Source organism: Sciurus vulgaris (genome assembly GCF_902686455.1).
Source record: "Sciurus vulgaris genome assembly, chromosome: 12".
NCBI lineage: Eukaryota > Metazoa > Chordata > Mammalia > Rodentia > Sciuridae > Sciurus > Sciurus vulgaris.
In genome coordinates, this window is record NC_136473.1 from 39,951,563 (window position 1) to 40,023,651 (window position 72,089).

Here is a 72,089-nt window from a genome sequence, read left to right on the forward strand (position 1 = left end):
TGAAGGAGTGAAACCTGGTTATTTCTAAGATCCCGCACATTTGTATTCTGGCTTTTCCAAAGTGTTTTGTGCTGTTGACTACAGTCACATCTTAGAAACTTTCTTCTCTTGGCTTTCATGACATTGTTGTCTTTTGGTTTTCTTTCTACTCCTTTAATGCTTTTTATAGTTTGTTTTTCATATGATACTTCCTGGGTTCCACTGCCGAATGTTGATAACATTCATCCTCACCAATTGTCTCCTTTAACTTCCTGATGATCTCAACCATTTTCATAGCTTCTTTAATGCCCCAAAGCCTATCTCAGAAATTTACATCTCCAGCCCCAAAGATTCCCTGAGTTCCAGTTACATGTTTCCAACTCCATCAAACTGTCTCAATCTCCCCCATCCCAAGACTGACAAACTTGAACTCATCATATTCCTCCTTAAACCAGTTATTCAACATGCTTTATTTTCGTATTTTTTAAAGGTTGTCACCAGTCCTCATGGGTTCAATCCAGACAACAAGCAGTCACATTAGCATCTTCTAATGGGTCTCATCAGGTGAGTCATTGAAGTCCATTTTTATTCCAATTACATATCTCTTGAGTTCATTCTTTTTTTCTCCAACCCTAGTAGTATCACCATGGTATAAATGTGACTGATCTCAGAGACTCCCAGCTCATTTCTCTGCCTGTAGGATGGATGCCCACCACTATGTCCTTCCTGTCTTCTGTCAGTGTAAACACTATAAGTCGACATATGATCAAGCCCCTTTCTTTTCAGACATCTTTCTGTGCTTTCCCCGACCTTCTCAAATAAAGTCTGATGTGCTTAGCATGACATTTAAGGCCCTCGGTGATTAGAACAGTCTCATTGCTCCCCATCTGTCCTATGTACTAGGAAGATGGAATAACTGTGAGTTCATGAGTCAGACCAAGCTCTCTGACACCTCTATATCTTTTCAGTGTGGTTCCCTCTGCCTAAAATAACCTTATTGACTCTTCCCTCACTCTGTGCTTCCTCCATGCCACAGCCATGCCTGTGTTTTCTGCATTATATTGCAATTTTCTATGCGTGCACATTTCTCATCACTAGTCTTAGAGTTACTTAAAGTTGAAGACTGCCCTCATTTTTGTATGCTAAGCTCACTACTGGAAAAAAAAGCTGGCATTTGTATAGTTGTTGAGTAAACCATTGAATCCATATGGTGTATTCATTTTCTGCTCAATGGACCTTGTACTTTTCTTGCATGGCCTCTCTATTTCTTACTTTCCATATAATATTCAAATGTGAAGCTCTCATTCTTTTCTAAGCTTTTTCCCATGATCCTAATCTACAGAAACAATTCCATCTTCAGAGACAAAATACTATATGTTGTGCATTTCATAGTGATCTCCATATTCTTAATTCTTACCACCAGTAAGTTTTCTTTAGAAACACTTACTTTGTATTACTCATGATGATTTGGCAACCATTGGGAACTTTATAAAGCACTTTTTTTCTGTATTGGTTGTTATTAATGATCCTGGCTTATAAATTCTAGACTTGTCTTTTCTACTTAGTGCTATTTTTATATCATCATAAAGAATTTATTTAATGCCTTATCCATAGAAATAGAGCTGGTATTATTTATTTTCTTCACTAAAAGCCTGCTTCTCTTATTTGTTTGTTTCATATTTAAAGAAATAAAGCAAGATGTCAGAGTGACATTATAGAAAATGTCATCACAAACATTTATATTTATAAAAATCTAGTCTAATCTGTGCTCCCACAGTATGTCCATTTTAACTAATCTGAAAGGATTTTGGTTCTCCAAGCAGCAATATTAAAAGTCAGGCTCCAAGTGGGATTGGCCTCAGAAAACTGGTGGGGATGAGGATATGTTTTTGAGATGAACTGGTTGCTTAAGAGCTATTATTATTTGTGGTTCTGCTTTAGATGGCTACTAGATGCTTTACATGACTTATTCAAAGGTGTTGGCAAAGGTTATTGCTACATTCTGTGGCCACTGGAAAAACCCAGTGTGAAATTTGAGACTAGGAATAGTTGAACCTTTTGGAAAAAATAAGATTTGAGTTGGGATAAGCATCCCACAGTGCACTGGAATCTCGAACTTATATGATGCCCCCACCTCAGAGCTTCCTGTCAGGTAGCAAATGCCAAGAGAATAGGCCTTCCTGGTATTGTTACTGTGCTCTGCTTCTGACTCTGACAATGATAAGATCAATAATTGTGTGATTGAAAAGCTAGTAATCAAATTCCTTCAGGTCAGAACAGAGCCTAGACTGGAGTTTGAATTATGTATTTTGTTGAGCACTTAAATTTGTGAGACAAAATTTCAGTTTGGTGAAACTTATAGTCTTTGAAACCCATTGAAAGGAAAATGATTTCTCATCATCTTAATAATCATTGACCATTTATGTCAGGGCTTTTAATGTGGCGAGCAATATTTTATATCATCCTCAACTTTTAATTATATAAGATCTATCTGGGCAAGTACAAATACAACCATCACATACAAACTATCTTCTGACCTTCAAGTCTTTAGGTTCAGACTGGTTACTGGAAGGGTGTTGTGGTTTGGATCTGGAATGTCCCTCCCAAAGCTCATATACTTAAAGATTGGACCCCAGTGCAGCAATGTACAGAGGTGAGGCTTTTAGGAAATGCTTGGATCTTGAGAACTCTAATCTCATCAGTTGATTAATCCATTTGATGGATTAATAATTTGAATGGAGTCTGAGGAGGTGGAATCTAGATGGAGGAAATAGAAACTGTGGGTATACCTTGGAAGGTTTATTTTGTCCCCAATCCCCTTTGACTCTCTCTCCCTCTCTGCTTCAGGACTGTCAGGTGAGCAGCTTTCCTCCATCATGTCCTTCTGCTGTGTTGTTCAGCCTCATCTTATGCCCAGGGCAACGGAGCGAGTCAACCATAGACTGAAACCTTTGAAATCATGAGCCAAAATAAACCTTTCCTCCTCCAAGTTGTTTGTGTTGAGTATTTTGGTCACAGCACAAATGCTGACTAATATATAGGGTTTAAAGGATGTATTGGAAAACTTAATTTAGTAGAAGTCGTGATAGGAACAAATATGGTAAAAAAAAAACGTGCTATACTCTACTTTGTTGGGCTGGTGATATATGTACTAACTTGTATCATGAAAATTGGGTCTTGGAACTAGTTTTTTAATGTGAAATATATCTAACTTTGCTTCTTTAATAGTAAAGTTAATAAAATCCTACTCCCCTTCCAGCTGATAGCAAGAGAAATATGAACTTGGAAGCTACAACAGGGGGTGAATAAGAATTTGAAGAAGCAAACTGCCTGATAGGTCGCAAAGTCCAGGTCCCCGTAACCATGCATGCCACTCCCTCATCCTGACACTGAGATGGGCAGGGCAAACACCAGGGCAAACAAAATGTTTGGTTTGCATCTTTCAAAAGAAGACTGAAAAGCAAGCCAGTTCTCACAATCTTGTTTGTTTGTGGCTCAGTCTACCTTTCTCATCTAGGAGGGTTGAGTTTCATTATGCACTATCTTTATACAGTCTTTGGCCTGGTCCATCTACCAGAGAGGATCTGGAGCTCTAGGGCCATGTCATGGAAGGCCTTGTCTCAGCAAGACAGTTCTATGTTGCAGATCAGCTGCCCAATGACAACAACTACCCATCCCTCGAAGTATTGAATTTAAAGTTCTATTCAAGACTTTCCTCATTAAATACCCTTGTGTACTTCAAGATCAGCAATGTTCTGAGATTTCAGGTCACTAACATAAAGTTACTGTCATCTCCACCTGTAGAAATGGACTATTACATTATAAAACCCTAGCTAAAACAAAACAAAAACAAAACAAAACAAAATGAAAAAATAAAACCCCCAAATAATACCTTTAAACTTAAACCATATATCTGGCCAGGCTCCTCCATTATTATTAGTTCTCCTTAAATGTTGGAATGGATCCCACATTTCTCCTGGCAAGGAAACTCAGCTTCTTATTCCCATTTGACCCAATTGACACCCAAATGTTCTACATTTTACTAGGCTTAATCCTCCACTTTGGGAAATGTTTTCCACTCTATCGTACTTCTAAAATATTCCTTCTTTCCTGTGATCAGCATTACAAATTTGTCTTCTTTCCAGTTTCAACTTGCTTAGTCCTGGCTATACCAATCCTGAGATCTGTTCATCTTTACTTCTGAATCATTTATGTTTCTTTTATTTGCAAGTAATAGAAAACCATTCTGGGTAGCTCAAACAAGAGCAGGAACTTACTGGAAAGATGGGAGATATCTTAGAATTCCAAGAAGACCTGAACAAAATTTCAGAAGGAAAGAAGGAAGATGTCATAGTTTGAATGTCAAATGTTCCCCAAAGGCTCATATGCTAAAGGCTTGGTTGCCAACCTGTAGCACAATTGGGAGGTAGTAGAAACTTTTAGAAGTGGGACCTAGTTGGAAGAAGTTGGGTCATGGGGACATGCCCTCAAAGAGGATATTGAGATGCTAGTCTCTTTCTTTTCTTTCTTTCTTTCTTTCTTTCTTTCTTTCTTTCTTTCTTTCTTTCTTTCTTTCTTTCTTTCTTTCTTTCTTTCTTTCTTTCTTTCCTTCCTCTTTCTTTCTTTCTTTCTTTCTTTCTTTCTTTCTTTCTTTCTTTCTTTCTTTCTTTCTTTCTTTCTTTCTTTCTTTCTTTCTTTCTTTTCTCCCTTCCTCTCTCTCTCTCTCTCTCTCTCCTCTCTCTCTGTTTTCCACCTGTGATGAAATGAGCAGCTCTGCTCCTTGACATAATGTTTTGCCTTGCCACAGGCCCAAAACAATGGAATCAAATGAACATAGACTAAAATATTTGAAACTATGAGTCAAAATAAACCTTTCCTCCTTTAAAGTTGATTATCTGAGGTACTTTGTTAGAGCAACAGAAAGCTATCATTAAGACAATTTTGGTGACTTCAGCAATAAGATAGTTTCAAACTTCTTTCCGAGAGCATCAATACTAATGTTCAGTTCCTAGGACCCTTACCCCACAAGAGACTTGATTGGAAATTCTAATTTTCCACACTTATTGACCCAATTTAACTTTAGCTGCCAAACTGTCCAATCCTGCAGTAATTACTTTTACAGCCAAGGGGACAGGGCATGTAGAGACATGCCTTTTTTTCTCTAGAGAAAAAACTGGGCATCAGTCATTTCCCTGAGAAGGAGGAATCATTGAAAGCCGAGAAGCTTCTCTAAGTATAATGAGTTCTTTGTATAGTTTAGCTCACTCATACTTTTTTGGTATCTGTTTTAGGTAGTGTGCACTTTAAAAAAAAAACAGCTCTCTCCTGGGTTGAATGTTAAGTTACTACATGGTGAAGTGGTTCCGTGTGTCTTTGCTCTCATCCTTCTTACTTGGACAGCTTCCAGAAGAGACCAGACTAGCAGAGACAGAATAACATCATGCCAATTTATTCTCCAATGGTAAGCTTAACCATACTAGTATTCCTTCTGTCAACATAATACTTAATGATACGATATTTCTTTCTCTAACTACCCAAGACAATATTGGAATACTTTGCTATCAACATTTCCACACTCTTCTGATGGGTGTTATTTTAGAGTTGTTATGATGCTCTTGTAATATGTACATAAATGTTTTTCTATAAATTGGAGCCCTTACTGAGTTTACATGAAAACTGTTAGAGATTGGAGCACTCCAGACTTTGGATTACAAAGTCTGACTTTATAACTTACTATCTTTATGACTTTGAATTTTCTGAGTCTTGGTTTCTGTGTCTGCAAAATGGGATTATATCATTTCTTTTTTATTTATTTATTTATTATTTCTTTTACAGTTATTGTGAGAAACAAATGATACAATGTATGTGAAAGGTCATGGCAAATTATAGAAACAAACAGAACATTTCCTTACCTTTAGCAAAGTAAACCAAGACTCTTCTTTTCTGCCCCCCCCCCCTTTTTTTTTAAATCATAGGTGATCTCCTATTTTCTAGCCTATAAAAAGAAGCAGTCCAAAGAGGGCGGGTAGGTGGATATTCCTGTTTCTTCCAAGATAGTCCAGGTTGATATTGTTTAGTGATTACTGAGAGTGCATGGCCAGAAGCAGTCCAATGCTGGGTGTCCAGGACATAAGTCTAACCCACAAAATAATGTCCCTGCAGCTGCTGGAACAGGTGTATACTCTGTAGATACTTACTATATGCTTTATCAATATGCAAAGATGCTTAATGTAAGGAACTGCCACAGGTTAATCAATCAATGACTTTCTCTTATGGTTTCTATTTATTTTTAAACAAGTCGATGAATGGACGAATTTGGCCTTGGGATGCCATTCAGCTCAAAGTTGGTAGCAATCACAAATGGCTTTAATAAGTGAAAGAGATATTTTGGCATAGCCCATTGAGGCAAATGAAGACTAGTGTTCTTGCCAGCATCATAGAGTATATTAGATACTCTATTTTAATGGTTTTTTATGAATGAAAGGGATGTAGGAAATGGAATTTTAATTTGTAATTCTAAGCCATGCTATTGAAGGAGAAGGTCTTTGTGACCTTACAAATATGAGAAAAATACTTTATAGGGCATAGCTGAAATTGATGTAAAAGTTATGTCCCATAGTTTACATTGCTGCTGTTTGATGCTTGCTGTCAAATCGTAGGAAAGCAAGACAAGAATCCCAGAATGATTTCCTGCATGTGCATTTAATAACAAGTAAAGCTGAATCTAGTTGGAACTTTGTATAGTTCAAAAATCATAGAATCAAATCAGTTTGTGTTCTAGCCTTCATTGTGAGGTTGGCAGGAACTCTAACGGATTTTCTCTCTCCTGCTTGATAATGAGACATGGACTGCATGTTCTAGAGACATATTGACATATTTTATGTCAAGCCTTGGGGGCTTCCAGCATGAATTAAGAAGAAAGCCCTAGAATAACAATATTGGGATTGCATTTTTAGAAAAGCAGGGAGAAGGAATAAGGGCCTGGCTAGGCTGTAACCTGAGCTAACTTCTTCACTTCCGCTCTTTGTCTATAGCCAGGATGCTTGTGGCTACACCCTGAAATACATTCTTTGATGACAGAGCTTCCTCTTCATTTCAACTCCATATGCCTACAACTTATTCTGAGGATGTCCTCAGTGCATTATACCTCTGAACTCCAGGCCCATTACATTATATTTTTGTCTATTCACATAAATCCAACCATCTTGGCTACCCAGTGAGAAGCTTCTTGATATATGTATCAAGCCATCTAATCTTGTTTTCATTCCCCCAAACAAGTTTATTCCTCATAGGATATAAATAGATATTTGATATATATCTGATGTATAATATGCCTAAAAAATCTAATGTACACATACAACAGATCGGAGGCTGGTCACAGTACAATAAAAAAAGTACACACACACACACAAAGCAAACAGACAGGAATTTGCCCCTAAACTAATTAGGCAATCTTGAATAAATAATGTATTCTTTTTGAACCTTTCATTTCCCATCCCTAAAATCTGTGAACAAGATATCATAAAAATGAAATGAGATACTTTATAAAGAAATTTGGAAACTATTAAGACTTATATAAACAAAGGACAGTATTTTAGTCCTTGTTTTGAATTGAGCCTGTTGATGGTCACTATGAAAGATGAAAAAGTTTAGAGACACAGTACCTGCCTCATGGGATTCATCATTTACACAGGAAGATCACACAAATATACATATAGGATAATTAGTCATGTAAGTCATTATATGCTGAAGCATATGATATAGGCAGATGGTGTACATCATGCTAATAGTTCAAAACAATTAAATCTTATAAACATTAAACTGTTACACAAGCATAAGATATTGTTACCAGTAAGTGTGATTATCATTATCTTTCCCATTTCTCTAGCATAGCGATTATTTTAGAGATTATCTATTTCTTTCCTTATATCTACATACATAATCTTCATTTCTTTAGTGCCTTTATGTATCTCATTTATCACTGAATCTGCCATCTAAAACAATGTTTACATAAAGATCAATGGAATAAACAGATGAATCAGTTAATCCATGAGAAAAGAAGCTGTTTTTCATTTGGGCCTACATGTGTATTTTGAAATTTTGTAGAAAATAATAACAACAGTGGAAATGGACAGGTGTGGAGAGACACACACACACAGACACACACACACACAGCAGATGATATGGAGATGTACCAGTTTTGAAGAGAGCAAGTATCAGGGGCTGGCAGGTCTAGACAAAGCTATCTTCACCACTGTTAACCTCTCACAGTCATTGAGAACCACTAGTCTAAGGTATTTAAGGACGCTCCATCTCTAATATGGTACTGCAATAAAATGGAAACTTTTATTTGTAGATTTTTTTTTTCCTTCCTACTTTCTCTAATTCTTTTCAACTGCCTGGAATCTCATGTCATTAACACATTTGTTTAAGGTTGGCGTGGGAATTCAGTTCTGATTTGATAATCAATTTTTCCACTTGAATATTATTTTTAAAGTAGTTGAAGGTATATAAAGCAAACTCTTAACCCATTGATGTTTACTACTGCTGGTAATGATCAGTCTGAACAGAGTTGTTTTCCGTGAAGATAAACTACACTAATCTGTTTCAATGTAATAGTTAACCCCTCAGGCCAGAGCATATGGTTGTCATTGTGCAGCTGTGCTGATAGAATAGTTTGGAGCTTCTGGATGTGTGTCCCATTTTTATGTAATCACTGACCACCCATTATCTAAAAGAAATAATTGATTTTTTCTTCCGTCTTATGTTATAAGAAACATAACACTCCCTTCCTTATTGAAAACAGTTTGACAAATAACAAAAAGTGAAGAATGAAAGTATATTGCATTGTCTAGTGTCTACCCCGGTGCTTGAGCTGCAGCTGTTTCCCTTCTTATGCCTGTTCTCAAATATTTCTGAAAAAAGCAAAAGGTAAAAAAACACATAAAACAAAATGTTTCAGACAGAACACTGACAAATCACAACCTCCAAGGGCAAGACATTGCAAAATGGCTTACATCTCCAAATGGGAACAGATATGGTTGGAAATTAAAGCAGTATTTTTTTTTTTTTTTTTTTTTGTATTTTAAGGGGAAATACTAGCAGATGCCACAAGAACCATATGGAATGTGCCACAGACCAACAAGGAACACTTTCTGTGTGTGGAAAAAGAGCAGAGGGGACATCCACCCGTGATGGTTAAGGAGAACAGTTAACTAGTGTGGACTGGGAATGCAGGGGAGAGTTTGCTGAGTCTAGTATCATGCCCTAATGAAACAGCATGAAGAATCTTGACTCAGTAATTTCAGTATTTCTTGTCAAGGAGTTTCAGAATATTATCCCTAATTATATTTATTTCATAATAGATTGATCCCATATACCTCTTACAATGTGGTCTCCTTTGAATTTGTGCTCTGTTATGTGTTCCCTCTTTAAACCTCAGAGTGAAACAGAATAGACAAGCAGAAAAAAAAATGGGATATTGACATGCTGTCCACCAAGCATTTCTGACTCCAAAGGTCTCCCAGCCCTGTGATAATTTGTTAATTTATTGCTGTTGCTTGTCTCTCAAACAAAGAAGATATTATTGAACATACAACTTATTTTTAAAGCAGTGTTTTTATGCATTTTCCTGATTTCCAAATGTTAGTCTGGTTGAGATAATTTTTTTTCTCTGAAAATGGCAGCGACATAGTCAGTGCTGTCTTGCTCATGTGCCACATGGAATAATGCTACTATAAAACCAAGAGAAGGCAACCACAAGCTCTCGCCTTAAGTGATATTTTTCCTTCCCAAATAGTTCATTAGGGGCCGTGACAAGAATAAAATGCTTTCCATATATGAAAGTATTGTTTCTAAGGATGAAAAAGCCCTGAAACCCTGACTGCTATTCAAGTTTGAGGGACTGTGAATATGTGGAAAAATGAGATTTTACACAGTGACAACACCAATAAGAGTTCTGAAAGGCAAGCTTGTAATGAAAGAGTTCCATTTGGAACAGCCCCGATTGTGGAATAAAATGGTCTCCATGTGGCAGAGTATATTTGTGAATGAAGTGCCTTTCAATGAGGAGAAATCAATTTTAACAGCTCATTTATTGATGAAACCAAGTCTAGTCTCAGCAGTTAAAGTGCTTTCTTGGAACAAGGACTAGAGGATTTGTCTGTCTCACCTTAACAAATGAAAAAGAAGCTTCTAAAGAAAATATTATGGATTCTCTGCTATTCGAGCTTGCATGAGCTAATGTTTGATAATTAACAGGGGACTTGGGACACTTAGAATGCTTACTAATTCCCTATTTTTTCATTCTGTGGAGTTAATATTATTCAAATATACCTAAAAATGAATCTGTACCCTAGAATCATTTATCTTACTAACTTCACTAAAGCTTCCTTAACTATCCTTTGGTTTGATTAGACTGGTTTATTAACCATCTCAACCCTGTGCCTGGCACTTTTCCATCTCCAAGTCTGAGCTTACACAGCCTGTGTGAATGGTACCCAGTGAAGTTCCAGGGAACAACTGGAAGCATTTGTCTAGGATAGGTCTTCTTTCTGCCCTGGTCCTGGGCATCTATCTCCAACCTTCTTAGTTGAAGTCCTGCTCTTCTCCTCCAGCTCGTCTGTGAAACCTTACCTAACAAATCTAGACTTAACTCCTCTCCATTATCTGTAATTACTTGGCCACTACTTTGGAATTGACCATCTTCTATTAGTTGTTTTCATGTTTCTGTTGAGAATCACGAGTTGCTTAAACGCTTCAAGGCTGAGTCAAAACATTCTTTTCACTTGCCATAATGCACAGATTTTCTCCACCCTGGTTTTTAGCACCAAGTCAAAAATCTTGAATTGTTCATGGTCTTTCTCTTGTAATTATCTGCCTATATCCAAGAAGTAAGTCCAGTAAACTCTATGACCCAAATTCTTTTCTAGTCTTATCTCTTTCTACCATCTCAGTGGCTGTCTCCCTAGAGAAGCCACCATCTCTTGCCTTCTTGACAGTTGCCATATTCTCCCAACTGGCTTCCCGCTTTCACTCTTTTCCCTCAATAATTCAACTTCTGTTTAGCATATCTTCTTTCCTTCCACCCTATATAAAATGCACCAATAGTTTTCCATTATAGTTAGCATAAAATCCAAAATTGTGTGGTTTGTATTTGACATTTTTAACTGCCAAGAAAGTGAATTCCTTCTTACTTGAGTGAGAAGCCATCTTATGGATCCATCTTATGGATCTTAGTGGGAGATAGGCTCATGTCTTCTCCAATGAGTTAATATGAGCACTTATAGTGACTTAAATGCTTTCTCAATTAGATGACTGAGCCCACATTCCAACTCTCGACTGTGATAAGTAAAATTGAGATAGGAATAAAAAGTAAAGAGTTCAAATTCTTCAGAGCCAGAATTGCTGAAGTAAATCACTTCTTGTCATTTGCCCTTTTTCTGAGAGGACCTAGAATATCTCCATTCGTTAGGGTCTTAAGAATATACTGGTGAAAGGGAACCAAGTAATGCCTTCTTCCTGTGAGCCCTATAGTTAATATATCTCTCCTAATTTCACTGTTGCTAGAAGGGATCTGGAGTGGCAGAGATTAAACAACTCTGAGTAATAGCCAGAGGCAAAGTGGAGAAGGTGACCATGACAAGCTCAGGGCCTGTATGGCAAGCAGAATGCTTTGACCTATGGGGGGGCGGGGGGGGATAGTAGTTAATGAGGGAAAGAAGGAAAGAGAGACAAAGACAAAGACAGATGTCACACACACACACACAAGGCAGGGAAGCGGGGAACTCCTTTAAGCTCCTACTTTATATTAAAGAACCTATTTCTATTAAGCAAGAGAAAACCCTTTAGGACTCAAGAAAAGAAATCTGAATTGAGCCACACTGAGAGAGTGAAAGCTCCTTATCTTATTCCCAGAGTTCTCTTATTTCTAGAGACCTTTACATGAACAAAAACAGAGTCCTTGAGAAACTTGAAACAAAATCACAAGAAGGGAATTTCCGTCTTGAATTCCTGGAAGAAGCCTAGAACTGCTAATTAGAGTAACTGTGTAATGAGGCAAAGGGAGCACCCAGCCATTCCATGGGTCATTAGACCTTGAATTGAACTAACATTAATTTCTGGTGCCCAAAAGAATGGTGCAAGCCCCCAAGCAATGTGCAGGATTGAAGGGGGAAATAATTCAGTCAATGGCTATCTATTTATTGCCCAATTGCCATCTGATAACCTCTGCAGGAAATGGAGAGCAAGAGAGACTCCTCGTGAAGCTTACATAATAGTGGGAAAGTGACAATAAATAAATAAACAAAGAAGTTAATTTCAGGAGCAGATAGATGCTCTGAAAAATATAAAAGAAAAGTACCAAAGAATGTTTTAGGGGCAGCTGCTGATTCTTGAATTCAGTAGCCTGAAGTATGAGGAAGGGACAATTGTGAAAGAGAATTGCAAAGAAAACAAATGATCAAGGGTCCTGAGATGCAACCAGTGTGTTGTAGTCTATAGGGAGAAAAACAAGGCCATTGTAGACTGCAGTCTATAAAATGGGGAAATGGAAAGAGTTGATGGGAGAGGATCAGGCAGGAACCAGGAGGAACTTGTAGATTGTGATAAGAGTCTGGATTCGCTTCCTGTTGAAGAGAAAAGTCAATTGAGAATTTTAGGCATGGGCATGACATGATTTGATTTATGTTTACAAAAACTGCCTTTGATTCTGGGTAAGGTAAAGCAGAAGAGGCTGAAATCAGTGAAAATTGTGTGGGAGCTTATTACATTAGTCAAAGAAGAGACGATAGTGGTGGAGACAGGTGCTGCAGGAGTGGTGATTGCATAATATAATCAGATGTGGGGTACATTTTGTAGCTAGAACTTAGGGATGGATGAAATGTAGGTTTGGGAATGGAATAAAGGATAATATCAGAATTTGTTGTCTGGGACACTCAGTAGATGGTGGAAGGCTTTTGAGGGAAATAGGTTTGCTGAATGGAGAGCAAGAATTAACTATTTCATAACTTAAGATGTTTACTAACATCCAAAAGGAGATAAATAGTAGCTAGGTAAATTTGTGTGCATATATATTTACATTTATAGTCATGCCTCGCTTAATGATGGGCATATGTTCTGGGGAATGCATCGCTGGGCGATTTCATTGTTGTACAAATGTCCCAGAGTGTATTTAAACCTAGATGGCCTACTATAAATCTAGGCTATATGTTGTATTTGTGTGCATATAGATAATGGCCTAAAGCCATAAAGAACAAGTCACATGAGATTAAATCAGGTGCAAGAGAAACAAAGCAGCCAAGGGGTGTGATAAGCATGAGATGTCCAAAGCTGTTACCAGTGTAACGCAGATACTGTTTTGTAGTAAGTTTTTAATGTAAGTAGAAGGAATACATTCTAAAATAATGATTGAAAGTAAAGTATCATAAATACATAAAGTTTTAACATACTCATTTATTATCATTTATCAAGTATTATTTGCTGTGCATAATTGTACACGGTATACTTTTGTACAATGGGCAGTGTAATAGGTTTGTTTATACCACTGCGACTACAAATGCATGAATAATGCATTGCACTGTGACATTAAGAAGGGCATAAACTCAATAGGAAACAGGAATTTTTCATCTTCATTATGGTTTTATGCAACTGTGGTCATATATGTAGTTCCTTCCACCAAAATGTCATTATGCAGCATATGAGTGTACACATATACAAGTACATACACATCTATGTACCTCCATAACTATACACATATGTGTATGTGCCCTATACTATAATGTAGAATTTAATGTCATAGATGAGGTTGAAAACCTGAGGAGAAAGTATACGTGGAAAATGGAAGAGATATAAGCTCTGCACAGAGCCCTGAAACCCTCTGTTCTCTGATGATTAGAGGTCTGAAGGAAAAGGTGAAACCAGCAAAGGAGAATAAGAATCGGTCAAGTGACAAATCTGAGTTTTGACCAAGGTCTGCTTTGTTATGACCTAGTGGAATCCTAAACCTGTCCCTCTGTGTTTTCTCCAATCGAAAGCTATAGAGTTTAACAAATAACAATAGCCATTGACAGAATCTATGCACATTGGCTCCCTGATCTGTAAAGGGAAGATTAAGTGACAGTCCCTGTATATCTCCCTTATTGCCAAAATAGTATTACAAAAGCAATACTCCAACATTAGAGTCTTGAAATGTACATAGATTTGCTGATTTTTATAATATCCTGATTTTATGTTTTGCTGTGATTTCTTAATTGGTCTTGGAGAAAAATAGTCCATTATTATTGTTAGATCAATCAAATGGTGACTTCAGTTTTTATTTTTTGTTTCAGAAGTCATTTTTTTACTGAAGCAAATTAGTGCATCCCTGAAACCTAGTATAGGTATTAAGTTGAAAAATATTTTTCTTAATTTCATTAAACAAAGAACACCAGAATTAACTTGTTTTTACCTGGAAGAGATTGCAATATATCTTTAGATATTTGCCTCAGAGTTATTACTCTAACTCTGACTCTAGGTCACAAAACAGTCCAGAAACATTGATCTTCTCTCCAACCCACATAGTATCATACTGCTCTACTAAATTTTAGTGTTTTGATGCTGTGAAAGCAGTAGATCTAGAAGCACCAATAAGTTGGATATAAACAAGAGGTTCTAAGATAAACTTCATGAAAATAATGGATACAACCATCTAGGTGACTTGGGGACTGCTGGGTTTTATGTTCTCCCAATAAAATAGTGTACCCTATACATCATACCACTAAGAAAGGGCCTCTTGATTTGGAGGCAACATATACAATAATTGTATGTACTATGGTGTCTGACCCACTTTCAAGGTGAATGAAAGGTTTGAGTAGGGACTAGAGCAAGAGATTGGTCAGTGAAAACTAGATGAAGTTGAACCATATGAGACTTATTCATTACAATATCTGTAGCACTTAGAATAGTACTAGGCACAATGTAAAGGTCTAATAAATATTTTTAAGGAGTAAATGAATAAAATATTAATTAAAATGAATTGGAAGGACAAAATAAAGATGAAAATTGCTAAACAGACTGGCAACCAGACACACCTTCCCTTTTCATAGACTGATCTGATTCTCAATCAGGAGACTTTACAGTCCTGGAAATTTCAATACCTGGATGCAAATTTAAGAATAGACCAAATTTATATTTCATTCTCTCAGAGCCCATTATAAGTTCAGCCTTACCTAATCCCCAAATCCCAAATTCAAAATTCCCAAAATTAAACATTTTTTGAATGCTGAAATGATGCTCCAAGTGGAAAATTTCTCATCTGACTTCATATGGTGGGTCATAGTCAGAACACAGGTACTCTAAAAACACTGTATATTTTCAGAGTACATGCATAAGATATGTATGAAACACATATGGATTTTAAGTTTTTACTTTCGTCCCATACCCAAGATAGCTTATTATTTCTCATTACACACACGCACACACACACACACACAATTATTCCAAAATCTGAATGTCTGAAATATAATTCTTGTTCCAAGCATTTCAAATATGAGATACTCAACCTGTTCTTGCAAATTACCATGCTAAGTATTAGGGAATACATTGATGAATGTAACATGAATTCTGTTCTCAAGGAATTTATAATTGAGCAGAGAAAATATGTAAAAAATAATGAATGACAGACAGAAATCAGACACTTGGGAATTGGGTATATACTAAGAGGAAGAAGTACATTTATTCATCAGGGATACAGAAAACAGGTTTGGTGCATAGATAGCATATAAGCTAGAACTTGAAAAATAAGTGTGATTTCAACAGGAAAATATGGAGAAAAATGTAGAAGAAAATCAGGGATCTAGTTGAAGATAACCTCAATTTGGCTACATGGAGTTTGAGTATTTATAGCACATTCATCTTTGTATGTTAAGCAGACATTGAAAATTTGGGATGAAATCTCAGGATGGAAGCCTAATCTGGCAATTCAATTTCAAATTGATATTAAAATACTTAATGGTGTCAAAAAGAGGTGACCATCAATACTTAACAATGAATAGGAAACAAGAAAGTAGATAAAAAGAATGAATAAATTTCCCCTCACCAAAATGGCAAAGTGGAACTGCATGCAATTGCTGATCCCAGCTCTGCCTGTCTTTTTCCCCAGGGTTCTTGCTTCTTTTTTCTCATCAATTTTCAATTATAGGTGTCTTATATTTTCCATAGTGAAAAAAAGAAAAGGCCTCAAGCTTTATGTTGGTATTTTCTCAAAACTCTCAGTAATTCACGATTGTCTATATACCAGTGTCCCAACTCTTTTGAGTATTCAGAATTTTCCCTGATGGGGTCACATTCTACCCTCATATTCTATGATGCTTTCTCTTCCATTTTCAGACCCCTGTGCTCCCACTTTTCTGCCTTTACCCCAGTTATTCTCTGTGACAGTTAATCCCTTCTCTTCTTTATTCCACCACTGGGGGGGTCTACACACACAAAGGTTTTGAAGCTTCCCCAGCTTTTTCAAATGCAAATTCTATCACTTTACTCTTACAGAATGTTGTACGCACTTCTATTATAGCTTTTACCTCCATATATTTTTCTACTTATTTACCTTTGTCTCTCAATAGACTGAGATTTAGAAAACTGAAACATATTCCTTGAACCTTGTACTGACTTTCTCCAGAACTCTGAGCACAGTAGTGATATTAAATGAATATTTTATTGAAATGAGACAGAAGAAGAGATTGAAAAATAATCTTATCATGGCATATTTTGATTGCATATTTTCCCTGTCATAGTTGGACTGATCTCATATTATGGTAGGGAGCATTACTGGGCTCCCATAAAAAGGTGGAAAGATCTCTGGTATTGCTTCATTCCTTGACCATTTACTTTCAGGAAAAAAAGTAAAAGAAAAAGAAAAAAGAAGCCCACAAAATGTATTAGGTCTGGGACTGTAGGGAACTTCATTATTTTTAATGTCTCAGTAAAAGATCTTTTTTTCTCTCTACATTTACCAGACTAATCCCAATAATGTCTTTTAAACAATTAATTCTAGTTTCAAAAGCATTCTACTCTGCAGTTTGTCCAGAATTAAGTGACCATTAGAAGGCATTAGCTTAGAAATGAGTGCCCTAATTACTTCTGAAAGTTAGCAATAAAAGAAGAAAAAAAGTCCAAATTTCTGAGACATCAGCATCCTGGCAGTCCTGGTTGCTTTTTGTATACCTTTCGAATGCATGAAATGTCCGTCAGAGGAAAGCACTCGGGTGTTTTGATAACTGTGAATTTAATTTTGTGTTAGGCAAAAGTTAGCTCATCTTACCCCAACTCTGGAAAATAAAGTGTCTGCAAAGGCATTAGAATGTGGACAGTTTACCCTAGACCAATGTTAGAGAGTACCATAAAACATGAAGGTACAGATGGGCCACCAATGGTGCATGTCTGATAGTGACACCATGGAGTTTTGCTTCTACTTAGAAAGAGTGTTGTAGGCACAATAGTTGTCTGTGTAAGCATGCTTGGTGCAGCAGCAACTTCATGTCAATTTGCTCTCTGAGTTCAGACAACACAGCTGTTTGCATAGACCCAAAGGATATCCTGATTCTAGGTGTAATAGAGATTTTGAGTCTCTAACACATTCTCTTTTCAAGGTGGGGATACTTACTGTCATTAACCCTGCACAGGGGATAAGGTGCACAATTGCTGTACCTGGAGGGCTGATGGATGGAATGGAGTTCTCTCAATGGAATCATTTCGAGCATCCTATGTGTAACTTGTTTGCACATGTTAGATGGAAATGTTGGCAGAGCTTGTAGCCTTAATGTCTGCTGTATAGGCAATTACATATAGCTCCTATGTCCGCTCGTGGAAATGCAGGTGTTCTTGGAAAGGGTCCTTGCACTGTGGGGGTGGAAGTTTCTCGCATTTACTGCTTTCCCCTTTCCTTCTGTTAGAGTATAAAATCATGTTTGTTGTAACCCTTAGGGAACTAGTATTAGATTATGAATGCTTTAGGGTGGGTGGGGCAGGCAAAGCTTGGACTCATTTAGATTGCTTTGTAAGAGTTCTGAGATTTAGGATCAGAAAGAACCAGTAATTTTTTTTTTTTTTCTCTTAGATTTTGTTTTAATAGCAGCTGCCGTTTCTAAGGTCAATGTAACTTTTGCGTGACTCCTTGTTGATAACACAGCTCTTGAGGCCATGGACTTGAATGAACTTATAGTCCAGAGTGGTCTGTAGCGGACAGTAGGAAGTTGAAACAGGGAGACAGGCTAACTGAACAAGGTTCCAAAGTCCTACATTCCTGCCTGGGGCTCTGGCTGTGCCCTTTCCTTTCTGTGGGATCCTCAACCACTTCCTTATCATTAAGACCTATCTCACAATCTCAGTGTGACCATAAAATGGGATAAAATATATAAAGAATCTGGCACAGTGATGAGCACATAATTAACAAAAGCTGGCTATTAATAACAACAGCAACCACACAACAAAAGGAGATTTGCTGTTTAGTTATCAGAAGCTTCACAAAGGAGAGAGATGCCCCAAAGAAGGAAACACAAAGAAGAGTATTGCTGTCTCCATATTGCTATTTTGCTAAGACTCAGGACTTTAATCAAATGAAAGCGTATTAACTTCAGAGCATCACTATCGTCAGACAGGGCTCTGCACCTGCTGGTCTAATGAAGTCTTTGATGTGGCATGTCCAGGTTGCATAGGTACCCTACCTTTAATCATGGGAAGCCAATGACAGATAGTAACTCACAAGACTCCCTTTCATCTCAGAGTATTCTTATAGTATGATTTTAGAAGTAAATACCTAGGCATATTATTTTTGCCTTTATATCAAATTAGAAGCAGGTGAAAGGATGCTATTTTATAGCCTTTGGCATGAGAAAATGAGTTACCCAGAAAAAAAGAAATATGTATTCTTCTTCAAATTTTACATATTTCTCTTAAGTCCATTGGTTTATGGAAGAGTTCAGGACTAGAAAACTTAAAAGTCTGGGAAAACTGTAGGTACAATACCTTGGAAACTGGTTTCTACTCTTCAGGAAAAGTTGTCAAATGCAAGAATGTTATGAATTCATCATACATTAATCATTGAGCCCCACTAGGGAATTTTCTGTTCCTTGCTTTATCCATCTTTGAAAAAATTCACAAGACCTACATTATTCCATTTATTTTATGGTTATAAATAATCAAATACAATTTGCAACTCTGTGGTTTGTAATGCATTCAGATTGACTTAGAACATGATGGAAAAGAACAAGTAGGTTTGTACTTGAGGTTTGCTAAGGACTGGAATTCCCTAGGTAGTTCTCTGTCATTATGTAGGGCACAGTTATGTTGCAAAGACCTCTCCAGAAGCCCAGGGGAAGGCCTTCTCTCATTAGGCATGTCCCAGTGAGCACCACTCTTGGAGGTATCAGATGTACTGCGGACCTATAGGCTTGGTGAGAATGATCACAATTTCAAATGTGGAAATCTTTTGAGTCATCTTGACTAGAATATATTTTTTAATCTTCAAATCCTTCGATGTAAAAAAGAAATGGAGGGTGATAATTCAAAACTGAAGATTGTTGCTGTGAATTGGTAGTGACAACAATATGGTCATGGTCTGTTTTTCACAGTTCGGTTCACACTTATTTCAGGGCTGGGGGAAAAAACGTGTTCTTGAAATAAATCAGAACTCATTCAGAGATTGTGAGCGTGATATCTTAATGGAGATTCTTTTCATTTGAAATTATGAGCTTTGTGCAGGATCCATCCTCCCCGACTGCTTGTCTAGGATCTCTAGAAAACTCAAGGTGGATGTTTGTTCTCTTGGGCACCTCCCAAGGCTGACTTCCAAAAGTGCCTCGGCCCCTGTTGACCAGAGTGCTGGATCTAATTAACTCATCATACATTCAGGCTGTCTCCTTTGGTGGCAGAGCCATGCCCAGGGAGATTGCTGAGCCTATTACACAATTATATTCCTCAGGCCCCATCCCTGGCATCTAGGCTACTCTGCTCCTGGCAGTCTGCCCTGCACTGGACTTTGTTCAGCTGGTGTTCCCACGAACAGGTGAGTGCTCCGAGAACATCACTGCCCTCATTAAACATTAGTGAAGTTCAAGAGTCTCCTTGAACTGGATCAGAGTTATAGGCACAGCAGTTATATTCTTGGTATAGAAAGTACTAATTGCTCTGATCAGATTAAAGTCTAAGATGAGCACAAGTGTTTTGACTGTACTAACCAGGTTGATAAGAGGTGAAGAAAATCCTGGATGCTTTATTCTGCTATAAGACTTGAATTGACAGGTTGCTAGGAGCTTTCCTATACACTTCAGGGTGTCTGTTCTAGGATATATGGCTCCAATAGAGTTTACCTCCAACCTATCTCTATCAATGTCTAGATCAATCTTAACTGATACTAGAGACATAATCTATAATCCTCAGAAATTCCTCCTCTCTGCTTCTCTTCATCCCCCTGTCCAGTCTGTGTCCTGAATTCTAATATCATTAGCATATAAGGTACATGGTCCACACCTCACCAGCTCTGAAGACAAATAGATAGTATAAATATTGGCATTTAAATAGTCTTACTCTTGCTTTTACAAAGCCTCCCTACCACTCTCCCTTGAAATATGGAGTGTTTTCTACTGGACACCTGCCCTATTCATCTTTTCTTTGTCTATACCCTGTGATCATGAGCCCATTTGGGAGAGCCAAAGGTGTTGATTTATAAGAATGCCCACATTTATGCCCATCTGATCCATGAAGTACCTGGAATAGTAGGTTCTAAGCCTGCTGTTATTTCTTTACTTTCCTGCCTAGGCCTTGAAGTTTAGCCTGGGCAGAGAGCATTCTACCATGTACTCAGATAATTCTGTACAAATATAATAAGACAACAATAAGAAAACATCTGCCCTTCCTGTCAACAGCAACCACAAAAACAGCTTTTGATTCATGTAAAAGCATACCTGAAGTGGTCACCTGTTTCCCAGTTCTAGAAACAGTCAAAATCGAACTCCAGCCTGGGGCTTGGCTGGGACTCTGTTACAGACAACAGCAAATCTTACAGGCAGAGACCATCACATTGTGTAAAGGAGACACTGCAAACCTGCTACTCCCTTGGGTGTTTGTTATCTACTGAATTGTCTCCTTCTAAAATTCACATGCTGAAGTTCTGAAAACTCATGTGACTATATTTGGAGACAGAGCCTTAAAAGAGGTCATTACATTTAAATGAGATTGAGGTCCTAAGGGTAGGACTCTAATCCCATAGGACTGGCATCCTTCTAAGAGGAAGAGACACCTGGAATGCATGAGCACAAAGGAAAACTCACAGGAGGACACAGCAAGCAGGGGCCCCCTGCCAGCCAGGAAGGAAGGTCTCCTTCATCTTGGACTTCAAACCTCCAGAACTGTGAGAACATAAATTCCTGTTCTTGCATTCACCTAGTCTGTGACCTCCCATTACAGCAGCAGACAGCATCAGTGGCCCTTATCTTGTTTGTGTGCTCACAGGTGGGTGGAAGGAGCAGGCACAGGGATTTTCTCACATTAGTGTTCTACTAACAGGTTTATTAAAGGCATAAGGACTCCACCCTTGCCCTTGCACAGTGATGTGCCCCTTTCAGATGGCTTCCATGCGTGTGATTTCATTTGGTTCTCATAATACCTTTATGAGCCATTGCTGGAGTCAGGGTATTTTATTGCCATTTTACAGGTGAAGAAACTGAGGTATAAAAAGCCTATGTAAATTACATATTTGTCTAAGATCATCCTGATAGATCACTCCAGGCCACTGAAGTACTTTAGGCCCACTGAAGCCTAATCCAGTATCCTTTTCATTGTACAAGAGAATCTCCCAGTGGATGAAGCCAAAGGACCTAGGTTGGGCTGGAGAAAACTGCAGTTCTTTTAATGTTTTTCACCATCTCTGTGATGGTCCATGTATTCCAACCCCCATTCACAGAACAGCTGGAGGGAAGCTTGGAAAAAGCTCCATGGGGTCACTTTAGGATATGCAGGACAATATGACAGTGGCAGGAAATGTGCAAAAATGATGCCAGGGAAGTGGGCCTGTGGCAACCAAATGGAGAGCAAAAGGGAAACGTGCTGGCTAAGCCTCTGCTGCACGCCAGCCATGTCATCTTCCAACCCACCCTGCGTCTGGCTCTTGAAGCTCTCCGCTCTGCGGGTCCCTGTTGTCATTACTTGAGCTTTTCATTCTTTGAACCGCTTCTTAAAAGGGAATTGCAGGTAACATCCATTAAAGCCTGATGATCTATTCAAATGTGGTTCTTCTTTTCACCTTACTGGAAAACTCCCTGTGGTGTTTAAATTCCCAGTGGAGTCTCTTTGTAGTCTTGCTAACTCCATTGCATAACTGGATGCTTTCTTCCTCATGGGACCTTGACAGCAGAGGGACACCTCTGTGAACCCCTCACTTTCAAAACAGCTTTTGCCTAGGTAACCAGAGGTGCAAAGGAGAGCATTTCAAATTCACTTTGACCTCCTCCATATCTTGAGAAGAAAGTCTCCTAGGTGCCCTTTATGTTTCCTTGAATAATCATGCTCTTCAGGCCTTGTTTCCATCCCCTCAAATGCAGTGATTGGAATCAGAGACTCTGGAGCCCCCATGCCTGTGTTTGAGTCAGCTTTACCGTCTTTCCAGCTTGTGTGACCTTGAGCAGGTTACTTAACCTTCCAATCTTGACTTGTCCTCATCTGTACAATAAGGGTGAAGGTAATACCTCTTCTTAGGATTGATGTAATGATTATAAGTCTAATATGTGAAGTGTTTAGCATATTGCAGGATAACTACTAAGTGTCAAATATCATCATCAATATTACTTACCCAATCGTTACTGCTGAGTGGAGTCTTGTTTGATATACATGGAACATTTTTATATGACTAATTTTCTGAGATACTTTAGCTACTATTATGTATTAAGAATATTTCCTTTGATTTCTTTATTTTTTAAAATGACAAGTAAAAATTTTGTTTATAGTGCACAATATGATAGATGTAGATTGTAGAAAGACTAGACGAAGATATTTAACATGCATTACTTCTCAAACTTATTTTTATAGATGATAATGCACTTTTGTTTGTGTGATAAGAATACTCAAATATCTACTCTCTTAGCCATTTTCAAGTATGCAATATATTGTTATTAACCATAGACATTGGGACATGCAGATTTCTTGAATTTATTTTTGCCATCTAATTGAAGTTTTGATGTTGTGGGTCCTTTCCACATCATCTCCTCAACCCCCTTACCTTGTAGCCTTTGGAAATCACCATTTTACTCTCTGCTTTCTTGAGTTTGACTTTTTTAGATTTCATGTACAAGTAAGATCAAGACATTATCATCTGTGTGTGTGTGTGTGTGTGTGCGTGTGTTTTGGGAGAGCTTATTTCACTTGGCATAATGTCCTCAAGATTCATCCATATTACCAGTGACTGGATCTTCTTTTTTTATTTCAAATGTGTTATTATTTAAAAAAGTATTATTAGAGCTTTATAATAATACAGAGTAGGTAAAGCTTAATAGTAATCCTTTGTGTGTGTGTGTGTGTGTGTGTGTGAGAGAGAGAGAGAGAGAGAGAGAGAGAGAGAGAGAGAGAGAGAGAGAGAGAGAGAGAGAGAGAGAGAGAGAGAGAGAGAGACTTTTTAAAAATCCATTCATCTGTTGATGGACATTAGCTTAGGTGGTCCATATATTGTCCATTGCTAGTAATATTGCAACAAACATGGATGTGCAGGTTTTTTATTTTTTTTCAACCAATTTCATTTCCTTTGGATATATGTACCTAGTGGTAGGATTACAGAATCATTTGGTAGTGCAATTTTTAATTTTTTGAGAACCCACTGTACTGTTTTCCATAATAGCTATACTAATTTATGTTCTCACCAAGAGAGAGTACAAGGGTTCCCTTCATGTCCTTGATAACGCTTGTGGTATTTTCACCTGTTTATTGATTCTTTTTAGTTACATATAACATTAGGATGCATTTTGACATAATCACAAAACCAAGGAACAAAATTTGCTCTAATTCAGTCCCCAGCACTTCAGTGCTTTCCCCACTACCCTCCCTCGACTCTACTGACCTTTTTGCAATTTATTTATAATTATTTTTAAAATTAGTATTTTGTGGATGTACTTGATGTTGGAATTCACTGCGGCATTTTTTGATGATATAGCTATTCTAACAAGCATGAGGTGGTGGATCACTGTGGCTTTAATTTACATTTTCCTGATGAGTTGTGATATTAAATACTTTTTCGTATTCTTATTACCTGTCTTTCTTCTTTTCAGAAACATCTATTTAGGTGTTTTGCCCACTTTTGAATCAGATTTTTTCTTGATATTGTGTCAAATTCCCTATATACTTTGTATATTGACTTCTTATCAGATGTATAGTCTGCAAATATTTCATCCCATTTCACAGATGGTTTCTTTGCTCTGTTGGTTGCTATCTTTCCTGTGCATGAACTTTTTAGTTTCTTATAGTCCCATTTGTCTGTTTTTGCTTTTCGTTGCCAGTGCTTTCAGGGTCAGATCCAGAAAAGTCATTGCGCAGACCAATGGCATAGAGTTCCACCTGTTTTCTTCCAGTAGTTTCAGTTTCAAGTCTTACATGTGTTTAATGCATCTTGAGATTTTTTTTAAATAGTATGAGATGAAAATCTAATTCCACTTCACTATTTTCCCAGCACCATTTATTGAAGAGAATATCTTTTCTCCATTCTGTGTCCTTGGACTCCTCCTTGAAAATCAACTGACTGTCAAGGCACTGGTTTTATTTTCAAGTTTGTTCTCTTACTCTTGGTCTTTCCAGTTTTAATTTGTTGGCTTCTTTCTTAGCTACTCCTCAGTATGTATGTGTGTGTATATATAGATACATACACATATTATATATAAAAAATTTAAAAATTACTATCTTTATAGTATTTCCTTCTAAGTTATAAAGTTTATAAAAATAAAATTGTCAAGGCTTATTCCAGAGATAGCCACAGTGTTGAGTACCTGTATCTTAGACCTTTTCCAAATCTGCACAATGCTTTGCAAGCCATAAATATTCAGGAGTTATGTGGGATTGATTTGTCCTTATCCTATCTGCTCACTACATTTCTAGTCTAAAATGTTTAACTTTCACAATTACTAAGTCAATTCTACTGATAATTAATGTACTTAATGTGTGCCTGGTGATAGTGAAACCCACCTACAGAGAGATGTTTGCATCATAATGCCTGATTTTTTGAGGCTGATTTCTAGTATAACCAAGTTCCTCTCTCCTAAACTGTCTACCCACATTCCTTAACAAGAAGGCAAACTTCACAGGGTCATAATCTTGTGGGACTTGTGTGCTGTTCCTTTCTACTTAGAATGATGGAGTAGTAGACATTGTTGGTTGTCTACCTATCAGACACTACCCTTGCTTCTTTGCCAACACAATCCTGAGTTTCTCTGGTATCTTATAACCACATACTTCACAAGACTGTCCTTGTCCCATTCATAGCTGAGGGGGATTTTGTAATCTGTCTAAATAATTCCCTGTTCTCATTATCAGTGATTAGTTCAGGAATGGCTATGTTCTAGGCTTTACCATAGTTGTTTTTGCTTTTAGGAAGATTAATATGTTTCCTGGAATTGTGGCAGCCATCTTGGCATCATGAGGGGAACCAGCTCAAGAGTATAAAGTAACACCCCACTGAAGGCAGAATGAGAAAGTATGAGACTCTGGGGCCTTAACAATATCATTGTACTACTATTGATTAATCAACTTTAGAACCATCCCATCTGCAGAATTCTTATGTGAGATAATATAGTTCCATAATTGTTTAAGCTACTTTTACCTAGGTCTTCATTTTCTGCAACTGAAGCATCCAGACCCAAGAGGCATGCCATAAATGTTTGTTAACTTACTAACAAATGAAACTGACCTTAATTCATACCCTATTGGTTAACTAAAACTCTAAATGTTTAATAAGAAGGGCAGAAAATTCTGGTTAAAAATATATTTAGGGCTGGGGAGATAGCTCAGCTGGTAGACTGCTTGCCTCACAAGCACAAGGCCCTGAGTTTGATCCCCAGTACCAAAAAAAAAAAAAAAAAAAAAAAAAAAAAAAAAAAAAAAAAATTATATATATATTTAAATAATCAGAAAACAATATTTTTATGTTGTTTTAGATCTTGACTTTGGTGACGGCCTAGATGGGTAAGGAGATTCTGAACCTTAGGAAAATTGCATAGCAAGAAAATTCTCAGTAAAGTCTCACTGTCACTTTTTAGTTGAATTATAGAATTAAATTGGCCAGTGCTCAAAATACTGTCCTTGCTTAGATGGTCCTGGAGGGTGAACTTTAGCACTGGCTGGCACTGTGGCAGGATGTGGAGCTGTGCATCTGAGCTGCTAAAGTGTCACTTCCTGAGGAAGGACCACTGAGGTCCCTATTCACCTCCAGGAATGATGTAGCAGGTGACATCAATTCCATCATTTGGGGGCCACTTGTGGCACAGATAAGATCTTTCTGTTTCCACGTGTCAGGTTTTCCTTACCCTTCCACAGAACCTGTATGAGTCCTGAGAACCACAGCACTGTCCCTGCAGAAATGCAGAATCAGGCCTAGGGCAGAATATTCACTTCTGTCTGCTCTGGTCAAGTCATCAGAAGGACATTCGGTGATTGGCCAGTTTGAAGCTTTGCTTTCTCATCTGGACTATTCCAGTTACTGTATATCCTCTCTGTTCCCTAGTTTTGCCTCATTCCATTTCTAATATTATACTGGTACTAGAGGTTTACTTTACAAAACACAGAACTGACTTTCATGGCTCTCTATCACCTGTGGACATATTTTTGCTCCTAGTCTGTCATGTGAGGCCTGCCTGGCTGGATCTGAACTTGGCCTCACTCTCTAGACTCAGCTTTCCTCATCATCTGCCATAGACATAAAATCATACCCATATCCAAATACCTGTAGCTTTTAGTACATGATGTGTTCTAATACCCACCCAGTGCCTTTCCTGCGCTCTCCTCTCTCTTATTTTTTAAATAGTTGTCAATGAATCTTTCTTTAATTAATTAACTAATATGCAGTACTGAGGATGGAACCCAGGGCCTCACACATGCCAGGCAAGTGCTCTACCACTGAACCACAACCCCAGCCCTGTGCTCTCCTCTCTTGAAAGCACCCCCAACCCCACCTTGGAACCAGTGTGCCCTCCCCTTTAGGCTTTGATTCACATCTTTGATGTACTCTGGGACACCTGCTCTGATCACCACAGGCAGAGTTAGAGCCACCTTTTCTCTGCTCTACTTTCTTCTAATCACCCAACTATACAAATCAAGATTGTTCTCCACTACATCCTGAGTATCTTGTGGACAGAATTTGGTCCCGTTCATCTTTGTATTACCTCCTGTGTTCTACACAGGGCTTAGCTCACACCAAGTCATGCCCCACCCCCCTTTTTTTTAATTGAAGTGAATCAATATTTTTAAAGTAATAATTATATACCTTCAGTGATTTTGATGCAAGCAGGATTATTGCAGGCTTTCTGACATTGTCAGGATCCTTGGGAATCCAGAAGAAGAACCAAACAATGCTTTTGCAGTCTAATGTATAGGAACAGATAACTGAACAGAGAAAAAGAATCTGGGAGACTGAGGTAGCAGGTATATATGAGCTCTACTAATGGTCTGTAGTCCAGGCTCTGTTACATTTTCCTACCATTCAGACCGTCAAACCATATTTGCAAGCTAATATTTACACATTAAAGCTTAAATAGGCTAATTATTTTCATTTTATCCTCTTTTGACTTCTGAATTTAGAAACAGATCCATAAGGCAATGAAATCAATGAAATGCACTAGCCCTTAAGAGTGTGAAGTCCTTGACTGCCTGTGAGACCAGAACATTTATTATTATTTTGAACAGGGTTTCTTCCATCCCCATTTGGGAAATTCCCATCTCTTTCTGAAATCTCTCCCCACCTTCCTTTGTGAACTAAAGGGTCATGTTCTAACTCAGTAATTTCAGCAATATCTACCTCTCTTGTTGAGAGATAAATCTTTAGCTGCTTTCTTATGGGAACTCTCTATCTTCTTTGCTCACCTGTCACTCAAAACATGCTTCCATCCTTTCAGAAACTTTTTCAGGAATGTCATTTGGGTTTATCTTGGACAGAGAGCTGCACCTGGTATCCCAAAAGGTGGTCTCCCAAGGATCCTATAGATCAAATTCCTTTCACACTATTTTTTTCAATAGATAAACAGAATCGTCTTCATTCTTGAGTTGCTATTGTAAGAAAAAAGAAAAAAAAAAAAACATTGACTATGCCTTTGAGGGAAGAGCAAACACTCAGTTGCTGAGAAATTTGAATGACATTCATTAGTTTGTATTCTTCTCTTCATGGCAACCAACTGTGTTTTCTTCTGTGGTTTTTGTAAACTGGATGAGTCAAGGTGACTTAGAGCAACTTTGTTTTCTTAATCTCTAGAGCTTAGGAAAGTGTGCATTCCCTTTTGCTTGGTGACCATGCCTGAACTCAGAAAGTATAATTAGAAAGACGATATTTCATATCAAAACATTTGCACTGGTGTCTAATGAAGGAGTGCTGTAGCCAACAGAAGGATAGCAAGGTGATGTCTAATTAATGTTTTTCCACTTGGTGCACTGAATGGTAGTCTACCTCGGAGAGAGTTGTGTGCATAGATAGCTTGGCTAACGTGGATATAATCACAAAGGCTGTGGAAGGCCCAGGAACCCTGTGTCCTTCAGCATTTTTGTATTTTTAGGAAAGCTAAAGCTACATCCGCATACTTCAGTTTCTTTAATGTTTTACAAAGGAGGTTTACCATTTTCCTTTGGTGAACCAGTTTCTAGATAGTCGAAAAAAGAACAAAAAAGGAAAAGGAGTGGACATGATGAATGGTTGTCATGTGCTTTAGCATGAAATTGGGGCTCAGGCCAGTGGAGTGAGTTTTCTTTGGGCCCAGGCCAGCAAAATGAAACCCCAAGAACTCAGTCTTTGGATATGTCATTATCTAACAAGCCAAAGGAAATGGATGACATGATGCTGACTAAGTGAGACGAATTTTGGTCTATAATTTATGTGAACATCAACCAACAGCTAAAATACCAATTCATATCAGTATTCTCATTGTCCTGTCAATGAGCACAGAGACATGATGCTCACAAATCTTGAGCAGTCATAAGGAGTTGGGTCTAGATACCCTGGCAATGATCATTAATTTGGCTATGTTTTGATTTAGTGTTTGTGTTAATGTATTCTAGTATGTCTGAGAATATGAAAGTAACACCTGGTGTGCTCTGTGCAAATGCTTCTCTGCTTCAGGAGGAGAGCCAAAGGGGACACACAGCTGAACCTGAAGCATCATTATAAATAGGCTCTAGGGAATAAACTCCTCCGATTTCTCAGAATAAAACAAAGTCAGAGAAAATACATAAATAAGTGAGTCTTACTTGCATGCAAGACATATCTTTAAGGAATTATTATACTCAGAAGTTTGTTTTGGGACAGTTTGTAAACCAAACCAGATTTTCATTACATGGCTTTGCTTGCGTGCAAATATCCTCAACACACAAACACACACACACACACACACACACACACACACACACATACACATACACACATACATGTGCACACACATGTGAGCAGAGACAATAAGGCTAATAAAAAATACTTGTGTTTATAGGTTTAATTTTACTGATGAGATCTCAAGACTGGCAAAAGTGGATAATCCTTCTAGAATTTTCCCTGCCTGTGCAGCATTCCATATGCTGTACTAGACTACTGCCTGCATGAAGGCAACGATATTTTTTGAAGAAATTTCTTCAGCTCCCAACACCTCTGAGACTAGCATTCCCTTCCTTTTGTGTAATTGAGACCTGGTAACTCTCATTAGTTTAGCTTATTATACAAAGAGTCTCCAAAAAGAACAGGCAGGAAAAGTAGAAGCCCTCTCCTTGGAAGACTGAAACATACACGGCACCTAGAGTGAGAAAAGCTGCTAGATTACTTTAAATTTATAATATTCCCTAGGCTTGCATCAAATCTAATAAAGAAAGATAAATTGACCTTTTGGATTTTCTGGTTCAAAAATATCCAAAATCCATTTCATCCTTTTATTCCATCTTCTTTCTTTTTTCTTTTTGTTTAAAGCTTAACAGCTGAGTTGGAGTGGAGATTGCCCTTGCCACCTCTGTTAGAAGTCATCACCAATGAAGAGATAGCTAATCACACCATGCCATTTTCATTTCTCTACCCATCTGACAAATATATTGGCAATTCTGGCAGACATTTCTAGGATGTAATGTGAATAAAAGAAAAGTCACCATTTTCCTTCTTCTTAATGTCTAGAGGGACAAAACGGCTCTCTGTTTGCCACATTCGCAGGGTTGGGGGTCCTGCAAGCAATCTCAGCCTTCACCTGAGAGTAGAAAGTGATAATATGCAATCCATGAATTCAATATACATTGAAAATACATTTCTGGCTCAGTGAGAGTTGGGAGCATTCAACTGGAGTTCTCAGGTGCAGTAGGAAGAGGCAGTGGTCTGTGGAGCTCACATTCTGGCTGATTAATACACTGCTAAATGCTCTCTGGAGCTCTGCCAGGAGAAATATAAACAGCAAAAAAACTTACTCTATAAGTATCTGTCTTTTTGCCAAATTGTACGAGGAAAATGTGTTTAAGGGAAAAAAATGATAGGAGGATGTGTTTTTATTACATGTATGCTCATCAGATCCGAGCTCTGTAAAACCCATTAAAAAAAACATGAAGTATTTAAAATCAGCAACAATCACCTTGCTTGGTTACTGATTTACAAGATTAAAAATATTCTGAATTGAAGATGAAGGTGCATTAATAAAAACAGGTTCCTGAAACTATCCTTGGTAATTACTTGCCAGTCTTTTTGGTGAGGACTTCAATGTCTTAAAGGTAAACGTTAGCATGTGAGAAGGAGGCATTGATACTCCACAATGTCCCTAGAAAACTGAGGTTGTTTAATAATTGTCACTCAGAGCCCTGAGCACCATAGATACTTGTTTAGAAGTCCCTGGCATGCCGTGATCCAGGACATGTTTTCACGTTTTGCATTGTAAAGGAATGAATCCCCTTTATCTCATGCCTTTTGGGTTTTGTAACTCATAGTTTCTGGAACATGGGTAAGGCCTAGCACCAACAAGGAGCACAATCACAGAAGCAGCATCTTGACAGCCAGGGTAGGCAACTTGTGCAGTTCCAACATAACTGGGTTTTATCCTTTGGGGAGCTCCACTTGAATCTGTTGTTTATACTATCATGATTTTGTTGGGGGAAAAATACCTCAAACCCAGAAAGCCTTTGTTTATCTATGTTGTAAATAATACATTAACTACATAAGTATATGCAAAATGGGAAAAGGAAGATGAAAGATAGCAGGCTGTGACCAGCCTTGAAGGATAGATTCCTGAGCATAGGGCTGAGGTTGTGGTTCAGTGACAGGGTGCTTGCCTAGCATGCATGTGGCCCTGGGTTCCCTCCCCAGGACTACCCCCCACCCACCAAAAGATGACTGATTACATACATATTCATGTGTAGAAAGCTAACCAGGTTCTCAGGGTCAGCAGATGGGTGTTTCACATGAGTATGCAACTGGAAGGTAGACAAATGTCAAGCAATGATAAAGTCATTGTCATACAAGTGACAAAGGTTGATGTGACCTGGTGCTTATAGCCACAGTGACTCTCCCTGGTGGGGTACAGCGGTGAGGAGAGTCATTCTCCATAGGTATCTCTCACCCCTGCAGATTCCCTGGATTCTTAAGGACTACAAACCATATTAACTCTTTATAGTGCTTTGAGGACACTACACTTGAACTGCCCTTCCCTGAACCCACCAGGAGAGGGTGATGAACTGCCCAGTGAGAATGAGCTTGATGGGACAAGCTGAGGACATGCCCAGGATTTTACTCCCTTATTGGTCTTCAAGGTACTCTTATGTTCCAGAAACTGCCAGAAAATTTGCAAGCCTGTTTATAAGGGAACATTACACTTTTCTTTTCTTTTGGCTTTCTTCGTAGGTAGATTTTCAAGTCCAGCTCAGAAAAGAACAAGTTCATAGGCAAAGAAAAACTGCTTTGTAAAGCAAAGACTTCTCTGTCTCCTGCAGCCCCCATCCATGTGCACTGAAAACCAACCTAGTTGCTGTCTTCCAGTGGCTCAGGTGGTCCTTCCAGATGCCAGCCTTTCCCCCATTATGGACACCTTTCACTTATGCTTTGGATCTCCTTTATGTCCTTTGGCTTCGCACCTGGACCTGCCTCTAACAGCCACTTCAACCTGATGTCCCTTTTGAACAACTCAGCTGGCTTTCAGCTGCAGCTGTGTCCTGGATGCTATGTCTGTATCAATTTCGATGCCCCCCTCCAAAGCCATGCTACACACTGAACCTAGGCCTTGAGATTCTAGTCCAGGAACTGCCACTCTGGGAGGGAAGTTGGAAAAATGTACATCAGGGTCAGCCTTCATTTTCTTTATATGAACCAAGACACCTGTACTTATCAACAGGAGGAAGCTGCTGGAAATTTCCCTGGAATCATTGATAAAAGCCCAGGGTATTGTAATAAAGCTATCGTTTGGCTTTCAGTGGCCTCTACCTGTCACTCACTAGCTCACTGGACATCTCATGTTGCTGAGAAATTTCTTGATTTTTCTCCCTCCACTGGTACCACAGCTTCACATCTCATTCAATTGGGTGCTGAGCTCTCCTGCCTGCACTTATCAGCACATAAGGAATGGCAGAGAGCAACCAAAATACACTACAATGGTTCTCCAGACCTCAAATCAATACCCATATGCAAAAGGTAAGAACTTTTCTAGAACTGAGATATCAATAAAACCATTTCTGTTATATAAATGGATGATACTTTAAATTTTGGTTTCAAATAAGCTTGGCCAATGTCTATAAAATATACCAGAGCATAGGCAGCCATTCTGGTGGAGATGTAGGAAGGTGTGACCCAGTTATCTTACCTGGGTGGCACAGGTTGGGAGCAAGGTCACAGGAGATAAGCTGGCTCGGCATTAGTGGGTGATGTCAATGACTATGTTTACATATGGTGACAGCTCAGGTATTTGTAACTGACACGTTGAAAGTCTGCTGCAGGAAATTCCGAGCTTGGTTTATACCACTATCTCAGAGATTCATATTAATGAATAAAGCTACAGTGGTTGGAGCTCAGCTGGATGCCAAGGACAGTACTCAGTGCTTCTCATTTAATTGTCACAAGTCAAGAAGTCAGCAATACATGTCAGCTCCATTCTACAAGGGATGAAACTGGGGTAAAGTTGGGGAATAAGTTGGCTCTGAAAATGGCTTCTAAACATCTGGGCCAGCAGACTCATCCTGTCCTCTCTTGCTTTACTGACCAAGTTTTAAGTACAGACTCCCATTTAGGATCGAAATCCCATGTCAGTTCTAGCTTTCCATGTTAAGGAACTGGAATTCTTATTTTTGTATGAAGACAAAAGTGTAAATTATCACAAGACCTCCTTGGCCAGGTGCATGGGTGGGGGATAATGAATCCTTTCTCAGGAAGTAAAGTGGACAATTGTTTCAGGTTGTGCTTTTAGGTTTTTGGACTATTCAGCATCCTACCTATTTGGGGCCTTTCTTCTATTATGAGCACTTTTAGGGGTGATATAGTAACTTCTCCCCACTATAGGAAGACAATGGAAAGTGGGTAGACCCTTCCCTCTTTCTGTACATAAAGGCGAAGCTTTCAGTATGTGGTCTTATTCTGGCTATTAGAATTTCCTGCCTGGGATCTTGAGATAAAGTTAATGTCACATGACTAAAGGTGGCTCCAAACCATCATGCTCATGGCTTCTTAGAAGTTTCTGCTGAGAGGTGCTGCTTGGTTCCCATCCTCCCACTGGGCTGATTCAGGCTCCCTGAGCTCATGGAGCCTCCACATCCTTCCCATGAATTGCCCTCAACGATTTTTTTCTTAAGAGTAATTTTTTTTCTGAGAATGAACCAAGATCCAGCCATCTTCTCCAAGCTGGTCACAGCACAGTGTGTCTCCCAGTTAACCAGTGGGGAAAGATGGTTGAGAAGGGAGTCCCACTCTTTCCTAGGTTTGGGCTCCCAGGTGACAGGTTTGGGTTTGGCTAATAACTTAGATTTTTAAACACAATACACATTTGCAGACAGATCTAGTCTTTTAAACCTGATTTTTTTTCTAAATAGGAAAATCATATTAACATAAACAATGTTTGTTTTTGACAATCTCAAGTGACAAAAGGAAACCCCAAATATATGAAAGTCATTTCACATAGAATTCAAAGTTAAAAGTAAAAATTGCAACTGGTAAGGCTTTGGTGAACCCAAACTTCCCTATTTTGCCTAAATTTCAATATTCTGGCACTCCTTTAGCCTCAGATAACAAGTTTAAGAAATAACTTTTCGTACTTTTTTGTAAGTTAACTTACATCAGGGAAAATGTGATTTGGTAGGTTATTTTTCTCTTGAATATCCAGTTCTCTCCTCACAGTTTGAAAGAGCTTGTCACAATTCCCGAAATGTTAATGCTAAACAGCCATGAAGAGAAGCACATGCCCAGGGCTAGAGCAAGTAAGCCAAACTAATGAGAACCAAGTCTCTCTCTCTCTCTCTCTCTCTCTCTCTCTCTCTCACACACACACACACACACACACACGGATACATATGTGTATACACACATGCATATGTATATCTACCCAAATGATACGTATATGTGCACATATGTAATACATATCTGTTTAAAATCTTATTTGCGTGTCTTTGTATGTGTTTAAATGAAAGTGTAAATTGGAATTAAGCAACTAGAATGCCTTAAATGTTTAAAACCCTGATGGAACTCTTGCTCCTTAAATCTTAAGGAGTAGTTGTCTTCCCCTGGAAGTCACTGAACTAGAAATGAGGTTGTGTCCTCACCAGATTCTCTAAAATGTGCTTAGCTTTACGGCATGGAACTTGCTTTTTCACACAGGAAATGAAAGGCTGTGATCTTGTGATGAACTTTTTAGCTCCAAAAACGATGAGTCAATGGTTTATGAGAATACACTAGATGTGGATTCTCCTACTGCTGCTGTTTTTTGTGGACCTGACTGTATCTTTGTAGATAGCAGGAGAGCTATGCATGTTAATGAATCTTTTCTCACACTCCTGCCACTCACTCACCATGCAGTTGCTGTGTGGGATATGTGGAAGAGCACCAGGCTATGGTTGATTATGGGTAGTGGATGCTGTCATCAGATATGAGCCACGGATTGAGTTCATGCTTCCCATGTCACTTCTGCCATGTGTTCATTCACTCACCACTTGAAATCTATATAGAAAATTGCAAACATTTAAACCCAAGCAAAAGGTATCACTCAGGACACAAAGAAGGAGAAGACAGCTCACTCAAGGCTCATTCAAATTAGGACATTTCAAAGGTTTTTTTACAAAAGGTCTGTATGAAAAAATGGAAAGCAAGAGGGATATTGCAGAAACCTAGAGTTGACAACAACAGAGGAGCTGTTGTGACCAAAAATGAGGAGACACATGGTAGTATCTGGAAGCCTCATGAGTCATTGGGAGCCCTTTTGGAGAGAAGCAGTGACATGTTTGAACAACACAAATAGCCTGACATAGTCTCTCAGGGAACCAAAACCATTAAATATAACCATAGGGGACTTTCAATTCCTTAATTTTATTCCAAGTCTCTTCCCTGGATAAGCCCAATTGGAAGCCAAAAGGAGGTGAATCTACACAGGGATTCCATATGTGTCAACTGAGGTAGGAAGGAGGGTGGAGAAGGGATTTGGAGACTGAAAGAGAAGGCATTGGCACACAAAGCAAATAAACACAACTATGGGCAAAGTAGTTTCAAATTCTTGCATTAGGTTGCTATACCCTTAAATTATAAATTACATAAAAATAATGACATAGTTATTTTTCTTTTTGTTGTATGGATTCTGGAAACAGTCTCTGAGGACCTTGAGGAAAGAGATTGTTCTCTTAGCTTTAAACACTGATATCAATATCTAATGAATGAGAACAGCAGTAGGTGAAAGGGGCCCAAAAGATGATCAGAAAATACTGAAAGGGCATTTGTGTAAGGACAGAGGGATGCTCTGGTCATTGATTTATGTGGGATTCTAGAAACATATAGAAAAGTGGTGATCTTAGAGGTCAGATTTTAGCCGCTTACTTACACATCACTCAGGAGAGATTGTGCTTAGACCTGAGGATAGAACCACTCTGAACCCCTGCTTGGCATCCTTTGGCAGAGGGACACTCTAGGGATTATGTCCTGATCTTGTGAAATATTGGGACCATCTGATAAGCTCCTTTGTCTTTAGGCCTATTCTTCTAGCAGCCTCTGTTTCTGATCTGTCTTGGTTCCTAACAGGGCTATAAAGAGAATATGCCAGGTTGGCCTCCTTTGAACTGGATGTATGTTTCTCATGACAACGAGCAAATTGACATTCTGCTTGCATTCTTCAGTGAGCTTGGACAAGGTCCATCTGCCCCTGCAAGATGGGTCTATTCTCACAAGCTGACCACTTGCATTTCTGAGTCTGCAAAGCTGAGGTCCAAACTCTGGACTTCTATATATTTGAAGCTCTTTGACAGTCTAACTGCCATCTCCCTGGGGATATTAGGAGCATTACCCCTTTACCTTAGGGAATGTCCATCTACTTCCTGTCTAAATGCCACTTTGTCATTCTATCTTTACAACAATTCTGAGAATAAATATCATATTCTCATTTTTCAATGGATATAAACCAGAGAAGAGATGTAACGAGACCAAGGTCACATGATTAGTAGGTTGCAGAAGAGAATCTTGAAGTCTGTCCCTGTAACTAAAATTTAATGTGACTAGTAGAAATGGTTTACATGTATTAATAAATCAATATATGCTAGACATCTTATAAGCATCGATTCACTTATTTCCTAAGCAAATTGGCATTATGAGTATTCTCATTAGCATGTGAGGAAAATGGAGTCAGAGAAGTTAAGTAGCTTGCCCAAGTTCACACAGTTACTCGGGGGAGAGAGGAGGAGATTCAAATGCAGGCAGACTGATTCCATAGGGCATTATCTAAACCACACAGCCCTGAGGTCCAGACCCAGAAGAAGGGAGGCAAACCTCCCAGCAGTTATCATCAGGAAAACAAGAAAGGGAATGGAATAGAGGAACAGTTAAATCGGGCCAAGGCAAAGATTAGAAATTTAATGGGTTCAGATGTTAATTGCAGATCTAAACTAATCTATTACTTTTTAACTCTCTGAATTAGATACTGCTTCCTTTGTCTTTCAGATTATCTAAGAGTTTAACTCCAGCCCTTGTTACACATTTGAATGAACACCGCAGGAGGTTCAAAAGGTTAAGTTACTAAAAACAAAACCTTGGTGTTTTGCTTTGTTTGGTTTTGGGGATCCCGAATGTCTATTTCGAGTATTTATGGAACCAGGAAGTACTAATATAACAGGAATGTGATGGTCAGAGTAATTTGATACAAAAGAAATCAGGAAGTCCTGGGAACTGTTGAAAAAGAATGGCCAGTGCAACATTTCTACTTGGCATTTTCCCCTTTGGTCCAATTAAAGTATTGGTTTGTGAGAGGTTTTTGCCAAGGATAAACTAGCATTGCATTTTAACATTTACCCCAGCTGTGTCTGTGCCTCTAGCTAGTACTGAGGCCACCACTGTATTTTCCTTCCTTTCTCTCTGATACAACTCCACAAAGCGGTACTCTTTTCTCATTTTTGAACTGTGAACTTATTTTCACAGGAATGCTTCTGTAAGAGAGATTGCATAACTGAATATGTCTTACTTAGAATGCTCATGTTGTGCTGTTCAATGTTGGTCACCAGACACATGTGATTATGTGCACTTAGTTAAAGTAAAACAAACACTCAGTTCATCGGTTGCACCAGCCATATTTCAAATTCTCAATAAACCACATGAGATTGGTATTGACTCATGACTACCACAATCAATGGGGCAGGTAGAGAGCATTTCCCTCATCATAGGAAAATGCTTTTGGGGAGCCATGCATACAGCCTGACCTCAGTTGGAAGAAAACGTAGTATGGTGCAGAAGAGGTTTCCCTGGAAACGCCTTCTTTTCTGGGTTCAGAGCTCAAATGCCATGGTGTCTGTAAATCTCAAGGAGCCAGCCAGTTATGGTAGATTGAATGTTGTTCTTTGGAAGTCAGAGCATTTATATACCATGTACTTTTTGTGCTTCTACCTTCTTATTCTCTGAAATACTTACAAAACTTGTTGGGAAGTTAGAGCCTTTATCAGCTTCACAAACAGAAATCAAGGAAAGAGGCTTTGGGCTATGATTATCTGAGCATTTTATAGTCACTGTAGTCATAGTAGTGGAAGGAGACCTCCAACGAAGCAGTATAAGTTGGGGAAATGGAACAGGATCCTCAATTGACTTGCTCTTCCCCCTGCCTGGAAGCTCTTGGGCAAGAGAGAAACCCAGAGATTGGGGATTTCATTCCATTATGGAAATCTGCACTCTCTTTGCAAGAAGACTTATGGAGCCAGAATCTCTGAATCTCTCTTCCTCTATGAATCCAAAATGGGCTTGGGATAGTTCCTAGAGCACCATGGTTCTCTACTTTGTACATTAGAGTCACATGAAATCTTTTAAAGACCCCCTCCTGCCCCATGCTCACACTATGTCCTAAATTAATTAAATATAAATCTCTAGGCTGAATTTCTGGCATCTTTATTGTGTTAGGCTCCCCAAGTGATTCTCATGTGCCCCAAAGTTTGAGAAATTGTGTTTGCTATAGAGAGCCCCTTTTATTCCCAGCATGAAGTGGCAAAACCAAATATTCAAACCTTTTCCCCTTCCCTCTGTTTGACAGTCCTAAGAAGGCATTTAATTGATATTAAGATTATCTATGTCTTGATAGTAGTTCAGTAAGGTAAATTGACCTCCGAATCAGGAACCAGGATGCAAAGTTTAGTCCAAACTCTTTACCAAATTGCTATTATATTAAGCAAGCTACTTCATCTCTCTGCACTGTAATTTTCTCACCCCCAACCTGAAGGTGTTGATCTTGAAGGGCTCTGGCTGTGTTTTTCGCTGTGTGTCAAAGGCTATACAACATGCAGTGTTTTATGAGTATGGAGTGACTCCTTTTATAATACATCTATGTCCAGTCAATTGGGGAGCTGCATACCCACAAAGCATTTGGGGATAAGGAAATCATTTCTCCTTTGATGCTCCCCATTGTCAAATGCAGTGCTTCAGTGCACAGTAGGTACTTACTATTGCTGACTGACTGAATGTGCACCATAGATTATTTTTTCCCCTAAGGTATTAATGAGCCAATTACACAGACAGAGTGAGCATTCTTGTTAAAGTCAGAGCAGTTAGATACAGGGCTTTTTTTGGGACAGCCAGCTGCCTCTCTTCTACCTCTGTCCTCATTAACTGGAAGAGTCTGAGTGGCTGTGTGGCATATGGGATAAAGCTCAGAAAGAGGTCTCTGGATGCTGTGCCTCAGCTGGTTTGGCCATGATGCAGGCTGGGCTCCCAGTATGCAACCTCCCCTCACCAGATTGGCTGGAGAACTAGATGCAGCTGAGCCTACCAGCTGAAGGCTGCAGAACCCACAGCTGCTCCAGGATGGTGAGAATAGGGAATGGCCCTGGAGACTGGGATCCTCTCCTTTATGTGCTGCCAACTAGTGGTATGACCTTGGGCACACAAATCTCTTTGTACATCAGTTTTCTTATCTTTAAAATAAATCGCTTGGGTCATAAGATTCTAAGATCCTTTCCCAACCTAAAAACTGCATAAAAGGACGTTTTCTTTATAAAGCTATCATTGTTATTGCTCAATGCCCTGTTCTTTTCAAGGTGCTTGACAATAGATTTTGTGATTATTTCCTCTGTCTTTTCCCCCAACTTCCTATGTACAGAAGTTAAACTTAGAAGTTCAAGGTTTTTCAGGGTCATTCCTTTTTTCCACTTAGAAAAAGAAGTTTAAGTTGTTCCGTTCATGCTTTGGTCAAATCGTTTACCCTTCAAATAATCTTTATAATGATAGCTGATGATCCTGAAATGACTCTGAGTATGTTCTTAAGTGTTTGTAGTTCAAGTTGTTGGGAGCTAAATGGATTTTAACTCTTTCTCTTATTTTGGTTCCTTTTCCAAAAAGCTTTTTACAGAGCTTCCTCTCTCTCTTATATACAGATTGAAAGGGAAAACTGACTTTCTGATGTCAGCTGTCAGCCATTTTCCCAATCCTTTAATACAGAGGTTCTCAAAGTGTGACCCCTTGGCCAGCAGCAGCAGCAACACCTGAAAACTTGTTAGAAATGCAAATTACCATGCTTTCCCTGAAAAGAGAATGGCTAGTCTGTGTTTTAATAAGAATTAAAGTGATTATAAAGCATACTAAATTTGAGACTTCCAAAACTATAACTGTAATAAAACACAAGATTTTTCTTACCCTTCTGATTTCTAATATATTTCTCAGCTTCTTCATATATTTTGTTAAAAAGACTATGAGATTCTTTCTCTTTGAATCTTTTGAAAATGGAGTTTTATTTTCTGTATTGCCTTTTCTCATTATGACTCAAAAAGACCTATTAATTTCTCTTCTTTGTTGAGTGGTTTAGTTTTCTCTTTTTCTGGCTTTCTCATTGAATGAGTTTATCACTTGGCATGAATTAAATGAAATACAACCAAATAGGCAGCTGATGAATAATTTTCTAAAACTCTGTAGTATTTCTACTCCAAGTGTGGTCCCAGCACTGGTCACTGGGAGCAGGTTGGTGTGTAAAATCCCTGGCTGCACCCCAACTCTCCCCTCCTCCAAATCTGCATTTTAACAAGATCCTCAAGTGATTAATCTGCCAATTAAAGTTTGAGATGCACTGTTCCAGAAAAACACTTCAAATCCTAAATGGAATGGTTATTTCCAAAGTTGAGATAAAGTTACTTGAAAATTTTAGCCAAGTACTCCCATTTTATTTCCTTGGTAAGTATTACATTTGGTGATGTGAATTTTCTGATGATGACAAAGAAGAAGGAGTTACTTTACCTGGAATAAATGAATTATACCCACAGTAGTCAATAAAAAAAAAAAATTTCATTCTTCTATCTTAAGGATGGAATCACAGAGAAAAAATCTAAATATAGGCAAAGGAAAGAAATTGGAATTCACCATGGTTCAGACAAGGAAATGACCTACATAATGTTGTTGTAAAGAGATTACCAAGTGGTTCTAGAGGCAGATAGGGTTGTGAGGAAGTACAATGCAGTGATAATGTTATTCACATTAGTTTAGCTATTAAGTAGATACTCTTATCAGATTTTCTGTTTTGTACTTTTCCAGCATCATCTCACATAAGGCCCACAGAAAAGTCCCACCGGTGATTACTATTATCCCGATTTTACAGAGGTGGAACCTGAGACTTGGATTCTTAAGGGCCAAAGAGTGCACTTTCATTTCAGAGAGACCTGAGATTGTATCAGTTTTAGAGTGACATTGGTGGTAATAACAAGTAAGATTTCAATGGTTTAATAAAAAGAAGTTCATTCTTATTCATATAAAATTTAAAAAATGCATTTCTGATTAATTGCAGGCTCTTCTTCCAGCTTAGCTTTAGTAACTTAGCTTTAGTAACTCAGCTTCTTCCATTCTTGTAATTCTGCCATATTTTGCATTTGGCTTTCAGGACCAGTCTGACCATCTGCATTACACCAGTGGAAGAAGAAAGAGCATGAAGGATTGGGTGAGGGGAATATTTCCACTGACTGAAACCTAGAAATGACACACATTGCTTCCAGTCACATTCCATTGGCTTGAACTTCAAGGGAGACTAGGAAATGTGGTTGATCCCAAAAAGAAGAGGAAGTGGGTTTGGTGAACAGGTCTCCACCAAAATACCTCCCTGACTTCAAGCAAGCAAATTGTCATTCTATTTAGCCTTCAAATTTCACTTTCCTCATCTTTAAAATGGGAATAATTTCATGTACACCATGGGAGGTTGTTACAATTATGTTAATTATCTAGTTTCATAACTATAGTGTGGGACCTGTTTCAAAAGATGTAGTCTATTCAAGACTAATTCTGATCATATTAAGGAAGAGGATAATGATAATACAACAAAGACATTGGAATTAAGTGGAAATATCATCAAGGAGTCCAAAGGAGCAAGGAAATCAAATATTTGGCATTTTTAGTCATAGGCACTGGAGTTTCAGAAAGTGGATTTCAAAGACTTCAAAGAAAATGTAGTTTTCTCCTTCAGGCTACAGACTATGAATGTGAATGTGGCTCATTAGGAGGGAAGGATCTAAGGGGAAAGGAAATTCTGACAACACACACTTAATTTCACTAAGGAAGAAAAAGGAGGGAGGTGGTGTCCAAAGAAATCCTTGCTGCTATTTGCAGTATTCTCTGATAAAAGGATGTGTACAAACTATGAGAACCAGAATACACTAAAAAATTTACCAGTTTCAGGAGAAGCTAAAATCCCATAGGCAACAGAAATAACATTTGCTTCTGTTCAGGGGAATGTCAAGAAGGGGACAAGCCCAGTGATTGGATCAGATGGTGTAAGTTAATCACTTTCAGAGGGAACTTCACCTCTCAGGCCAAGTTTGTTTCAATAATCTCCCTTAAGAAGTGGGTAGAAAAGAAAAGTACTTAGGTAAAGAGATCACTTAATCTTTAAAATGGGTCCAGATCTGTCAGCTTAAGTGAATCAGATCCTTGGGTTTACAAGAATTTCCAGATTTAGAAGACTGAGAAAGGCAATACCTGATTTTATAAGGCAAAGAAAGGGAGATGGTAGCAACTCCAGCTTGGGTAACTTATCACAGATCCACCACAATCCCTAAAATAGATGCCTTGTGTGAGGAGTGACAATCACTTTGGGAAGAGATGGATGTCCAAAGAGCATCTTGGTTTAACTCCAATCAAACCAAGCTCAATAGAAGGAAAATGCACCACAGTCTTAGCATAGATTGGTTTCAGCAGAGTTTGACAAAGAGTAGCAGTGTATCAGGTGGCACAGAAAAATGTGCTCAATTGATATTTATTGGATTAATGCATAGGAAGAAGATAACTAAGAATGCTTTGGATAATAGGTTGAGGTGTATAGTTTAAACATTGAAGGAAGGATCTTTACTGCTGTCTCTGTGTTGCCCACAGGAAAGATGTGGACGTGGTCCTGGAATGAGCATGGAGTAAAGACACAAGATATCAGTTTGTCAATTTAGAAAGAATATATCCAACCAGTTTTTTAAAGAGGTTAAACCCAGCTGCAGTACTGTATCAAATTCAAAAAGCACATGAAGAAGAATATTAATACACTAGAAGGTGCTCAGGTGGACAATGATGAAGACAAGAAGTATGGAATCTGGTCACATAAAAGTTGAAAAAAGAAAAATAGAATTTTCCAGCCTAGACACAGAAGACTAGAGTTAGGGAAGTGGACATACTTTAACTTTCCATCTGCTCTCTGTTCTATAGAGCCCCATGGAACAACTTGTAGGGCTATGGCTGATGGATGCAGTGTTACAGGGATGCCAATCTTATTTCCATATTTATAGAACATGTTCATAAGAAAAATAAGACTCCCCAAAGTAGTGATCTCCCTCTGGTTTGAAGAGCCACCTGTCAGCAGATGTCTAATAGATGATCCCAGCCATGGATCAGAAGAACTGGATAGCTTCTAAAAACCTCCTCTCAAACCAAAAGTCAAATGGCTAGAGAGTCCTCTCTGTCAGTGTTCCCCTTTCTGAGGAAGAACTAAGGTGCTAAGAGTGCAGCCGGTGGCAGGGAAAGCCAGGGCTGTGGATGACTCGCAGCTCTGCCTGCCTTGGCTGATGCACCAGGAGGAGTAGCATGTATGTGTCACTCCCATAATGCATGCCACCTCCAGGGGAGAGACACCTCTGACAGCTGGCCAGGGAAGGGCCCTGATGTCAGCTGTCAAAGCATCCAATGGTCTGTACTTTCAAGCAGGGGAAATGAAATTTCACTGTGGCAGTAAGACAGCAGACAATATGTTCAAAATTAACATACGTTTAAGTTCCTTAAATTCATATGAGACTAAGCATTCTGGGCAAGCCAATATAATTATCATTAAGGTGATTGTTACAATTAATGGCACATTTTTAGTAGAGTGATAAATATTGTCATCATTGTGTTTGGTTTGAACACCCTGAGGGCTGCCCTACTTTTCTATTCATTTCTCCTTAACCACAGTAAATAAGCTTCCCAATTCATTACTACCTCCTATTGCTAGGGTTTCTTATTCTGGGTATCAAAATCAGAAAATATGGGAATTGGGAAACTCTGAATGAGTGATTCTAAAACAAAATGTCAACATAGATTTTATATATTTTTCAAACAGAACCCAAACATTGAGCTTGAAGCTCATGAAAATAAGGTAGTGATGTGAGATTCATATTTAGACTGTGTATCAGTGTCTATCTCAGAATATCATTAAAATGCAGCAGTGAAAAAGTTCAGTATTGTTGCACTGCACTCTCCATATGATTAGATCAATTTAACTCTCCTTCCTTTGAAAGTTTTTCTTTCCTGCTTTTAACTCCAGGGTTTGCCCACAATCTATTTACCTTGTCACAAGTTCCTATAGAACTGGTTTGATTTCTTAGCTATTCTTCTTCTTCTTCTTCTTTTTTTTTTCAGTGCTGGGGATTGAACCCAGGGCCTTGTGCTTTCAAGAGAAGCACTCTACCAACTGAGCTATCTCCCCAGCCCCCGATTTCTTAGCTATTCCTCTATCCCCTGTATTGAGTACAGTGCTTAGCTCATAGTCACTCAATAATTAGTTCTTGACGAAAAGGACAAGTGACTGAATAAATGACATTCTCTTCAAACTGTTGAACTCTCAATGATCTCCAAAAGAATCAGAGCTCAATAGTTAAACGTTATTCAAGTTGTATAAGAAACATTTTTGTTTTTAATTGATATCTAATAACTGTACATATGTACATATGTATAGGATGCAGTATGATATTTCAATACATGTGCACCATGTGTAATGATGTTATTTAATCCTTTAATCCCCCTGTGTACCATCTCTGACAAGAACTTTATATTTGGAGGTATTCACTACTGCCCTGGGAACTTAGTTCCAGCTTTGGACAATTTTGACTATGCAAAACTCTTTCTTGTATTAATATAATGTAGCACTTCAGGCTGTCCACCTATAGGGTTCATGGTCCTATAGTTGGGACTACACAGAAGGATTCTCATCCTTTGCTATTTTATTTGCTCCCACAAAATTGAAGATGTTTATTGTGAAACTCATGCACCTTCTCTTTCCCAAGTAAACACCCAGGTTCTCCATCCATTTCCCATATGACATGTTTTCACAAGTGCCCTCATTATACCATGGTGCACGCTCTGGTTGGTCTCTAAGAGAAATGGTCAGAATGAAAAAGGATACTCTCATAACTGCAGAAAGCAGAAAATAACCGTCTGATGCCACATCCAATTCCTTATTCTGGCTGTTTCCTTTCTATTTATGCAGCCTCAAAACACATTATTTTTTGAGGCAACATCCTTGTCCTCTTGGTTCATATGAAACCCATTCAGGACATAGAAATCCTTCATCATTTTGCTCATGAAAGTCACATCTTCCTCACACTACATTGTTCAGTTTCTTTCTTTCATTTTTTTTCTAACACAGATGGAAGATTTTACATTTATCCCTCTTATTTGTCATTTTGGGAGATGTGGTTCATCAAGTCATTCTGTCAAGAACTTAGTGAGCTAATTCCATAATCCTACATTTTTCTATCCTTCCAAACCTTGTGTGAGTTGCAGAGCAAGCAAAGCCTTCTTAAGTCTCCGAGTCTATCATTGACTAGGATAGGCCAGCATATAACAATGGATTTTGACCATCTTTTCCCCTTTCTAGTCATTTATGGAGAATGTTATGAAGCCATCCTCCTTTTTGTTTTTTCTCATCTTCCTCTTTCTCTGTTGTTCTACAGTTATCTGCAAATGTAGTGACCTAAAATGACAACCATTTTATTTATGCTCACTGATGATGCGTCAGGAATTTGGACAGGGCACAGCAGGGTGGCTTGTCTCTGTTGCATGATGTCTGGGGCCTCAGCTGGGAAGCCATGAATAGCCCAGGGAAGCTCAAAAAGCTGGGGGCTGAAATTACCTGAAGGCTTCCTCACTCACACGTCTGGCGCCCGGGCTGGGATCACTCCAAGGCTGGGCTCAGCTGGGGCTGTTGACCTGAGCTCTGACATGTGGCATCTCTGTGTAGTCTAGGCTTCTCACAGCATGGGGCTGGGTTCATGAAGAAGCATCTTGAGAGAAAATATTCCAAGAGAACCCAGGAGCAAGCTGCAAAATGCTTTCTGATCTAGACTCAGAAATTGCAAAGCATTGCTTTATTCTACTGGTTGAAGTAGTTTGGGGATATGGCTCAGTTGGTAGAGTGCCTGCGTTGCATGCACAAGGCTCTGGGTTCAATCCCCAGCACTGCAAAAGAAGTAGTTATAAGCCTGTCCCACTACACCCACCTCTCAAAGGAAGTTGTGTCAAAGAATTTGGGGTCATTTTTTTTTTTTTTAAGTCACATCTGACTGACAACTTTCCAAATCAACTCAATGCTACAATATGAAAATATATTTTTGTTAAAGTTTTCTGTAGGGAGGGAAGACCATAATAAACACATGCAAGAATTATGTATGTGAGCTGGGCATGGTGGCACACACCTGTAATCCCAGCTACTTGGGAGGCTGAGGGAGGAGGATCATATTTTCAAGTCCAAACTCAGCAACTTAGCAAGGTCATAACTTAGTAAGACTCTGTCTCAAAACCAAAAATAAGAAAATAATTTATATAATAAATTTATTTAAAAATAAATTTAAAAAAAAAAAGGGCTGGGGATGTGGCTCAGTGGTAAATTGCTCCTGGATTAAATACTAAGTACTGAGAGAATTTTTTTTCTTTTAGTATGTTAGTTTTGTGGATATACTTAAGGATGAGAAGAATATTTTTAAAGCATTGTATTTGATAGTTTTTGTTGTAGTGTCACTGATATTCAAGGACCTAATGAAACATGCATTTAATTCCCATATTTTGTTAATGCCTTTGTCGAATGGTTGGATTGTCAACTGTGAACATCCCCACTTAGCTCCTCCTCTTTCCCAGCTGCTGTTGAAACTCCAGCTACTGGGAGGCCCATAAGTGGAGGAAATGTCCTGGCTCTGCCCCAGGGGATGGTTGAGGACTGTGCAATGACTCCTCTCTGAAATACTCCCAAGCTCTCTGAATTGATTCTGTGGGAAGTAAGCAGTCAAGAGCAACAGGTGGCTTCCCTACTTCAGAAGTAGCTCATGGTGCGTTAACTTTCTACAAAAGTAAAATACAAGGGAAAAGATTGAGTGGTATTTCCACGTAACACTTAGAAGAAACAGTAGCTAAATAAGGAAATATGACAAAACAAAGGCATTTTTTTAATCTTTAAATTTTTACCTAAGTACATTGAGACAGCTATGTTTTTATCATCACATGATATTACTTTCAATATCCTAGTTCTCAGGGAGACCACGTACACCATCATCATGTTGACCGCATATTGGTGACAGTTTCAGAGGACAACCCTCAAGGGAGGATAAGGTCCAGGTGTTGCTACAGTGAACAGACAACATCTCCTCATACTGACCTCTTCTCTGAGATCAAATGGGGTTGATGATGGATTATGGGTTGGCCATTCTGACTAGCCACACTTCAGAAATATACCTGGTTAAATTGCTTGGATATGAAAAGTCATTGTCAGTTCTGTCTCAGAGTTTGCTGTGCTTCAATCCCCACTGCAACTTAGTAGCTTCTAGACAGACACCCGCCTTGGACCATATGTTTAAAGAGGGAGGCGTGTGTTCCCTGGGAATTCTGTGAGGAAAATGCAATTGAGGATTCCAAGTGTTCCCTTTAAGAGATTTGAGTGTTAGCAGACCATTTAATTAAAGTTCTCAAGACAGGAGGCAGAAAACAAGATTGACTGAAATGAATATAACCTGCACAGAGAGGTGGGGGGAAAAAAAAAGCATGTGGGGATGTAGAGTTACACTACACATTTTCTGGAAACAAATCAATATGGAGTCCACAAACAAAGCACGAGCCACCAAAAGATGAAGTTAAAAATATCACATCAAATGGCTTGAGGCATGAGTTTATGTGAGAAATACATCTTTATTGCCTTCCAAATTTGCTTTAACAAGAGATTCGTTTTTCCACTGAAGGACCTGCTGATTATTGTCCTGTGGTTTTCAATTAATAAGTTCACAGTTAACAGTTTTTAAGTACACTGAATCATGTAAATTTCCATATCACAGCAGCTAATTTATTTGTTTATTGTGGTACAGCAGGCACCACACGAATCTGGTTTTCAAATCAATTCCAAGTAAAGCAGATGATTTTTGCAGGGCAGACAATATGTAATGAAGACCCTCAATGCTCTCTGGATGCTACTGCATCAAGAGTGGGTTTCACGCTGCCACGGCAAACCAAAAGGGTAAAGATCCATGTTAATATCCACACTGACAGATCGGGAGAACTGCATCTCGTTTCTGTGTGACTGCCTGCGATTCACCGCTATCTTTTATTTATGATGACACAGTTTTTTTCTTTGAGAGCTCTTAATGTATTCACAGACACACAAACACAAGGATCATTAAGTTACAAGCTGGGTTTATTTACCGTTTGCAGCTAGTTCAGATGGTATGGTGCTACTGAACAGCATTTGAATTTTAAGATTATATTGGATACCAACGTTTCCTTTTTTTTCCTGTACCCTATCCCAGACTCAGAGATGCACAGGAATTTTATTCTGACTCTAGGAAGCTGATTCTCCATAGAATGCTTTAGGATTAAAGAGTTTTTTTTTTTTTTTTTTTTTGTTAAGAACCTGACATTTGAAAAAATTCCCCATAGAAGTAATGGGAAATGCCTGGGGGCAAAAAGTATGGAGATAAAGAGGGTGAAGGGTTATAAAGAGGGAAAGTATATGGAGAAAAGAGACAGAAAAGAACATTATAAAGTTCTGACACTATTCTTTCAAAAAAATGTCATAATGATGATCTGTTCCTTTGAAATGAATAAATGAATAAACGTTTGAGCATTTCAATCAGTAAAATGCACAGACCTTGAAGAAAAAGTGACACAAAAGCATCGAGAGATAAAATTGAGTAAAATGTCCCTAGTTAATTTGAAAATTTCAATGCACTTTTGAGATTGCTGGCAACCAAAAGAATCCTCATAGTCATGCAAATTGGAAATTTCTTTTCCTGCATGTTCATGCTGATGGTGTAATTTCATATCTGAATGTATATGCTAGTGTTTATAATGGCCTTGAACGTGTTGATCTTGGACACTTTTCTGATGTAACCGATTAATGTTAACATTTTTTCCCAGTGCAATATGAGCTACCATAAGGGTCTTAGTCCTAAAGCAGTTTAATTTCTTCATATTTGGGGTTCTATGAGCATAATGAGGAGAGCCCGTTTTTATCCTTCACCAGAGCTGTCATTTAGAGCAGCCCCCACCTTCCACATGTTTGCCCATCTGTCTCCCTTCAAGTCTGCTTTTGTTCTGCAGTGGAAAAAATGGGCAAAGTGGAGATGAAAAACACGGAAACCACCATAGATTGAAAAATATTTGAATAATGCCCTTAAAAGTGGTTTAATCTTGGATTCTTGGAAAAATAAAATTCAGATGTAAATACGCTAAGCCTGGGTGGATTTTGTTTCAACACAGGGACTAGTTTTTCCAGAAAGCTGGACACTCTCAATGTCATTGCCATCTTTCATGTTCTTTGAGTAAGTGGAGTTAATGCTCTTGGAGAAAAAGCCTGCATAGTTGGCCATTTTTCTTCCTGCAGGTGGCAGGGCTTTAGGACACAAAAGTTAGCTGTGTGATCTCCTTCATATTTTCTGAGCAGAGAATCTGTAATAGGACATCATATTTCCTCAGCTAAAGTGTACCAGACCCCAACATAAAATTAGTCACAGTGTTCTTTTGTTACTTCTACTCCAAGTTCAGCAGTCTGAGAGAAAAAGGACTCAGTACTAAACAGAACAATTTGGTTCAACAGACCAATGTTGGCAAGGGATTTGGGAGATAAAAGGAATCCTATTCGTTCCTTTGAATTTAGTTCTCAAGAAATGCAACTTCCCTGACAGTATGGGTCATGGCCATTCTTGGGTCACTGTTGCCTTGCAATGAAGACACTTATCATATGCCCATGTAGCCTTCTTCCTTGTATTCCATCTTGAGCATTTCCACAGTGGTGTTCACTGTGAAGGTAGGCAACTACTCATGTCACCTGACAATTAGTCATTTTACATAGGTTTCCTACCCATGTTACATAAACTAAGATCTAACTTCCTATGGTTATAGTGTTTGTAGGTAAAAGTTCACTTACAGCACATGTAAACTTGTGATTTAGAATTGCCAACTCTATGTGCATTGGAAAATTCATAGATATCTTCTAAGCAAATATTTGTGATGTGAATTTTTTAAAATTCTTTTCCTCTTGTTACTTAATGACCTACTTAAAATTTTGGAATGAATTCTGAATCTAGATTTTTGAGTACTTCTGTGGATATACTTTTCAATGCCGCCATATGCTATTGTTGAATGGCTACATTAGTATTCAGTCTTTTAACAAAGATTAATGGAATAGAAAAATAAACTGTCCAAGAGCTCATAATGTTGTCAAGGTAGGGAAATAGAGGGTGCATGTATAAGTACATGGAGTTGCTTTTAATTTAAAATAATCTGGGAGAATCATTGGCTTTTTAGAGAATGTCAGACTAAAGAAATGGTTTTTATTGCATATTGGATGAAATATGGAATAAATGAATTTATTTATTTTTTCATGGAAAAAAGGATTCCCAGAATCTTATGGGCTTTGGGATGCAGGATTAGGTGTCATTTGGCAGATAAAGAAGTGAAAACTGTAGCCGATCCCCAAAGAGATAAAGAACCCCAGATATTACTGATACAGAGGTGGGTGTTAAGGAAGCTTGAAACTTTGGGAATCAGGACTATTCTTAGATAACATGGATAACCAAGTTCATGACTGCATCTAGCCTGGATGACCTCCAAAAATCTTTCCCTTTTGAGTGTAGAATTATGAAACAGTAAACAAAATAGGAACTTTAAAAACACCTAATTAAAATAATTAAAGAAAAGCATTGTGAGAGTTAAATTTGATGATAAATATGAAGTGCTGGGCATAGTGCCTGGATCATAATACACATGTGTAAATGTGAACTATTGCTATTATTAGATGACTGTTCTAAATAAGATATAATAATGATATTACTCTTGTCAATTATTACAATAATCTTTTATAAGAAAAACAATAATAGGTTTAAATATCCTGGCAGGATTTCTGACTAAGTAATGGCCTTTAAAAATTATGTTGTGAGAAAGAAGTCTTAATTTCCCTCTAGCCAGAAATACCTACTTACTCCTATCTTCCACCATGGTGAGATGTTGCTCTGAGAATCTCCAGAGAATTAGAGAGAAGAATGGGCCAAACAGGGCTTTTGGACACATGTTCTGAGAGCCTCAGGGAACCTGACTCATGCTGTCTGTGGCAATATGCCAGGCCTATGGACATTTCCAGGTTGTCTGGATGCTCCATTATGGGAATGGAGTCAGCGCTCCTTCCCACAGTATTTAAAAACTGTTCTCCTTCCAGCTGTGCCTGAAGTAATAGTCTTTGGAATACCTACATGGGCTGGCTGCATCCTCCTTTTCTAGATTTTCTTTTCTGTTTTTAATATTCAGCTTCCTCTTGAAGGTCCAGACCACGTTTTCTTTTCTTGTTCACACAGGAGTAAAGACAAGTTTCTAGGTGGTCTCTATAGCAGCACCACATATCTACACAGAATGAGGAAGGATCCTCTCAAAAAAAAAAAAAAATGACAGGTAACACTTCTCTAGTGCTGAGATGAAAGGGCCCAGGGTAAATATGCTTTGTTACATCAAACAGTCAAACTTTTTTTAAAATTCCATGACGTGAAGGTATAAAGGAATCCAGGATGCTAAAAATGAGGTTGCCCTGGAACTGGACTTGAGGAGGGGGACACATCACAAGATACAACTAAATAATTGTCACTGGCTCTTTGTGGTACAAAATCCGTGGATATTTGTCACTGCTTGCAGCAACAACTTGCACGGGTCTTATGGGTGGTGGACTGGAAACTGAGCTACTTCTATCTTTCTCTTTAGTGCACTGCTTTCTTGCTTGTTTGTTTATAGAGGATAGAGGAAATGAGGTTTACTTGCTTTGAGAGGAGAGAGAGAGACTTTGCTTAAGAGAGAAAGGGACCTTGAGAGAAGGACAGGCCTTACTTAGAGCTTAGAGGAAGAGAGACTTGCTACGCCTCACTTAAGGTCTGCTGCTTCTTACTGGTGCGTCCTGCATCCTGTGAACTAAGGGTGCGTCTACCTAAGGTGCTTTAGTGATGCGTCTCAGTTCTCCGTTCTGCGATCTGCCTTCCGCCGCTGCCCCTACTCGCTGCTTCTATCGGCTAGCCGCTTCTCCTTCCTAGCTTCCGTTCTGCTGTCTTTTCTTTCTACTAGCTGCTGTGTCTTCTGCTAGCTGCTGCTGTGCTTCTTTCTACTAGCTGCTGCGCTCCTTCTTCCTTCTAGCTGCTGCGTCTGCTTCCTTTCTTCTAGCTGCTGCTGTGTGTGTTGGGCTGTCTCGCTCCGCCTATGCTTATATCACCTCAAGGAGGCGGAGAGCAGGGCCACGCCTCTTACGCAAAGATTAGCAAGACGCTAGTTGTCCGAGCAGGCACAATTAGGAGTGCTTGAGAACACGTGCGCATACACTGTGTGCGTGGACGATAAATCACCTGAGTGTGCTTATGTCAATTAACCTCCTCGCTGCTGATGTGATCAGGCGCCGTTCTGGCGCCGGTCAACATGGCACAACCCCCCAAAAATAATAATCTATAATTCGCTACAATACCATTTCAGTGTAGGTACCCTATGTATTTGCAGAGTCTCCTGAAAACCCTAAATAACACAGTTTTATCATAATCCAATTCCATAGTTTTAGGGGCTAGGTAGGTTTCTGGTTTGGGACGGAAAGAACTTTAAAATGGCCTTATTCAAATCTAAACTTACCTCATGTTGGAATTACTTTCTTGAAATGCAACCACTTGTCCTTTCATTACCAAACTGGAAACCTCAGGTCTTTGATTCCCATTTCTCTTTTTCTCCAAGACAGTTGTGAGTCAGGTGGATTGTTCACCTGCAGGATGTGCTGAATATCAATAGCTCTTCTCCATTTTCAACTCCAGTATGCTAATTCTTATATACGTTGCTTTTGTTCCAAGGGTGTCTTTCCACCTTTTACTTCTGTTTGTTCCAATCCCACCTTCTTCCAATTGCTAGATTAAATCTTTCTGAGGAATTTCTAAATAGGGTCAGAAGGGGAAGCACAGTACCCTGGTATCAAAAACATGCTTTTATAAATTTGTTTATTAAAAATCAACTCACTATTAGCAAATCACATACAAACATATATTAAAAAGATAGTGCACCATGATCAAGTGGGTTTTATCCCAGGGATGCAAGGTTGGTTCAACATCCGGGAATCAATAAATGTCAATCACCATATCAACAGACTTAAAGTCAAGAATCACATGATTATTTTGATAGATGCAGAAAAGCATTTGATAAAATACAGCATCCCTTCATGCTCAAAACACTAGAAAAAATAGGGATAGTGGGAACATTCCTTAACATTGTAAAGGCCATCTCCACTAAGCCCATTGCCAGTATCATTCTAAATTATGAAAAACTGAAAGCATTCCCCCTAAAAACTGAAACAAGCAGGGATGCCCTCTTTCAACACTTCTATTCAACATTGTCCTTGAAACTCTAGCCAGAGCAATTAGACAGACCAAAGAAATTAAAGGGATATGAATAGGAAAAGAAGAACTCAAACTATCCCTATTTGCTGATGACATGATTATATATTTAGAGGAACCAGAAAGGTCCAAGAGAAAACTTTTAAAACTCATAAGTGAATTCAGTAAAGTAGCAGGTTACAAGATCAATGCTCACAAATCTAATGCATTTTTATACATAAGTGATGAGTCTTCAGAAAGATAAGTAAGGAAAACTACCCCATTCACAATAGCCTCAAAAAAAAAAAAAATACTTGGGAATCAATCTCACAAAAGAGGTGAATGACCTCTACAATGAGAACTACAGAACAGTAAAGAAAGAAATTAAAGAAAACCTTAGAAGATGGAAAGATCTCCCATATTCTTGGATAGGCAGAATTAATATTGTCAAAATGGCCATACTACCAAAAGTGCTATACAGATTCAATGCAATTCCAATTAAAAGCCCAATGATGTAACTTGCAGAAATAGAGCAAGCAATCATGAGATTCATCTGGAAGAAAAAGAAACCCAGAATAGCCAAAGCAATCCAGGGCAGGAAGAGTGAAGCAGGAGGTATTGCAATACCAGAACTTAAACGATACTACAAAGCAATAGTAACAAAAACGGCATGGTATTGGTACCAAAATAGACAGGTAGATCAATGGTACAAAATAGAGGACATGGACACAAACCCAAATAAATACAATTTTCTCATAGTAGACTAAGGTGTCAAAAATATGCAATAGAGAAAAGACAGCCTCTTCAACAAATGGTGCTGGGAAAACTGGAAATCCATATGCAACGGAATGAAACTAAACCCGTCACCCTGCACAAAAATCAAAATGGATCAAGGACCTCGGAATCAGACCAGAGACCCTTCATTTTATAGAAGAAAAAGTAGGTCCTAATCTTTAACATGCCAGCTTAGGATCAGACTTCCTTAACAGGACTCCCATAGCACAAGAAATAAAAGCAAGAATCAACAACTGGGATAGATTCAAACTAGAAAGCTTTCTCTCAGCAAAGGAAACTATCAAAGGTGAAGAGAGAGCCTACAGAGTGGGAGAAAATCTTTGCCACTCATACTTCAGAGGGAGTGCTGATTTCCAGAATACATAAAGAACTCATAATACTACACCAAGAATACAAATAATCCAATCAACAAATGGGCTAAGGAAATGAACAGACACTTCACAGAAGAAGATGTAAAAGCAATCAACAGGTATATGAAAAAATGTTCAACATCTCTAGTAATAAGAGAAATGCAAATCAAAACTACCCTAAGATTTCATCTCACCCCAATTAGAATGGCGATTATCAAGAACACAAACAACAGGTGTTGGCGAGGATGTGGGGAAAAAGGTACACTCATACATTGCTGGTGGGGTTGCAAATTAGTGCAGCCAATCTGGAAAATAGTATGGAGATTCCTCAGAAAGCTTGGAATGGAACCACCATTTGACCCAGCTATCCCACTCCTCAGCCTATACCCAAAGGTCTTAAAATCAGCATACTACAGAGATACAGCCACATCAATGTTCATAGCTGCTCAATTCACTATAGCCAGATTGTGGAACCAACCTAGATGCCCTTCAGTTGATGAATGGATAAAGAAAGAGTGGAATGTGTGTGTGTGTGTGTGTGTGTGTGTGTGTGTGTATATATATATATATACACAATGGAATATTATTCAGCCATAAAGAATGATAAAATTATGGCATTTGCAGGCAAATGGATGAAATCGGAGAATATCATGCTAAGTGTGATAAGCCAATCTCAGAAAACCAAAGGACGAATGATCTTGCTGATAAGCATATGATGACACATAATGGGGGGTGGGAGGTGGCAAGAATAGAGGAAGGATGGACTGTATAGAGGGAAAAGAGGGGTGGGAGGGGTGGGGGGATGGGAAAAAAATAACAGAATGAATCAAACAGCATTACCCTATGTAAATTTATGATTACACAAATGGTATGCACTTACTCCATGTACAAATGGAGAAACAACATGTATCCCATTTGTTTACAATAAAAAAAAAAAAAAAGAAAAAAAATCAACTCACTAGTGCTTTATCACCCTTGGAGAAATGGATGAAACTGAGTTTCTGAACTCTCAATGTTTGAAATATTTAATGACTTCATTTGATGTAATAGCCATATAAGCCTCAGTTCAGTATTTCAGTTTCCTGATATTATAAATCAGAGTAATAAACATTTTAACCATAGCAATAGAAACACAAACTATTACCAACGACCATAGTCTGGGAAACCAGAATTAATCCCAAACTCCAGTTCCTCTATGTATAATCATTTTTTAAAATTATTTATTTATTTTAATTAAAAATCATAAATTTACATAGGGCAATCTTGTTTGATTCATTCTGTTATTTTTTCCCTTCCCCCCAACTCTCCCACCCCACTTTTCCCTCTATACAGTCCTTTCTTCCTCCATTCTTACCCCCCTCCTTATCCCTAACCCTAAACCTAACCCTAACCCTAACACTAACCCCTCCTACCCCCCCTTATATGTCCTCATCCACTTATCAGCGAGATCATTCATCCTTCAGTTTTTTGAGATTGGCTTATCTCACTTAGCATGATATCCTCCAATTTCATCCATTTGCCTGCAAATGCCATAATTTTATCATTCTTCATGGCGGAGTAATATTCCATTGTAGATATATGCCACAGTTTCTTTATCCATTCATCAACTGAAGGGCATCTAGGTTGGTTCCACAATCTGGCTATAGTGAATTGAGCAGCTATGAACATTGATGTGGCTGTATCTCTGTAGTATGCTGATTTTAAGACCTTTGGGTATAGGCCGAGGAGTGGGATAGCTGGGTCAAATGGTGGTTCCATTCCAAGCTTTCTGAGGAATCTCCATACTATTTTCCAGATTGGCTGCACTAATTTGCAACCCCACCAGCAATGTATGAGTGTACCTTTTTCCCCACATCTTCACCAACACCTGTTGTTGCTTGTGTTCTTGATAATCGCCATTCTAATTGGGGTGAGATGAAATCTTAGGGTAGTTTTGATTTGCGTTTCTCTTATTACTAGAGATGTTGAACATTTTTTCATATACCTGTTGATTGCTTTTACATCTTCTTCTGTGAAGTGTCTGTTCATTTCCTTAGCCCATTGTTGATTGAATTATTTGTATTCTTGGTGTGGAGTTTTTTGAGTTCTTTATAGATTCTGGAAATTAGCGCTCTATCTGAAGTATGAGTGGCAAAGATATTCTCCCGCTCTGTAGGCTCTCTTCACATTACTGATAGTTTCCTTTGCTGAGAGAAAGCTTTTTAGTTTGAACCTATCCCAGTTATTGATTCATGCTTTTATTTCTTGTGCTATGGGAGTCCGGTTAAGGAAGTCTGATCCTAAGCCAACAAGTTGAAGGTTTGGACCTACTTTTTCTTCTATAAGATGAAGGGTCTCTGGTCTGATTCCAAGGTCCTTGATCCATTTTGAATTGAGTTTTGTGCAGGGTGAGAGAAAGGGATTTAGTTTCATTCTGTTGTGTATGGATGGATTTCCAGTTTTCCCAGCACCATTTTTTGAAGAGGCTGTCTTTTCTCCATTGCATATTTTTGGCACCTTTGTCTAGTATGAGAAAATTGTATTTATTTGGGTTTGTGTCCATGTCCTCTATTCTGTACCATTGATCTACCTGTCTATTTTGGTACCAATACCATGCCGTTTTTGTTACTATTGCTTTGTAATAGAGTCGAAGATCTCGTATTGCGATACCCCCTGCTTCGCTCTTTCTACTGAGGATTGCTTTAGCTATTCTGGGTTTCTTATTCTTCCAATTGAATTTCATAATTGCTTGCTCTATTTCTGTAAGGTACATCATTGGGATTTTAATTGGAATTGCATTGAATCTGTATAGCACTTTTGGTAGTATGGCCATTTTGACAATATTAATTCTGCCTATCCAAGAACATGGGAGATCTTTCCATCTTCTAAGGTTTTCTTTAATTTCTTTCTTTACTGTTCTGTAGTTCTCATTGTAGAGGTCTTTCACCTCTTTTGTGAGATTGATTCCCAATTATTTTATTTTTTTCGATGCTATTGTGAATGGGGTAGTTTTCCTAATTTCTCTTTCTGAAGATTCATCACTTATGTATAAAAATTCATTGGATTTATGAGCATTGATCTTGTAACCTGCTACTTTACTGAATTCACTTATGAGTTCTAAGAGTTTTCTGGTGGAATTTCCAGGTTCCTCTAAATATATAATCATGTCATCAGCAAACAGGGATAGTTTGAGTTCCTCTTTTCCAATTCGTATCCCTTTAATTTCTTTGGTTTGTCTAATTGCTCTGGCTAGAGTCTCAAGAACAATATTGAATAGAAGTGGTGAAAGAGGGCATCCCTGCTTGTTTCAGTTTTTAGGGGGAATGCTTTCAGTTTTTCATAATTTAGAATGATACTGGCAATGGGCTTAGTGGAGATGGCCTTTACAATGTTAAGGAATGTTCCCACTATCCCTATTTTTTCTAGTGTTTTGAGCATGAAGGGATGCTGTATTTTATCAAATGCTTTTCTGCATCTATCAAAATAATCATGTGATTCTTGACTTTAAGTCTGTTGATATGGTGAATGACATTTATTGATTTCCGGATGCTGAACCAACCTTGCATCCCTGGGATAAAACCTACTTGATCGTGGTGCACTATCTTTTTAATATATTTTTGGATGCAATTTGCTAAAATTTTCTTGAGAATTTTTGCATTGATGTTCATTAAGGATATTGGTCTGAAATTTTCTTTGCTTGATGTGTCTCTGTCTGGTTTAGGTATCAGGTGATATTGGCTTCATAGAATGAGTTTGGGAGGATTCCCTCCTTTTCTATTTTATGGAATACTTTGAGAAGTATTGGAATGAGCTCTTCTTTAAAGGTTTTGTAGAACTTGGCTGAGAACTCATCTGGTCCCGGACTTTTCTTTGTTGGTAGGCTTTTGATGACCTCTTCTATTTCATTGCTTGAAATTGATTTATTTAAGCTGTGTATGTCCTCCTCATTCAGTTTAGGTAATTCATATGTCTCTAGAAACTTGTTGATGTCTTCGAGGTTTTCTGTTTTGTTGGAGCATAGATTTTCAAAATAGCTTCTAATTATGTTTTGTATTTCACTCATGTCTGTTGTGATATTTCCTTGTTCATTCCAAATTTTAGTAATTTGAGTTTTCTCCCTCTTTCTTTTTGTTAGTGTGGCTAAGGGTTTATCAATTTTGTTTATTTTTTCAAAGAGCCAACTATTTATTTTGTTACTTTTTCTGATTGTTTCTTTTGTTTCAATATCATTGATTTCGGCTCTGATTTTAACTATTTCCTGTCTTCTACTACTTTTGGTGTTGGTCTGCTCTTCTTTTTCTAGGGGTTTGAACTGTAGTGTTAAGTCATTTATTTGTTGATTTCTACTTCTTTTGTTGAATGTGCCCCATGAAATATATCTTCCTCTAAGTACTGCTTTCATAGTGTCCCAGAGATTTTGATATGATGTGTCTTTGTTCTCATGTACTTCTAAAAATTTTTTTATTTCCCTCCTGATGTTGTCTGTTATCCATTCATCATATAATAGTGTATTATTTAATCTCCAGGTGTTGGAGAAGTTTCTGTTTTTCATTCTGTCATTTATTTCTAATTTCAATCCATTATGATCTGATAGAGTATAAGGTAGTATCTCTATCTTCTTGTATTTGCTAACATTAGCTTTGTGGCATAAGACATGGTCTATTTTAGAGAAGGATCCATGTGCTGCTGAGAAGAAAGTGTATTCGTTCTTTGTTGGATGGTATATTCTATATAAGTCCGTTAAGTCTAAATTGTTGATTGTGTTATTGAGATCTATGGTTTCTTTATTCAATTTTTGTTTGGACGATCTATCCAGCGGTGAGAGAGGTGTGTTAAAATCACCTAGTATTATTGTGTTGTGGTCTATTTGATTTCTGGAATTGACAAGGATTTGTTTGAAGTACATGTATGAGCCACTGTTCGGGGCATAGATATTTATGATTGTTATATCTTGCTGATTTATGCTTCCCTTAAGCAGTATGTAATGTCCTTCTTTATCCCTTCTGACTAGTTTTGGCTTGAAGTCCACATTATCGGAAATGAGGATGGATACTCCAGCTTTTTTGCTGTGTCCATGTGCATGGTATGTTTTTCCCATCCTTTAGTCTATGGGTATCTCTTTCTATGAGATGAGTCTCTTGCAGGCAGCAAATTGTTGGATTTTTCTTTTTAATCCATTCTGCCAGTCTATGTCTTTGATTGATGAGTTCAGGCCATTAACATTCAGGGTTATCATTGTGATATGATTTGTATTCCCAGTCATTTGACTCATTTTTGGTTTTTGACATGATTTGGTTTCCCCTTTATTTGGCTATTCCTTTAGGCTAGTTCCTCCCGTTGCTGATTTCCATCGTTGTTTTTCATCTCTTCCTCATGGAATATTTTGCTGAGAATGTTCTGTAATGCTGGCTTTCTTTTTGTAAATTTCTTCAGCTTTTGTTTATCATGGAAGGATCTTATTTCATTGTCAAATCTGAAAGTAAGTTTTGCTGGGTATAAGATTCTTGGTTGGCATCCGTTTTCTTTCAGGGCTTGGTAAATGTTGTTCCAGACCCTTCTAGCTTTTAGGGTCTGGATTGAAAAATCTGCTGATATTCGTATTGGTTTCCCGCTGAATGTAATTTGACTCTTTTCTCTCGCGGCCTTTAAAATTCTGTCTTTATTTTATATGTTAGGTATTTTCATAATAATGTGCCTTGGTTGGGTCTGTTGTAATTTTGTATATTTGGAGTCCTATAGGCCTCTTGTACTTGGTTTTCCATTTCATTCTTGAGATTTGGGAAATTTTCCGATATTATTTCATTAAATAGATTGTTCATTCCTTTGGTTTGGTTCTCTAAGACTTCCTCAATCCCAATAATTCTTTAATTTGGCCTTTTCATGATATTCCATAATTCTTGTAGATTCTGTTCATGTTTTCTTACCATCTTTTCTGTTTGGTCAACTTTGTTTTCAAGATTAAATATTTTGTCTTCAATATCTGAGGTTCTGTCTTCCAGGTGTTCTATCCTATTGGTTATGCTTTCTATGGAGTTTTTAACTTGGTTTATTGTTTCCTTCATTTCAAGGATTTCTGTTTGTTTTTTTTCAATATCTCTCTTTATTGAAATGATCTCTTGCTTCCCGTATTTGCTCCTTTATCTGTTGATTGGTGCGATCATTTAATGCCTGCATATGTTCTTTCATCTCCTCCTGCAATGCCTCCATTTGCTCTTTCATCTCCTCGTTTGCTTCCCTGATTGTTTTAATTATGTACATTCTGAACTCCCTTTCTTCTGCTGTGCTGTCATTGGGTTTTATTGATATAGTATCTAGGTTTGTTTGGGACATTTTCTTCCCTTGTTTTCTCATATTGGTCAGATGTCAGTGGGACTTTGTGATATTGCAGAATTCTTCTATTGGCTTATAGTGTCCCTGTAGATTTCCAGTGTATCACCTTCTTGCCTTCAGTAGCCTGAAGTCTTGGAGTAACTTGATAATGCAGTGCTTCCAAGGAAAGCTGCCCCTAGCCCGCTACTGCTTCCAGGACTTGGAGCTGGCTCTGTGTGGAAAGGCTCTCACTGGGGGGCCTGCTCCGAGAAGCTAGCCTGGAAAGGCACTTCCCGCTGGAGGGGGCCGGGCTGCGGGCTGCTTGGGGAAGTCCCTGGCTGCCGTGTGCTGGTCCCTGAAGCAATCTGTGGGCAGGAACTCACTGTCCTGGTTCAGGGACTTGAAGCTTGGTTCTGTGCAGAAAGGCTCTCACTGGGGGGCCTGCTCCGAGATGCTGGAGAATCTGGCCCTGTGGGACGAGGACACCATCGGAGAGCGCAGCGCTGCCTGGGGAAGACTCTAGCTGCCCTGCCCTACTCTAATAAGCCTCCTGAATTCAGGCCTGCCGCCCGGGCAGCACTTCACCAAGTGGGGGAGACTCACCCCGTGGCTCTATTTTAGTCCGAGTCTCTCAATGCCTCCCCTTCTTGAATCCTGGGTTCTGGAGTGACTGGAGATGCAGTCACCCTCTAGTCCACCATCTTGGATCGCCCCATGGAAAAGGCCCTATGTATATTCTTTGGGCTTGGAAAATTCATTTGCCAGACTGAGTTTAAGGAATTGTTTTTAGTTTTTGTTTAATGTGTGAAAGAGGAAATATTCATGCCTCTTAGTTTCCCCAAATGTGATTCCTTTCATGTCAGTTTTAAATGTCAATGTTCCTTTTGCTGTGATCCCAGAACAAGAGGAATTGCAAGAATCTCATTCAAAGAGCAGATGAGGGGATTATCAGTCACTGACCTTGGAGCCACCTTTGGCATTTTCTTCTCACTGGAGCAAATAAGCAGGAAACACTGAGCCAGGTTCCTGCAGGACATGCTTGGACTTGCTCCTCTATTAGTTCTTTCTTCTCAATTATAATCACCCTTCTCCCCTCTAGAGAGATAGTTGTCTCTAACTGCTTGAAAAATGCATTAGAAAGAAACAAACAAAAAACAAAAAAACTGTCCTGTCTTCTCTTAAGCAAAGGGTACCAGGTACTAGCTGAAAACCTAGGCGAATACAGAGGCAGTCAGAGAAGCATTCCTTTCCCAAAGTGAACAACTCATTCACCAGAAGAAATGAAGCCATTTTGCATGTCAGTGAGTTCTTAGATGATCCCCACTAGCTGTACTCAATAGGCAGGAAGAAGAGGAGAGCAGGAGGGAAGATTAAATCACAGAGGAGCAGCTTGACTGTAGGAGAAGCTTCCAGGCAGGCAGTGATTGGAAAGCCTGGCCCTTAAGTTCTGGGTCCTAATCTCTGTGGGCTGCAGAAGCCCTGGGGCTGGGAGCTGGAGCGACTTTCAGTTAAGAAGGGCCTCAGTATGGTCCCCATTCCTTTATGGCAATTGGATGTGTCCTTGATTTGGCATTTTTTTTCTATTTTTTTTCATTGCACTGATGTCAGTCCCTCCTTGCCTTCGATCCAAACTCTGTTCTGGTCCTCCATCCAGCTGACTCACCATAATTTAAAGGCTGAGTGGGTGGAAAGAGAGGACTGAGCCAGGAAATAGGAGCCCAGCATTTTGGTTTCTGCTTAACAGCTGACCTTTTGTGGCACTTTGGATGACTTGCTTAGCCCTAAGCCCTTTTAGTTTCCTGACCTGCTGTAGTAGAGGTAGTAGCAAGTAACTCATCTACCAAGTGGGGTCTCTGTGAAAAACTGAGCTAACACAAGTCAAAGTGCTTTGTGCAAATAGGCGGTGCTTCCATGATGTCCTTTTACTTCAACTGCCAGCTTCCTTTTCTCTCAGATGGGAATGATAATATGAATACTCTTCAGGGGGTGTGCTTCAGCTAATAAACACATGATTCACCCCTTAATGAATAGAATAGGAAATGTGTGGAGCAATCAGATCCAAGCAAGCACAGCTGTTTGTATAGTAGCCACTATTTAGAAAACAACAACTTGAGTCTAGACACTGCAGACCTTTTTAATAAATATCTTAATTGTCAGAGCAATTGAAAACCTTAGGCAGAAGGAGAAGCCTGTGGATCAATGCTAGAGTGGAAGAGGATGGCCAGGCAACTGGGTTTCTGAAGGTGTATTTAAAGTCAGCATCTTGTTCTCAAGGGCAAATTATAGGCACTCGGAGTTCATGCTACTGGGAGTAGAAGTCAAGATCCTCAATTTTCTGTATATAGGCCAGTTACAAGTGACCAGGGATAATGACCCAGGGATCAGAGAACATCCTAGGCATGAACTTGCATGATTTCCCCAAGAGGCGGAGAGGTTAGGAAAACCTAAAGAAGAGATCTTGAGGTCAGTTTAGGGAAGACTCTTTCTCACCCAGGAAACATTTGCTTTTAAGTTCTTGAACTCTCTTTTAAATTTCCTTTGGACAATTCCTTTTGACCATTTTAACCTGAGAGGGTTGTTCTAAAGGAAAAGACTGGTTCAAAGTTCAGCAAAGAGAAACCAGGAATTCCTGGTGACAAGGTGGTAGGATGTGGCAACTTCCCCATCAGGAACAATATGGGGAGCCAGTGGTTAGCTGGTGTGAGAGCCAAGTGTGTGAAACAGTTTTTGGAGTAAGTAGGTTGAACCATAGCAAGTGTACCTTCTTGTAGACTCAGAAGCTTTACAAACTTCCCCTCTGATTTTATACTGGTATGTTATTAAATTCCAAAAATGACTTGAGAGCTGCAACATCCTGACAGGCTCCCCCAGGTAAACCCTGCTTATCTTCACTCTCACCAAGAACCATAGACCTAAAGAGAAAGGGATGGTGAAGACGGAAATGCTCTAGGCAGTAGTCATTCCTGCTGGTTCCAAAGCTATTCTTGGGTAAATGTGCTGTGAATGAAGTCTAAGAAAATTTCCAGAAATATACCGGGAAAATGACTGGTATTCCAAATCTAAAAAGTATTCCTATAGCTCAATAACAAAAGACAAGATCTTAATTGCAGAAAGATGGGCAAAGATTTGAACTCTTTACAAAATAAACTACACAAAGTCCAATGAATGCATAAAAAAAATTTAGTTTTGTGAATCATCAAAGACAAATTAAACCTGCAATAAGATACGAGTACCCATTCACTAGAATTGCGAAACAATGTTGAGGATGTGGAGCAACCGAAGATTTCATACACTGCTAGTGGATATGTAAACCAGTACCACTACTTTGGAAATTTGTTTACTGTTTTTTTTTAAAAGATTATCATATGTCTACATATAATGTAGAATTTCAATTCTCATGTTTATCCAAGAAAAAAAAAAGGTCTGTCCAGAAATACTTATGCAATAACATGGATAGCAGGTTTTTTCCCCAAAGCATCACCAATAACAACAAAATCTAGAAATAGTGCAGAGTATGAATGAATGAAACATGAGAATGAATGAAAAAACCATGATGTGTGGTCATCCAATGAAATACTGTTCAGAGATATAAAGGAATTAAGTACTGATCCATGTAACAATGTGGGTGAAACCCAACAGAATACTGAGTGAAAGAAGTCGAATAAAAGAGTCTGTTTATTGCATAATTCCTTTACCTGAGGTTCTAGACCAAGTGAAACTTTTATGGTTACAGAACTCAGAAAAATGTTTACTTCTAGGGAGAGGGGACTAAGAAAGAGAACAAAGGAACTTTCTGGACTGTGGAAGGATGTTCTGTTATAAAATATGAATTACCTAAGTGTAAATATTTATCAAAAGTGATTAAATTGTACAACTAATGTCAGTGATTTTTCACTGCAGGTAAATAATAACTCAATTTATATACATTTATAAAGGAAAAGTAAACTCTTGGGTTATTCTATGATCCTCTCTTTTAGGGGCTTTTTTTTTTTTTTTTTTTTTTTTTGTATTAGGAATGGAACCACATGGTTCTTTACCACTGAGCTACATTCCCAGGTTTTTTGTTTGTTTGTTTGTTTGTTTTGAGACAGGATCTCACTAAGTTGCTGAGGGTCTCACTAAGTTGCCCAGGCTGGCCTTGAACTGGTAATTCTTAGCAATTCCAAGTCACAGGGATTACAGGCATGCACAATCATGCCTGGCTTCATGGGCTATTTTTAACATTTTAAAAACTCCACCCAATGCCAAAATCATTTTGAATCTGAAAGCAAACCAGTCTGAACTGTCCCAGATGTTAATGTCATATCCTTGCAACCACAGACACTACAAATTGAAATCAACTTTTATGATACAAACACACATATACTAAATCTATCACTTTACCTAAAGTCAGGAGAAGCAGGCAGCTCACAGCTCTGCAGAAGTGGGGGTCACTGGGAAACTTCAGGTGAATCTCTTTACTCTTTTACCCTCTCTGGGCTTTATATTCACCTGTGAAATAATAAGTTTATACTAATTTGTTCACTAGACTGTTTTCTACTTTTTTTTTTTAATTTATTTTTTATTCTGAATGCATCACTTTAATAAATCACCCTGATAATCGCTGCAGGGTGCTTTGTGTGTGTGTGTGTGTGTGTGTTTTATTGTAAACAAATGGGATACATGTTGTTTCTCTGTTTGTACATGGAGTAACAGCATACCATTTGTGTAATCATAAATTTACATAGGGTAATGTTGTTTGATTCATTCTATTATTTTTTCCTCCCCCCCACCCCTCCCACCCCTCTTTTCCCTCTATACAGTCCCTCCTTCTTCCATTCTTGCCACCCTCCCACCCCGAGTTATGTGTCATCATCTGCTTATCAGCAAGATCATTCATCCTTTGGTTTTTTGAGATTGGCTTATCTCACTTAGCATGATACTCTCCAGTTTCATCCATTTGCCTGCAAATGCCATAATTTTTGCTTTCTACTTTAACTAGTGTCAGAGAATTGCTGAATGACAGAATTATAATTAATTAGCAACTGCTTCCTTCTTGTATATTATATCTTGCATGTTCTCTCTTCCAAGAGGAATTTCTGATCTCCTGACATCATATAGTTCTCCTAGATATTTCCTGTCATTGGATTTGAATGGCACTATTGTATTTAAAACAGAGTTTAATCATATATGAACTGTTTTAGAAAGCCAAGTCTAGAAAATATTAAAAGCATAGTATATTACAACCTGTGGAGTTTGTTCTAGGAATACAAAACTGATCTGCCATTCAAAAAGACAATTGCTCAGTGAAAAGCAAAAATAATATTTAAAAATGTGGGTCTATAAGATGTATAGTACTAAAATGTATGAAAAAATAATAAAAATTAAAAATGTATTATGGGGTTTATAGCATAAGTAGAAGTAAAATTATTAAAATAATAGTGCAGTAATGAAAGTGTGGGAATAGAACTATACTGTTATAAATTTTAGATAATACATGAACTAATTTGTAGAACAATGTAGATTGAACATCACAACAGTTGCACAGAATGATTACAAAAATAAACAGCTTAGAAAACTAATTGTGAAGATTAAATGGAATATTAAAAATAATTCAATGAAAAGCAGGGAAAGAGGAAAAAGTACAATAAAACAAATAAAATAGAAATATGTAGCAATATGATACATTTCAGCTATGTAGAATTATGATTACATTAAATGTAAAACTATAAACTATTTAAATTAAAGGGCAGAGATCATTCACTTGGACTAAAAAGCAAAGCACCAACACAATACTCTCTATAAGAACTCCATTTTAAAATTGGATAAGTGTAAAATAATAGAAAATAATAGAGCAAGCAATCATCAAAAGAGAACTGGAATGGATATATTAATATTAGATAACAGGAGCCTTAAAACAAGGAAAATTCTCAAATATGAAGGGTAACACTTCATAATTATAAAACTTTTCAAGCAGGATTACTGTCAGAACTCTATATTCCTAATGATAGAGTTTTGGAATATGTGAAGCAAATTCTAACTGAACTGAAAAGGAAAACAGACAAGCTGACAAATATATTTGAGGATTTTACCACTCTTCTTTGTAACAGAACAAGTAGACAAAAAATCAATTTGGATATAGAAGACTTAAGAATACCAAGCAACTGGAACTAATTGATATTTATAGCACACTCTAGCTACTGACAGAATATATATCTTTTTTCAAGTGCATGTGGAATATGTACAATGAATGACCAAATATTGGGTCATAAGTGTCTCAATAAATTTAAAAGAACTGAAATGGTAAAGAGAATGTTCTTGATCACTTTGGAATTAAGTCAGAAATCTATATCAGACAGATATCTAAAATGTTCTCCAAATATTTGGAAATGAAATAACAAATTTCTAAATAACTCATGAGTCGAAGAAGAAACTACAAAGGAAGATAGAAAGCATTTTAAATTAAATTTCAATTAAACCACAAGAAACTTGTGAGATGCAACTGAATCAGTGTGTAGAGGAAGATTTAAAGCTTTAAAGGCAGATATTAAAAGAAGGAAATAAAATTAATGATTTAATTTTTTTACAGAAAGTAAAAAGAAAATTAAATCCCAATTGAGTAGAAGACATAAAGTGTTAAAGATAAGAGCAGATTCCAATGAAATAAAAAGCAAAATCAAAGATGGAAAAAAATAAACGATACTAAAAATTCTTTGTAAAAAAAAATCCATAAAACTGATAAACCATTGACTTGACTCATCAAAATAAAAGGATAATTATCAGTATCATGAATGATACTACTCTAGATATAACAGACATTAAAAGAATAATGAGGGGATATTTCAAACACCTCTTGCCAAAAATTTGAAATGAGCAGGAAAACTATGGCAATGGGTTATATCTGGTCCATCACCTGTTTTAGCAAAGAAAGTTCTATTGGAACACATCCATGTCCATTTGTTTATGAATTTTCCATGCTTGCTTTTATGTTATAAATAGCATAGTTGATTCATTGCCGCAGAGACTGTATCGCAACAAAACTTGGAATATTTAATATCTGTCCCTTTAGAGAAAGTTGTCTAACGTCTGACCAAGAAAAAGCAGAAAAATTCTTGAAAAATACACATTACTAAAATTGATTTTAAAAAAGAAATAGAGAAAAATTTATTCATAAATTATAAGTTTGTAAGTAAATTTAAGTCAAAACTAAACGCTTTATACACACAAATTCATGCTTAGATGATTCTATTGTTAGAATATATGAAACATTTAAGGGAGAAATATTACCCAATCCTACACAAAATGATTCAGAAAAGAGAAGAGGAAAGAACGCTTTAAAATTCAGGTCATGAGCTCAGAATATCCTAATATCAAAAACAATGATATTATAAGAAAATAAAACTAAAGACCAATATCCCTCATAAACAAAGGCACAAAAATCCTTCAAAAATTAGTAACTAGAATTTAGCAATATATGAAAAATATAATATATGATTACTATGAGGATTTTTCCCAGAAACATAAGACTAATTTTAAAACATTTGAAAATCAATTGATGTAATTAGCCAAATTCATTTATTTTTGTGTGTGTGTGTGCTAGGAATTAAACCCAGGGCCTTATGCACAGGAAGCAAACTGTTCTCCCTCTGAGCTAAATCCCAAGACTTAAAGATTTAAAAAACAATTCATGTTATCTCAACAGATGTATTTAATAAAACAAAATATAATTTATGATTGAAAAGGATAACATCTTTAGGCTGGTTTCAGGAATAGAAACCAACTTCTAAACCTGAAAAAGGGATCCATGAAAAATCTACAATGAACATAATACTTAATGAAGAAATGTTTATACTTTCCACCTGAGATAAGGAACAAGAGAAAAATGTCCACTCCTACTACTTTAATTCAACACTACAGTGGAAATCTTAGCCAGTGATGTAAGTAAAGAGGAAAAAAACAAAAAAAAAAACAAAAAAAACCCAAGAAGAAAGAAACTTGATACAATGAAAAGGAATAAGCAAAATATTTTAATTTATAGAGAACATGATTGTGTGTATTAAATACCTAAGGAACCCCCCAAATCTGCTCCAATTAAAAGTTGAATTTAGCATGTCAACAAGTTCAACATTTAAAAAATCAATAGTAATTAAATGAAAACATTGGAAATTGAAATGAACAATGCTTTTATAATAGGATCCAAAACATGAAATACTTAGAGACAAATTTAACAAAATGTGCTTAAGACCTGAGGAATAAATAATACAAAACAAACCCAAGAGAAAATTTTAAAAATTATCTTGTTCATGAGTTTGAAGATTTAATATTAAGATGACAATTCTTCCAGTATTAATCAATAGATTCAATGCAATTCCAGTCAAAATCACACCAAGGAAGCTAGTTCGAATATTTATATTAGAAAAGAAAAGGACCTCTAACACACACCCCCCAAAAAATTAGAAAAATGAAAAGAACTAAGTTGAAGTACATACACTAGTAGTTTTCAACAGTTACTGTAAATATACATTAATCAAGAACATGGCACTGGCATGAGAATAAACATACATATCAATTGAACAGAATAGAAAGTCCAGAAATACAAGGCTAATTGATTTTGTAAAAGATGCCAAGATCATTAAATGAGAAAATAAAAGTTTTTCAATAAGTTTTGCTGAACATCTACATATGCACATGGTAAAATGTAAAATAATAATAACAATAATCTGGATTATTATTATTATTAATTTTGGTGTCCCAAAATTAATTGGAAGTAGATCATAGTCCTAAATATAGAAGTTAAATCTCTAATGCTTCTAACCAGGAGTTGATAAACCATGGTTCACTGGCCATGTTTAAGTGTGCTCCATTGTTTGTGTTATCAATGGATGCTTTTGTGCTACAATGGCAGAGTTGATTAGCTGCAACAGTGACCATATGGTCCATAAAGCCAAAATTATTGATTATATGGCCTTTTACAAGAAGGTTGCTAACCATTGATCTAAAAGAAAGCCCTGGAGAATATTTTGTGACTTTGAAAAAAGGAAATATTTCTCAGGACACAAAAGAAAAAAGTAAATAAATTATTGTCTTTAATTTTTTTAAAAAAGTTGTTCTTCAAAATACATTATTAAGGTAGTGAAAATGTAAGGAAGAGACTGGGAGAAAGCATTTGCAGTACCTAGACCTGATGAAGAACTTACATCCAGATTATATAAAATACTTGTTCAGTGCAACAATAAGACCAACTATCAAATTAAAAAATAGGCAGTCTTGAACAGATTCTTCACAAAATATGATAAATGAATAGTCAAAAATTTCTGAAAGATACTCAACATTAGTTACCTCCAAATGAAAATTAAAATTGTAATGAGATCCAGACATGGTATGACTCAGGAGTCAGAGGGAGGAAGATTACCAGTTTGAGGCCAGCCTCAGTAACTCAGTGAGAATCTGTCTCAAAATAAAAATCAAAAGGGCTGTGGATATAGTTCAGTGGTAAGTGTCCCTGGGTTCAATCCCTAATTAAAAAAAAAAAAAAAAAGGAAACCATAATGAGATACCACTACATACCCACTAGATGGCAAAAATTAAAAAGACTGACAATACCAAATGTTGGTAAGATGTGGAAAGCTGGAAGGATCATACATTGATGGTGAGAATGTAAAATGGTCTAATGATTTTTAAGAACAGCAAGTACAGCAAGTACACTTTTCAAATTTCCAGGAACTGCATTCCTAGACATTTATCCTATAGAAATGAAACAAAGACAAAAGGCAAACTACTCCAATCCTCATTTTTATGAATAAATAAAACATAGAACATTCATGCAATGGTATACTATTCCGCTATGAAAAGGTAAAAGAAACAACTCAAATGCTACATGATTCAATTCATATTAAATTCTACAAAAATAAGACCAAAGTGCCATGATAAAGAGCACATCAGTTGTTGCTTGGAGCTGGGGCAGGAGCTGGGTTGGGATTGACTACAAGGGAACAACAGGGTCCTTTAGTATTGTTGGAATGCTCTACATCTTAGTTGGGGTTTTGGATACAGAATGTATACATTTGTCCAAATTTATTGCATACTGCATACACTCTATTTATTTAATTCATTTAGTTTGGTACTGGGGCATTCCACCACTGAGCCACATCCCCAGCCCTATTTTGTATTTTATTTAGAGACAGGGTCTCATTGAGTTGCTTAATGTCTCACAATTGCTGAGGCTGACTTTGAATTCGAGATTCTCCTGCCTCAGCCTCCTGAATCACTGGTGTGTACCTGGCTAACACTTTAAATAGGTACATTTCATTGGGTATTTGTTATATTCCAAGTAACCTCGATAATGTTGCTTTATAAAAGTATTTTTTTTGCACTGAATTAATTTCTAAGTATTTTATTCCCCACTTAGCATCACTACCCAGTGATTCAGGCAGGTCTGTATCAAACAGGAAGCAGCCTCCCACCCAGGAAACTTTCAGTTAGTATTCCATTAGTTCCTGGTGCCTTGTAAGCAATTCATTCCTGTTTGCACCATCCACAGCTGCTGAGATCTTTTGCACATATTTGGGATACGACTGAAGAACTCTTTCCTGCTTGAATGTATGCCAAACTTCTTTTGTTTAGTACTCTGGACATTAAAGATGACTCTATTTTCTTTAAATAAAAACTTATTGGCTTGAGGACAGTAATTAGACAATTTCTCTCAGGTTAAATGAACCAGTATTTATGAAGCCCTTGCCTGCTCTGCATCTAGTATTCTGGGAACTGTAGCTC

The 72,089-nt window shown here is 37.9% G+C and overlaps 1 long non-coding RNA gene across 1 annotated transcript; it reads left to right on the plus strand.

The window, feature by feature from the left end:
* The first annotated feature begins 267 nt into the window (after positions 1-267).
* LOC306641443 lies at positions 268-44,487 on the plus strand. Its single transcript, XR_013758153.1, has 3 exons — positions 268-543; positions 5,271-5,440; positions 41,703-44,487. It is a non-coding gene; the product is annotated as an uncharacterized lncRNA (long non-coding RNA).
* The last annotated feature ends 27,602 nt before the right edge of the window (positions 44,488-72,089 follow it).